This window comes from Ascaphus truei, chromosome 3, assembly GCF_040206685.1.
Source record: "Ascaphus truei isolate aAscTru1 chromosome 3, aAscTru1.hap1, whole genome shotgun sequence".
In the NCBI taxonomy this organism is placed as follows: Eukaryota; Metazoa; Chordata; class Amphibia; order Anura; family Ascaphidae; genus Ascaphus; species Ascaphus truei.
The window spans coordinates 374,131,376-374,203,464 of NC_134485.1; the positions used below are offsets into that span (position 1 = coordinate 374,131,376).

Genomic DNA, 72,089 nt, shown 5'->3' on the forward strand with positions numbered 1-72,089 from the left:
CAATTATTTTTCCTCCGCATCCCAAATGGAATCCATGCAAAAACACTGAGCTCTGTATAATTAGAAAACAGGGAGAGATACACTCTCTGAAACAAAATCGCCAGGAAGTATGTAGACCCAAAAAAAAACAGAAACAAAGAAACTTTGTATAAGTCAATAAATGACAATGTATGGCTATCCGTTTAAAAATAATCACACAGAATGTTAAAGGCTTAAACTCTCCTATGAAAAGGAGGCTTATGTTTAGAGATTGTAAAGCTAAACAAGGAGATATCTACATGATAAAAGAGACGCACTTGGTTAGAGAAGATATAAATAGACTGAGAGATAAAAATTTCCACCAAATTTACCATTCCCCAGCGATAAATAAAAAAGGCAGGAGTAGCAATACTGATTAAAACTGGTGTCCCCTTTGCTATAAATAAGATAAAAAGAGACAAAGAAGGACGCATGCTAATTATATCTGGCAAACTAGGACCCGCAGACCTGACCATAGTCTGATTGTATGCTCCTAATAAAGACCAGGAAATGTTTATTTGCGAGGCATTTGATATAATCAATCAATATAGGAGAGGCCATTTAATAATTGGAGGCGATCTAAACACGATCATAGACAGCAACAAAGACAAAGCGAGAATACCAGGTAGAGAACAACACAAATTTGAAAAACTCAACTGTCCTCAAACAAAATATAAGAACGAGCGGACTGGTAGATGCATGGCGGCTGATGAACCCTATAACAAGGGGGTACTCATTCTACTCAGCCTCGCACAAACAATATACGCGTACAGATTATATTTTTATATCTAGACAATTGGCTAACCGTATAGTAAAAGCAGAAATAGATAATATTACATGGTCAGACCACGCCCCAGTGCTACTAATACTGAAGGATCTGCACCAGAGACCATCCGGAGCAAGATGGCGTATGAACGACCTCCTGCTTAGAATACCCGAGACCAAAAACGCAATAAGGGCTGCTATACTAGACTACTTTGCGATAAACGACAACGGACAAGTAGAAGACAGTACTCTATGGGCTGCCCACAAAGTGACCATCAGAGGTAAAATAATCAATATTGCCTCACACAGAAAAAGAGAAAAAAATAAGAATATAAACAGTTTAAACGCAAGCATTGGGGAGAACGAGGAGAACTTTCAAGAACTTTGTTGTATACATTTGCCACGCCCAGTAGCACTCTTTTTTGACATATATATTCATGATGCGGTGGGTGTAGGAGTTTGAGCTAGCTGGGAATGTGTGTTAATCAATTTCTGACTGGTAACAGTTGTAATGGAGGTAGGTGGCACCTCCCCCAAGAGCTCACTCCTCCTCACCTTTTTAACTTGGGAGGTCTTTTCACTTTGCTGCAAGAACAGGACCTACTTTGGTTCTTTCCCCTCATACATAGGTAAAGGGAAGGGTTCACAGTGTAGTGTAGGACCTGCATTTTTGGTTATATCTTGACGTTTGGTATGCAGGCTTATGACGCTTTGGCCAAAGGGTTTAACTAAATAACCAAGTAATTATTATTATTGAAGTATTTCAACTTTATACTTATTACCATATATTTTGTCAATTGGATGTAGCATTGGACAAAAATCCAAAAATCATTCAGAAAGAAGAGCTCAGAATAATGGTGACTGTTTTAACTGTGTTCATTTTGGTCATTGGCAGAGAGAGTGCCCCTATCAGTCTCAGAATCAAGAACAGGGAATTGCTGTTCGGCCGGGGATGCTCAGAGTGCAAGTCCCAGTGAAAACACGCCATCTCATCTAAAAAGTTTGTTTGAATCCCTGATGAATTTTTCCTGAATGATTCCGTGTGAAAGATGAATCATGCTATTATCACATATATCATGAACTTGCAAGTGCTTACAAAAATACGATTATTATTAATTGCTCACAATGAAGTCTAAATTTCTAAAAGGTGTACACCCATTATAACACAAAGTGAACAACTCTGAAAAGGAGAGTTTGAGTGTCTGTGGAATTGGAGGACGGAAAAAGAATGGGCATATGATATTCAGCCCGGTCACTGGTAAAATTTAAAAGGTTTATTCGTTCTGGCCAGACAAATTATTTTTTAAACCAGGAGATATTCTTTTTTCCTTCTGTTCAAATGCCCCCCCTACTCCAGCTTGGAAAAATGTTTTTTTAATTTTGTTTGTTTGTTATTTTTGTGAAGTAGGTTGGCTGTGTATGAGAGATTTTCTGTCTCTGTGTTCTGTATTGTGTTTTCTGTTTGTGTACAACCAGTAAAAACACATTTCAAGTTTATTTCTATAGGATTAAAATGTTTGGGAATATTTATATTAAAAAAAAAAAAAAAAAAAGAGGAAATTCTGGGAAGTGAGTCTGCAGGGGGCCAAGCTTTATGTATCATGTGTCTAGTATTTGGTGTGGGTTAGACTTGTGTGTGTTGATTAATGAAGAAAAGTAGGTTTGTTTAGCTTGAAAGAGGGCAGAGTTGAAACAGGATAGCATAAATGTGTAGTGAAGGAAGTCTGCGAGAGTATGAGAGTTCTTCCAGGAGGCGTTCCAGAGGAACTAGTGGAGGAACGTAGCATGCTCTTGTGGGAATTTGTTTAAGTTATCTTACTTGTCTATTAACTGAATATGTGATGTATTTTATAACTTTTAACCATTTTCTTTCCAAAGGTGTCCTTTTTACTATAAGCAGGTTGTCAAAATCAGTGGGTAATATATTTTTGAGTCTCTCTAGGCACAGTTCAAAATTGAAAGTGCACCTACCCGAGTCAAGCATTTCCTACGCAAGAACGTTCTTCATTCCAGATGAAAAGGCCCATTTAAAGTACTACTCACCACCAATACAGCAATTAAAGTGGCAGAGGTGTCTTCCTGGATCCATGTGGCGCACGTAAAGCTCCACCCACAGCACAGCCACTTCAAGTTAACGTTAACCTACGGGGGGGAATAAGACTCCAGACTGAGGCCCGGTCTTATCCGAACATTTATTTTTCTTTCTTTTATGAAGGACTCAATATTTTTATTCTTTTAGAGTGTGTTTAAGTTAGAATTTTAAGATATATGCATCATTGGGCCTGCGAAAGTATAAGCCACAGAGAGATGACAAGATTGTAGTGGGAATGCTCTGCGGAGCCTTGTCAGCAATACTCATTTTTCTGTGGTCCTTATACATCGCAGATAACAATCACCATGTTCAAGGTAACACTACAGTATAGCACCATCTCACCCATCAACATCACAAAGTCCATTGTCACACTCCGAGATCGAGACTTCTATTTAACCCCTTGGGAGACAAAAGGTCGGGTATGAATGAATCTTGCTGGGTATGTGGACATGTTCCCCACAATCAACAGGCACCATGGATAGGAATTCCCATTTCAGGCAGGGAATTAACACGAGCCCAATAGTACTCCTGTTTTACCAGAGCTTCTTACTGGGAAGTTTTCCACAGAGATTAATCTCCCTGCAGAATGATATCCCGATGGGAGGATGTTTTATCAGTCAAACACACGGTTATGTTAATTGCCCACAGGTAGGCACAGAAACAGGAGAGATACACCCAAAACACAAGAGTTAAAAAGTAGTCTATGCAAAGAACAAGTTTCGGCGAGTTTATTCCCAAATGAAGGAGTTGTGTTACTGTATGACACTAGATGTCCTCAATCATACAACCACAGCCATTAACTCACTTAACCAAGAACAGGTTCAGATCAGACTAATGGCCCTACAGAATGGAATGGCTCTAGACTATATTTTAGCCTCAATGGGAGGTGTATGTATGCGCCCTAGTTAAAGAGCAATGTTGTGTATTTATCCAAGATGCAGGATCCGTTGGGACTTGGTGGTTGGATTGGTTCATTGGTTCACTGGGATCGAAGCCAGCGAATGCTTTTATATGCGTGTCAGTTCTACTCATTACTCTCTATTTATGTGTTATGTGCAGCAAACTTTGATCCAGAAGTGCGTTGCACCCCCCACCAACGCTATGCCTCTTTTCGGTGATGAAAATGTCGGCAGTCCCCCAGAAGAAGAGACTGAAGAAATCAACTGGGCCGATATAATAGCCGGAAAAGAATCAAGTTATGCACAATCGATCACTCCTTGGTCCAGCAGGACTATGAAATGGTTAACCGTTCCTTAAATAGACTGTCTCTTAAGAATAAGAGGGGACTGAGAAGATTGGATATGAGGAAGGTGGGATGTCACCCGGGGCGTGAGTCAACCACAAGGAAAGGATCACAAGTCAGCCATTTTGTCTATGTTGCCATTCTGAGTAAATGCAATATGAAAGATGCGTGCAAGGAGGATGGTTGAGCAGTTGCTCCCAGTAGAAATTAGCCCCCAGCAATTCTCAGAAATAGCTAACCCTCAGATTATGACTTAGGTCATTCCCCTTATCTGCAGCTGCGCACTCAAGGCTGCAGAAATGTTTAATGTTACATATTATTGTTCTTTTAGAGAACAAAAGGAGGGCCTGAAAGGGTTAATATAAAGGCCAGAATCTCCAACCTCCATCTTGTCATGAAACACCAGTCTGCTTGAACTTTCTCCTGAATTGAATGGTATATGTAAGCAGAAAAATGACCTCCAGATATGCTAATTGTTTTCCGTTAAAGTAGAACATAGCCAAGGCTATAGCTAATGTGTAGGAGTGGAAAATCCCCAGCTAGGCTGTCATTTTAGTAATATGCTAATATTGTTATGCCTCTAATTAACCTTATTTTCCTGTATAAATAGTATTGCTTTTCCGCAATAAAGTTTAGATGAAGAATCAGAATTACTCTCTGTCTCTTTCTTCATTTCCTGAGCGCTCGCACTTCATCAGATAGCCCAGGGCGTGGTTTGACGTCTCCCCGGGTAGAGCACCATTGTTTTCAGTCACGGCCGGCTGACCGTTGTTGGTGCGCGGCCCGTATTGAGTTTAGGAACCTTTCAAACCCTGTAATAGTTGAACCTTTGTACAAAAGCATATCAAAGTCTTTTCTATATAAAATAGACCGTAACAATAAGCAAGAATGTCTGGGTGGGGGTGTGTAAATTGGCAGCAGGTAAGACCGCTTAGGTAGGGGGAGCTGTTGAAAGGGGGAATTTGAGGAGTCCGTGTAGTTCTGGTGGTTTTCAGTGGGGCGAGGCACTTTGTCAATATTTGGTCAAGTTGCTGGCACTTTTGCACATGCTACAATGGGTCAGTGGTAGAATTAACTTGCTGCTTCTGTTATGAGCAGACATTCCACACCTCAGATGTGGGGCAGGCAGAACACATTGTGGAGATAGTTGAGAAACATAGTTGATAGTATGGCACCTGTCACTGATGATGGATGACAGATGTTTGATATAGCCCAGATATTTGATTGAACATTGATTCATTGCGACGAACATTACAAACTATTATATATGGGGTTCTCTCTAGCCATGCTGGTAGGTGATCCTGGTGTTCCACAACAGCAGCAGAGAGCCAGACAAGTCTAAAACAACTGTAGATATAGAACACAGTTGTTGATCTTACCAGTTAGGTGTTTCTGGAGTCTTGAGATAGAAGAGACTGTTAATACTGTTAGCACAGTGTATGTAGTACTAGTATATATTTCAGCGGTATATTGGTCAGTTATAATGTAATAGAGGGATAGTCTTTTTGATCATGGTAGCTCTCGACAAAGCTCACGTTAAGCCACCTCCTCAACGCATGAAGTTTACGAGGTATGAATAAACTACAAGCTATAATTATTTACAGGCAAAATAAGGTGCCTAGCAAATTATCAGCTCAGCTGAATCTTTGTCTCGCTGGGCCACACTCTCCTCACGAGAGTATAGTATATATTGGTAGTATTATACTATCTGAATTTGATTTATATTTCTTCAGACCGTTGCAGTAGTTTCTCTAATGTGCGATTGTCTGCTTTGTACACTAAAGATGTGTTAAATGTTGTAATCAAGAATGCAGATTAGGAACACCTTTTTAGTATTGATGCTGTAGAAAGTTCCATGCATCGCCTATAAAGGCTCTACGATTCTAGTAAATTAAGGGACCTTTTTCACTGACTGCCCCACACCTCTGGAATGCCCTTCCCCACAGTACCCGACTAGCACCCTCTCTATCCACCTTTAAGACCCACTTGCTTAAAGAAGCATATGAATAGCACTGTGGATATTCTGAACACGATACATAAAGCTTGGCCCCCTGCAGACGCACTTACCAGAACTGCCTCCTACTGTCTCTGTACGTTCTACCTACCAATTAGACTGTAAGCTCCACGGGGCAGGGACTCCTCTTCCGAAATGTTACTTTTATGTCTGAAGCACTTATTCCCATGATCTGTTATTTATATTATCTGTTATTTATTTGATTACCACATGTATTACTACTGTGAAGCGCCATGTACATTAATGGCGCTATATAAATAAAGACATACAATACAATACTTGAAACAGATTAAAAATATATATATATAATTGATAAATCAGCATACAACTGGTGCCTGCTACTTTCACATCAAAGTTGTACAAGATAATTCTTGCCAACCTGCGGCAATGGTGCAAAGATTTTTAAACAAAAATAATGGACAGCACATATTAAATGATTAGCATAATACTGAAAGTCAAATTTGCCTACTGAAAACACAGCTTCATTTAAACATTTACCATTGTCTCAATCGCTTTTATTGTTTAGACGAACAGTAAATTCTTTTTAAAAAAAAACAAAAAACTATATTTTCACAAATTCACAAGAAATCCAGTGGCTCAAAATTGCAGTTACAACCCAAATAAAAGCAATAGCAAAAACAAGACACCCAAAATGTCAGTCAAATGTAACAACTGTTTGGAAGTCCTGTCATTTTTCAAGTACAAAACATACAGTTTTCTATAGCACAAATAAAGGAGTAAATGCAGGACATTCATGCATAAAGGCAGGAACGAACCACCAGTGTTCAAAACAATGTTTCCCTTTAACCATATCACGAGTGATAAAACATATTCATGGACAAAAGCAAAATACCCTTGTGTTTGAAGTTAAGACAGACTCGTGAATAACCCTTCACACTACAAAACAGACTTTCAGATCACGACGAACCGATGTTAAAGAAAAATACTATGACAATATTGATCCTGAAGATAATCACTTGATACACATAATGTACAAGCTATCTTATTAGATAAAACATTCCAGCACAGAAAATGTATTTTGTGTACACATTTTCGAGACCCAAAATAAAATTAGTGAGAACATTTCTCCCCTTTTATATTGTAAATCATAAAGCATTTAATTCTTCTGTTTATTTGCAGTCACACCCCATTAAGAGAAAAGATTGTTTTGTCCAAAATAAAATAATAATTCAGACTTGACCATTATTTGTGCTGACTGCAACACTTTTTTCTCAAATGCATTGCAAAATCCACCAGCCACTCAGCCACGGATTAAAGAGTGGTTAAATGAGAGAAAATAAAATCAAAAATCAGTGTTTGACATCAAAGTGAATCTTGAGAATGGTGCTTAACTCATTAGATGGCAATGGTTAGCACTCAGTAGAAGATCTGCTCACACCAAACTTGCTGCATTTGGTGGGTTTAGTCTTGAACAGCTATAACCCAGGACACAGCGCACTCCACATATCAGACATCACCCTAGAGGAAGCAACAGAAAGCAGGCCTGTGACAATTTGATGACTTCCAATATCCCCGTCTTTAATCAGTGCTGCTCTACATGTGAGATTTATCAAGGAACCAAGGTTTGCCGAATTTCTTTGATTAGTGGGAAGTGGCAGACCAATTACAGCAATTGTGGGAAAGGTCTAAAATTAATTTAAAGATTTAGTCCAACCTAAAACAATGTGAAATAATGCAAGTGCTAATAATTAAGATGTTAAATCTAGGTGACTAATATTACAAATACGTAGATTTGTACATTTCCTCTGGCTACCTTTTGTTTGACATCAATTTATGCTTAAGAACTTGCACATTTACAGGCCTACTATATTCTCATCTTTACTGGCACTCTAGATAGTGAAGTGATTTATCTCGCTTTACTCCAGTGTAAGGCCTCGGGCATGGTGCCTCGGGCCGCGCTGATCCGCGCTCCTGCTCTGCCTTGCCTGCTCAAACTGGAGCTTTTTTTGTGTCCTGGCAGGCGAGGCAGTGAGCGCGCTTTGGGGGCGGGGCAAAGGCGTGGCGGATCGGAGGCGGGGCTAGTCCCTTGCTCCCATTGGATGTGAGCGGTCACGTGACCGCTCCTCCGCTCCCGAGCGGCAAATTTTAAATTTGCCTGTCTCTTCAAAATACATGAGCCTCTGCACGCATGCGGAAGCGGCTGCTAGAGCCGCGCTGATGACAGATGCAGGGGGTAAGTGCATCTGCACACCGTGGCTCAGCACGACCTACTGTACTTCGTCCCAGGCCTAAGTAACACTGGCCCTCTTCAGAGGTCCAATGAAAAGAAAATCTCCTAATTTTGGAATAAAAATACCACTTTTGACACAGTCACCAGTCTCAGACATGTCGGCAACCATGCTTTTCCCCATTATCTCAGCATACAATGCTTCCACTGCAGCCATGGATTCTGGGTAATGACATGCAAATGAGCACTCAGTGTGTCCCCTTTTGCTATTTGTCCATTTTAACATGAACCCAATGTTTTCAAAGAAACAAAAACAGTACGTTTACTTAATACACGATTCCATTTTTAAGGAGGCCAATTATACATGTATGGCAAGTTTACAAAAAAATATTTTCATATACTAACAGGGGATGTCCCTTCAAAGGTTGCTCTTACAGTAACAAGCCCCTTCATTTACCTACCCATGCAGTATTTAGAAGATAATATACCTTGTTAGAGAAATGTTATTACTTAAAAGAGCGCTTTGGCCTCAAGATGGCTGCTGGGCAGCTTCTTGAATACAAGATAAGTTACTGACAACGGATCACTAACCAGCAGCCATTTTAAGAACCCAAAACATGCTATCACGAGAGCAAATAATACCCATGACCCGCATACTTCCGTTAAACAACAGATTCCTGGTAAGGCCCAAGAACAGTATGTTTCCAATTGCATGTTACAATAGAGGAAAATATGGAAAATATAAATGTATGACACCTTTTTACGTCTGCCACTACATAACAGATAGTGAGAAACACTTCTCCCATCCAAGGAAAAGGGATTACTTTATTTAATCTTCTATGCCTTGGAGAACTATAGACAAAGCTGGACACCTGATCAAGAACACGTCACATCAACTTAATACACTTCTCATTAATTTAGTTTTAGTCTAAAAACAAAACAGTCAGTACAAAACAGAGGCATTATGAAGAGAAGCACAAACTGCAAAAGCATCACAAACACATTTCTGTTTAGTCCAAATACATTTTCTGTAGGCGTCACACAATGCAATCAGCACATGGAAATTATCCTAAGCACTTTAATAAAAAATACTTAATGTATAACAAGTAAATATACAAATGCAATACATCTTTTGTATTTACAGCTTTATGATATCAGTATGGAACAAAGCTGTAGACACCTGGGGACAATGCAATTCAGAATACTTATATAACTTAGTTTAACCATCTTCCTTTTAAGAAACTGTGGCATAGCACCCTATCTTAATTCTCTCATTGTAGACTAGCAGGATAAGCAAACAAACGTAAATGGTTAATGCTAGTTTTTGTAAAACTAGTGTCAGGGAGCTATTGGAAAAATGTAACACACTGGCAATTTTCTCCAATACAAAGTATGAATAACTTGAAGATGTAAATGCAGTTAACACAGCGATGGGGATACAGTTAATGGTGGAGGTCTATGACATATTAGCCCAATAAAGTCAGATGCACACAAACGTAGCGCGTAAGTAGCTTTCCATACTGGTTCTCACATGTACGAAGGTTCTACCTTTTTAGGGAAAAGCGATACAACCACCAAACAAAATACATTATTATGGCTTTAGAAATAGGTTTAGCAACGCTAACAGATTAATATGATCAAGAATAATACAAGGACATATAATTGTGCGCAAGAACTGTATATAGGTATGGTCCCAAATATGTTACAGGTTTCAAAAGGAAGAGTTACATATCCTATACTGCAACCACTTTGTATTTTAAATGTAGAGATATCTATAAACATACAAAATGTGTGCAACGATATCCAATACGCCATTCACAGAACAGAATGATCTGTACGAAGTGTCACCAAGAGTTCTGTAGTCTTAACCCCTTTGTAAAAATAATGTTCTTATAGTATTGGGAGAGGGATAAAAATATATTCCTGGCCTTCTGGTAACATGAAAATATCTGCTAGAGAGGAAAATGCAGTTATATTTCAAAACAAACCTTCCCGAACACAGGGTGGGGAAATAAAAAAAAAATATATCAAAATGTTATAAATCTCCAGGGATGCAATATCACGGATTTAGAAAAATAGATCTTTAAGATGTAATAACTAGATGTATTTTGCAAAAATGTCTATCTTTTCCCCCTCTTGTTTCCAGCTGGAGGCTTCTTAAGCTGAAGCAGCTGCCCTGTTCCAAAACTTGTAGATGCGGGGTTTGATACTCCAAAGGTTAAGCCAGCAGATGCAGTGATGCCGGGATTGCTGAAGTTAAATCCAGATGTAGAGGAGCCGCCAAAGCCTTCAGGGGAATAAAATTAATTTGAGACCATTAAGTGAGAATAGGCTTCGACTTAAATAGCCGACTTCGTCAAACCCATGAACATATTAAACATAGCAGGTTAGCATCTACTACATTAAGAATAAGAGAAAATCCGGGGTTATGAGGTAAAAGGAGAAATATTTTGGGGAAAAATTGTAAATATACTACATGTATTTAAACCCTGAATATAAATAACATACATTTACCTGACAAATTAAAGCTTAATTGCCATAGGCAAATACAGATCCATTAGCGCTTTTAGAAATGGAGTTTATGGCCTGAATAATAAAACCTTTTAATAAAAATGCCCAAGATTTACATTATTTGCTGATCATTTTAGGCTGTGTGTATGAATAATTTAAAAAAAAGATATATCTATAGCTCTCCTTCCCAGGATGCTCAAAAAACCTTAGTAACAGGTGATTACAATTTGGACAAAGTTTTGTTAACGGCAAAAAAAATTTTAAAAAAAAATTGGCCTTTCAGGAAAGAAAATCTTCTTTTTGGGCAATGTTTCCAGACACCAAAAGTTCTACTGGGACCAAGGAATGCAGCGGAAGGGGAGGTTCCAATAATTAAAGTAAAAGCATTGCAATACCATCAAAATATTCGGCCATTCAATAGCCACCGATTCATTTTCTGGCTTTTTGGTTATATTTAATAGCTTTAAAAAAAAAAATCTAAATTCAAACAAAATCAGAGTAAAAAAAAACACATAAACACAAAATGGTTTCTTACGGCTCTAGTTGGCATGATGAATGTTGCCGTGATGGGGTTTACAAATTTCACAATGGATGCCACAATAAATATAAATATATATCTCAATGTGTAATACGGCAGATAGTGTTACACTGTTATTTTGATGGTGTATCTCAATGTGTACACACACACACACACACACACACACACACACACACACACACACACACACACACACACACACACACACACACACACACACACACACACACACACACACACACACACACACACACACACACACAGTGAGATACATCAAAATACAGGAAAGTTAGTTACATGTGCATGGCCTGCAACATGTTTCTGTGTTACAGAAATCAGGGCTATGAGGGTTTATTTATTGGGAAGGTAAGTTTCATCTGACACCTTTTGGGGGACTAACTGTAGAGTTCATGAATTAGACTGTGCAGAGCTTTTGAAACCTCACAGACCTCAGGACTACCCTTCAGGCGTAATCATAGTATGCCGAATACTGTGATGTTTGAAATGCTCTGTACGCTAGGATTTCATGTCCAGTTCTCATGCTGATGCCCTAAAACCAACATCTAAACCTCTCCAGGACCACTATGGACAAGAATGTTGAGCTACATTTCCTGGATACAGTAAATGCGCGGGTTACTTATGTGATCCCTGCCTATTTTCAATACAAACCTGCACTCAGGCTTCCTGATGGTTTACTTGCAGTTCCAAATCCAAATGTGGAGGCGCCAGAGGTGTTGCCTCCAAAAGCAGAACTACTTCCAAATCCTAGTGGGACAGTATTAGATAGAAAGACATGTAACGGACCATGTAAAAATAGTAACACAAAAGCACTACAAGGTCCCCCCTCCCTCCATTAACAAAATACAAGTTAGTAATACAAGTACTTCAGTCCTGTACTTTGGAAACATTTCACATTTTCCAATTAGTTTCATGTAGTTTAACCACAATGTTTATTTAAATTTAAGGTCTGCATTTCAGACATTCAAATCACTGGAGTACATATATAAATTGTTTAAGGATTATATAGCAGTTCTGTACTTCTTATCTAACCTACGTTTAAAACACAAATGGAGACATACACACAACCTGGGGTATGCACCAAAGTAGTTTCCAAATGTTTGTAAGATTTGGTTACCATTAGTATGGCAGGGCAAAACTAGCCTGTATATGACCTTTTATACATTCTGCCAACTGCGCCCTCTAGAAGTGAACCATTCAGGTATTTGGCCTTTTAGTTCAACATCAGCCCATCCATCCAAAATCATTCCAAAGCAGCAAAGAAAAATACATGACTTCACAACAATATTTCAAAATATCCAACATGTCTGCATTTCTCCAGGACTAGCTTGTTGAACCACAAATGTAAGAAGGAAACCTTATGGTACAAAGTCCTATAAAATAACCCACTAAAACGCACAGATTCCTGCTCTGTTGTGGACTAGGGGAATTCTGCTTCTCCTTTGCATCTTGGAAATGTTATAGTAGTTACACTACATTACAAGTGAATATGTTCTGATAAATGCATTTGCCAGAACTATCTGACACAAACATACACAAGCTGCTTTGATGAATCTTAACGGAAAAGTATTGTACCAACAACCAGCTACAAAATCCAACCTCTACATGCAATACAAAATTAGTTTTCAAAAACTAATTTTTATGCTACAGCCCATTTAAATTACTAAACATTCTGGGCCATATTTACAAAGCGGTGCGATGTCACAAGGCACCTTATGGTCCATTCAAGTGAAGTGGTTTTAAAGGTGCCTTATAGCTTCACACTTCAAACAAAATTACTGTAGCAATGATATCTTGTGCATGAACAAAACCTGTGTCTTTTCAGAGCGAGTATTAAAAAAAGATTTCATTGTCAAAAAAGTAATGACTTCTTAAAAATGAATGTTGAAAATCCAAAGATCTGTAGTCACTACACATTTTTACCATCCACTACAAATACGTTTTTACTGTAAATTTATGATTGAGTGGATTTATGCTTGAAACACTGAATGGGTTGGTCTACAATAATCATGTTAAAATACATAGCATCACAGAGGGATATATGTACGGATTCTCATAAATGGGATTTGGGATATTATAATTGGTCATTGCTTAACCACTAATTTCGAATAGGTTTTTCTTTTCCCAATAATTAGTGTAAACTGACAGACCAAGGGTTGCCAAAGCCTTGGGCTCCTAATCCAACTATTGAGTATAACGTAGGAAATAGATCTCACTTGGGCTGCACAGTATATATTTCACAAGACAGACTAAGATGATGGCGCAACTATAACAAAGTGAGGTAATGGTACATACTCTATTCCATTGGGTCTTGTAAGAGGGATGTTTACATAATCTTTGTTTAAGTAACCAAAAGTAGAAGGAACGGTTATGGTATATACAGAATTAAAAGAATGTAGAAGCACTAAAAAACCTTCTCACTCAACACCAAATGGAGAGCCAAACTATTGTCATTAGAATTTCAACACAAAAGTTATAATGACACTAGAAAGTTGGGAATATGGCTACCAACCAAATGCTAGATTACCCCCAGGCCAAGTCTTGCAACAATGTCAAAATATTGTTTACCGCCTTTTAAACATTGTTCTGGTTGCAACTAATCATATGGCACATGAGAAGTCACTATACATAATTGAACTTTACTATTACAATCTGCAGCTGCTATGAGATGAAAAGCTCATGAAAATGAGGATGTTACAACCATTCTTATGCTGGCAAATATTTACTTTTTACAGCGGTCTTTCTTCAAGATGGTCAATCTTTACTATTTACTTCAGCTGCTCACACTGCAATTCCATTGTAGTATTAGACGATTTATGGCAATTTAACCATAGCTTTGCAAGTGTCTCATTAAATACAGTTGCACTGTCCTATTATACTTGGATTTCTGGTCCCAATTACATGTAGAAATGTATAACACTGAAGAGATACAGTGGACTTTCTACCAGAATTAAAAGCCCTAGTAAAAACCCTCACCTGTATTAATGTTATGCTAGTTCTATACTTTTGTGGAGATAAGTTAGACACTCAGACTAGTAATGGCATCTGGTTTGGCAGACAGCATTGCAAAGTTCCTGGAAATAATCAGACAGTTCTGCAGTTAGAAATGCTCTTTACCTGCCTTATCTAGGCTAATTACTGTAGATGAACTAGGGTATATTCACAAATGTGTTGTGGCCATCAATAAAGAACCATCATTCACCAGAATGGCTGTTCACCGATACAAACTATTAGACTTCAGTGAATATAACACATTGCGCTTATGACTATGGTGAAAAGGATACATTGAGTACACAGATGATGCCCTACTTACATAGGGACCACATGGATTGTTTTAATTCATACTCATGTTAATCAAAATGATCTTAAAGGAAGCAGGCAAATGTCTAAGAACCTAATTTGAGATGATAATTAAAATAAGGCTCAAGTCACGTGTGCCCTTTCATTTTGCCCTGTTGCAGCCGAATCATTCCTCAAAAGCGTGTATACCTGATATGATCATTGGTACAACTTCAGAACTTTATACAGATTACTTTTTAAGACCTCACGTGTTTAATACAGAAGTGGAGTCATCATGCTATATGAATGACTGTTCTGAGCTGTAAATCTCATGCAAGTCATCAATTATGTTCACACAGGTCCCCAAAACTAAAACTGTAGCAACCGAGTATATCATAAGATGGGATGTGTAGCAGTTCTTGAGCATCCCCCAACTAAATGTATTGCTCAAACTCTATGTAAGCAATTTTGTGTATTACACCAAATACAAAGACAACATACCAATATCTATTTTAGTTATGACATGGAAGATATTTTTTGCTAGATTCCGCAATGGTTATCAGTTTACAGGTACTGTCCGTCTTATTACATTGTTTGTTCTTTACAACTTGCATTCCCTTTTCTGTGGCCGTGAGCACATAATTCCTCGCATTCTACACAAATGTGTGTTATTTAGCTGTGATTACTGTACCATTTTACAAGTTAGGTGTGCACACCTAATAAAAGCGGTCTGTTATGTGATCTCTGATGTGATGCTGTGTGAAACGACTGTTCTAAATCTGTGAGGCTATTAAATATATCTGAAATTGTGTAACAAATGCAAAAGAGATTTTACTTCATTACTGTAGGCGTGACTACACACATTCATATAAATTGGAGTGGTCCAATTTCCCCCCCAACGCTGTGTTAATAGATACTACAGGCATACCCCGCATTAACGTACGCAATGGGACCGGAGCATGTATGTAAAGCGAAAATGTACTTCAAGTGAAGCACTACCTTTTTCCCCACTTATTGATGCATGTACTGTACTGCAATCGTCATATACGTGCATAACTGATGTAAATAGCGCATTTGTAACAGGCTCTATAGTCTCCCCGCTTGCGCACAGCTTCGGTACAGGTAGGGAGCTGGTATTGGTGTTCAGGACGTGCCGATATGAGCATGCGCGAGCTGCCGCTTGCCTATATGTCCTTACTCACAAGTGTACTTAAAATGAGTGTCCTTAAAACGGGGTATGCCTGTATTGAAGTTTTTATAGAGAGAACTGCCTAATTGGAATAATTACAATTAGCACAAAGAAAACAGAAATAAAAGAAAGGCCATGTGGGGAAAAAAAGCACAGGCTGCCGAGAACGGCTTCTGGACCCAGCTTCACACTTACTGCTGCTTAGTTATCTATGTTATTTAGTAGTTTGTATGTGCAGTATTAAAATGAACATGCATAGTAATGGATTCATCTGCTTAACACTATATTGTGATTTTATTTTTGAGCTTTTGCGTGCATACACTACAATATTTTCCCATAATCTACTTAAAAAAAATTAATGCATATGAAGCAGTAGCAAAAAGGGTGCGAAAAGGGGTAATACAGCTCAACCCCCTTATAACGCTGTGCTTGGGGTCCAAAGAATCACATCGCGTTATAAGCAGATCGCGTTAGAAATAATGTACTGTTGTGTATGCATTGTACAATAAAGTATTTAAGATCCCAATAATTGTATTGTAAAGTATTCATAATTACGGAAATTGGGAGCCACGCGTGCATCGCGTTATAAGCGGATTCGCACAGTAACGGATTGCGTTATAACGGGGTTGAGCTGTATTATTTAGTAAACAGTCAGAAGGGCCAACATTTTGATAGCCCTTAAAAACAAACTACTAAACAGTGTGTGGTAATTATGAATATAGACTGCAGACATTTGCTTCACAGCTCATCTTGACCCAAATGTTATATATACATATATTTCATGATTTAAAAAAAAAATGCATCTTTGGAAAAAAAGAAACCATTTACAGAAAGTTTCTGTTTCCATTCCCAAATTGAAAAAGTTGTGTTTTTCAGTATCCGTAACTCGGTTTTGTCCTTGGTCACTGAAAGTAGCAATCCCTGGGGACATTTTAAATAGGTTTGAAGCAGGGGGTCTCCGGAGCTGAACCGTGTTGATTTCGTCTCCGGGGACCCCTTGCTTCCTGAGATACTTACCCCTGTAGGCCGGTATATCGGCGCAGTTTAAATGACCTGCATTGCGTTGTCCAATAGGAAGCCGCAAGGGATGAGATCACAGCTTCCTATTGGCCCGCAGAACACATTTAAAGCCATTTCGATAGTCCAGACTAGCCCTATCTGCTCTGCTACTGGAACCCCCTTCCAAGGTAAGTATCTTGGGAAACAGGGGATCCCCTGTACTGAAATCTCTCCAAAAGATCACCCTTCTTCAAACCTATTTAAAAAAAAAAAAAAAATAAGTGTCCCCAGAAATGCCTCTAATATAAAAAGCATGCCTCTCTTGTAAAACATTAAATCAACTCTCAAAAGAAATGTACCAATACTTTGGAAAAGTTCAATTTTATATATATATTTTTAATAAAACAAAAATATTAGAAAGTATAAAGTGTACCTCCGAGGCTTGAAGAGCCCAAGCCACTTGGTTGCAAGACCGCACCCATACCGGAGCCGAATGGCACTCCAAAACTAACTCCCAGTAAAGGCTGAGGCCCTAGTATGAAAATAAAAAGTAAAAAAAGAACAGAAACAAAAACAAAAATACTTTCCTTACTCTTCCAAAATTATACTAAAACCTTAATGCAGATGAAAAGAGAATTACATTTCTGAAACATCAACCCTCTGGGGGGCCTGCACCCCCTGTCCTACACAATGTTGAATACTGTTACAGATATTTAAAGTAAAGATAAATTAGCTAGGAAAACTTAATGTGAAAAAAGATTAAAAATGAGTCTTTACATACACGAACTTGAATTAAAGCAAGTAGATAAAACAACAAGACAATAGCTTATTTTTTATTCAATTTATTGTTTTCAGCAAGTCAATCACACGGTAACATGGCAATTCAAACGTGTTCACACAGTGATGGCTGAGGGTCTGGAAAAGCCCAGCGATATTACATGATTTCAAAAGGGAGAAAATTGAGCATCATCTCCGTAACCCTTTCAGTGCTGAAGGTGCCCATAACACCCTTTCTTTCCCTCCAGCACTAAAGTGGCAAAGGAAGAAATTAGAACTTGAACGCAGTTTGCCTTGGATTAAATTTGATAGTCATTCATCTTTCTCCCAAACACTAACATGTTTTAGTTGGTGAAGGTGATCGTAACACAAAAAGTGTAGTTAAAAAAGAAATAAAAAAACTCAAGATATGACCCACTTCTCACACGTTACATCCAAGCCTTTATTAGTGCAATTTCTAATCCATCTGATTTAGGGAACTTGCATGAAATGTGGATGGCTGTAAGTATTTTGTTGCCTTAACATAAAACATTAGACAAGTTACCTGTATTGTTCACACTAAAAAAATAAAACTAAACCAGCACTATACAGTAGTTTTAGAGCTTCCAGGGGGGAAATCAATGTCTGCTCAATGCTGGGCGTTACATCAAAGTCTTGTTAAATGAAAATGGTTTTTAAGTAGCAGCCAGCTTTTTTTTTCTATTCTGTTTCAAAACAGTGATAAGTGCATTAAAAAAAAAAACATTTGTTTGGAAGTTCAACATCAAAACCAATAAAAACAAAGTGTCTTTTTGACAAATAATTTTTCACATAGACCAAGTGGATAATGTATTAAGTGCTTGGGCAGCCCTTCCTGTGAGCATGTTAAAATATACGTTACAGCTGGGGTATAAAATAAATGCAATAAAACGGACATGGCTTACTGCCTTGCTGTTTCATATGCAGATCTTTTTTTTTTTTTTTTTTAAAGGTCTGTTTTCCAAACGCAGGTCAAAGATGCACTCTACATGCACACTCCTATGACTTGCACCATGTACTTCCAACGGCTGTATTACAGTGTTAGGATGGAGGCCGCCATTAAGTGTGCCCAGCCAACATGCTCAGAAGGAAAGTGGGATGTTTCACAATTATGTATACGGTGAAAGAAAAATGTACATTCATATATTATTTATTTTGACAAGTAAATGTTACTGTTGATTTAGCAATAGAACTACTCTGGAGTCCTCTGAATTTTTACCACCAAGATTCTACTATGCTGCACATTGCAAGAGGGTGTTGTGGTAGAGCAATGTTTAAAGACGCACATGAGAGAATCTAGAGCATTGGCAAATGCGCTGCATAGTACTGCCATGTTAAATGGCTCCAACTAGAATTTTAGCACCAATTATTTTTCCAATTATTGAACGTTTCCTTTATGTCCGTGTATTCGGTTTTTTTTTTAATACAACAAGCATAAAATAACAACCTGTGACTAATGTCAAAACAGGTTTTGGGCAATTCCTTTTTTTAAATTTAATTTCCCTTACTTGAAAACCATTTTTTGTTTGTACACTGCAGCTGCCATCACCCAAGACAGATGGAGAAAACCAGCACCAACGTGTACCAGTCACACGACTCCTCGCTGAGTTTGGAGTTGGCATTGCATTAGCAGTCTCCGCACTCACTCTGTGTCTCAATTGACATTTTAAACAATGTTTAACCATAAAAGTAACAAAAGCGTACACTGCTCATATGGACAGTCTACTCTGGCACCCTGATTACTTTGACGTTTTGCTCCTAGAGAATCTGTGTTAAAAATAATGGTGGTAATTCTACTACCACTTTACTACATTTTAATTTTTATAAAAGAAAGTAGCTTTATTAGAAGTAAATCTTCAAGTACCAACACTACCTACTTCACAATGTAAGATACAAGAAAATCAATATCACACCTGCCTTACGTCCACGGTTCATAGGGGATGGGTGGTATGTGCAATAAAAAACCATTAATATTAAAATCTTCTTCGTGCCAATTCATCAGAAATTGGAAAACCAGTAAATGATATAGGATTAAAAAAATAATAATTTCCATTAACTGCTACTAGGACACATAGTGCCACAAATGGAGGCACAGGTGATACTGGTACTGCATGGGATGGGTACTTTACTACAAAACCGGAGTAACAAATCTTTGGTAAATCCAATGGTCACTGAAGATTAAATGAAATGTTTAAAATGGGTACTAATAAATATGACTGAAATAGAAGCTTGCCAGCCAGGGAATGTTAATCAGATAATATATTCAAGCATAACTTCAGTTTTTCATTTACAAAAATGTTACCCCTGGTACGCAGTTCACTGTATGCAATGCAGGCCCCTGAAAACGGACGCCCTTAAGTGTCATTTTAACGGCTACAACATTTGAGATACAAAAGAACAAGCACAATATGTAATACAGAGTGCAAACCGCGTTCATTCTACCAGTAGGCACTGAAGGTGGAAGAGCACACAGAGCGAGCCCTCAAACCGGCAACACTTCAAGGTGCAGTCCTACTGACCGCCCCTTTTATTTCCCCTGTGAGGGAAGCAGGGGGTTCCTGCAGCTAAACCGCATTTAATTCAGCTCCAGGGATCCTCGGTTCCCAAGACACATACCGGGATAGGTAGCGCCGGACAGAGTAGCGGCTTAACACAGGAAAACCGCCTTTTTTTAAAACCATTTTGTTTCCCATGGAGGGGACGATACCGGTGCTACATTTACAGGTAGGTATCTCGGGATCCAGCAGACCTCTGCTTCCCATTCATGTAACAAAAAAAACCCAGAGTAGGGGGCGGGGTGACTGCTCCTTTAAAGCTGCAGTTCAAACAATATCCTGCATGTGTGTTTTTTCTTTTAATAAATCAGTTCTGTAGTAAGAAAAAATACTGTTTTTAAAAAAAATCAACTTTGAAAGACCATTTTTCTTGTATTCTATTTTAACACGCATGTTTGTTCCTATAGCAACCCTTTACATTCCCCAGATCTAAAGATGTCGCCAAACTTCGCCGATCAATAGACTGAGAACGAATTGACCGGCAGCTATGCAGTTCTTTAGGTAAGTAGAGATTGCCCACATGAAACTATTAAAGTAAAAAAAAAACTAAAATTAAAAATAAAAAAAAAACGGGAAGCTTGAACTGCAGCTTTAATGTACCAATAACGCCATAATTATCCTACCTACACATTCAAAATGCCTGAAGCAGAACTAAACACTTAAATACAAGTATAAAATGTAGCACTATGAGTTTTAGTAAGAAGGTCAACTGACCACTTATTGACTGTGGCCACATATACCACAAGAATGCCTTCATGTACCCAGCAGCTTAGTACTGTAGTATTATTTCCCTATAGTTTCTTGCAGCAGCTACATATTCATTTAATTCCCTCTCGCCACTGTCATCTTTGCCAGTAATGTCCCCAATTAAATGCTAATCTAGCATAAATTAACAATTTTTACAGTGTACAATGTCATATTTCACATTTGTTGGGTTATTTAGAGTTCAGGTACTTGTGATCAGGCAAAAGTCTTTGCAGTTTGAGATGATCAAGTATTTTCCAGACTGTCCAAATTAAGGTGTGCATTAAAATCTTGAATTCATCTTATTTTTAAGCGGCCTACTGCACATTAGTATTGATTATATAATTCCTGATTAACAAATATGATGTGGAGCATACCCTCGAGCTAAATAAAATGCAAACAGGGAGTTCATTAAAAACTCTGTGCTGAAAAGCCTTAATCTGAAAAAATAAAACCTGAACAGCACAACAGAACACAAAATGTTGTGCCCATTTTCCAACTCCAAGCAATTTAGCGATTAATACTGACTAGTAAATATGAAACGCAGTCTTAAAAATCAAGATGAAATGTACATATGCTTAAAGATCTCAAAATAGGATCTAGTGTGAGGACAGTCGTGTGTGTAAAACCAGTGTGAAATATTCTAAAATATCATCATTTGAATAAATTCAATGTCAGAATGTAAATTCGGTTAATAGTCACTACTTAAACTAATAGAAAGTACACGTTTTTGTGCTCCCTGTATTTAGTGGTGACAGGATAGGAAATGCATCCTGGTCCAGCACTGGAAGTTTGTTAGTGCACATACTGCACACTAGAAGCCAAAGGTCTTTTGAAGCCTTTACATCTTACAACCACATTAATGATACCTTGGTGAACTGCAAAATTCTAACATTTCAGGACCATTATTCTTATGCAAACAAGAGAATAAAATACTCTTGTAGAACAAAGCAAATGTAGGTTTTTTTTTTTACAAGTAATGCCTCGTTTAAAAAAAACAAAATACAAAAAAAAAGACCAAAGGCCAATTAATCTTACAAACCCATATGTTGAATAAATAATTATATGCAACTTGTTGGTTGCCACATGGGCCAGAGAAGCAATGTATAGCAGGCAGCACCTGTGGTAGAAAATAATTAGATTATATTGATTTGTCTGAACGGAAAGAAATGTCCTGACAACTATGTAAACGAACCCACGGTGCTTGCAACGTCTTATTTTATATTATGTTTTACCTGCCTGGGGGGGGGGGGGGTTCCTTGGAGCTGCTCCATGGACCCCCAACTCAAAGCTTTCTATGGGTGACCCCATGGCCAGGTTTGTAGTTTGTAAGCATTTTTTAATGAAACCTATAAGAAATAATTAACTACATGTGTTAAAATGACTATAGTGTAAAAAAAATGTGTGTTTACAACACACACGCGCGAATGTATAACCCTATTCACGTATGCACTCATTTCTTTCATTTGAATGAAAAATGGTTTTAGGTCAACGGTAGTCATTGAGAGATACTATACTGCGCATAGTCTGACATGCCCACATTAAGCAGGGGTGTCGAGTGGGACAGTAATGTTTAAGAAAACACTTAATAGTCACAATTAAATACTGGAGTAATTATTGCCAAGTCTACCCTGCATATTTCAGAAGCTGTATGTAATAAGAAAAATGTAAGAATATTATGCCAGAAAAAGGAAGACCCAGTGAAAGTTGACAGGAGTTTACCGAGGTCAGAACAGTAAGTATCTATAACTTGAATGCATTCAGACCTGTAGCAGGCTGCTGCTGCTGTGTTAGGGTTGCGGCCATGGCAACGGCAGCGGCATTTTGTATGTTGCTGAATGGGGTGGGTCCTGTGGTAACATGCGGGGCACTCTGCCACTTCTTAACTTCCGCTCTCCTTGTCTCAAACACATCTGTGGCATCGCCCACAGACGTTTTCCGGTAGCCCAGGTACTGTTCTTTGAGCATCTGAAGGAAAGCCATTTTAGTTTGCAGTCACATCTGCTACAAAGCCGACAGCCAATAACTCAGATGGTAAAAATAAAGTACGACGCAAATATCTCTTAGCTGAATATAAAGGACAAGCCAGTCTGCACGAAATCTCCAACACGCACATTAACTTAAGACCACAACGTATCCTTAATGATAAATTGCCATCAGATGACTAAAGGAAAAGTCACAGGAAATAAATCCACATATTTTGTGCAGCTGCCTAAACGTAAAAGTTCAGGCTCACGTAGTAATATATGTGAATTGTAAAAAGGCATATAGGAGATGCATATACAGGGATATACAGGGATATACAGGGATATACAGGGATATACAGGGATATACAGGATAGATAGGATAGATAGGATAGGATGGATAGACAAGATAGGATGGATAGACAAGATAGGATGGATAGATAGGATAGGATGGATAGATAGGATAGGATGGATAGATAGGATAGGATGGATAGGATATATCTAGATATATATTTTTTAAATAACATGTTTGAAGCCTTCTGTACACAGATCTGTATCATTCCATGTTCATGGTAACCTTTTAGGAAAAAGGTAATGGAGTAACATGTCGGTAAACAATGCAATAAAGGAAAAAACGTGTGGCCAGAGCCATGTACTCTTCTGCAGTTGAATGCATTGCAAGCCCCTCTGGCCGCAAAAAAGTTACACAAATTTACAATAGATTTCACAGCGCACACGCATTATCTGGCCAAAATGAGGCTGGATTGTATGAAAACTTCCAGTTTAATAGTTTGGCTGCTGAAAATGCAAACAGATCAATTCACTAAATTGGAATCAAATTATTTCAATTTAAACCCACTTTATAGCAGTTCTTGTACAACTGGAATCTTATAATTATATTACAAATGTTATATATCCTTGGAATTAAAACGTATAACTTTGCTGAAGCCATACTATACAAATGAAGCACATTTTTGAAAGTGACTTGCTGTATGTACAAAAGCTCTATTACCAGCAAATCCTGTCATTTCATGTGTTATAAAATGCAACTACAGAACTAATCAAATCTCCTTTTAAATCAGTCTTACAGAAAAGGAAGTACAGACAACGTATTACATACCTTTACATTTTCATGTATTGACTGAAGCTGAGCAGCTAAGGCTACAAACGTTTGGTAAAGCTTCTGCATTGCCATAGACAAATCTGCAACACACAAGTCCAAAAGTCATTATAGAAATTGGTGTTACCAAAACCTGGGCCTACTAGAGACGTGATGTACAAGCCAAAGTTTAGTGTAAAGGTGCAAGTGGGAGAAGCTACAAGGAATGTGCACTGTGTTCATTTGAATGTCTAGGCTTGGCACCAGATAACTGCTATTTAAATACCGATATTTGAGACGGGATTGCCGTTTGTAAAGTTCAAGTTCCCCCGCTGACTGTGGGGAAGGGGTGAAAAATACCCTATTTGTGATGTTGGTGGGTGGTAAATCTCTACACAACATAACTCTCCTCTCTGCCCCTCTGTAGCATACGCCATCACACGCTAATGACGGGAGCAGCTTTTTAAAGCAGCAGTCCAAGATGCCGTGTTTTTTGTTTGTTTTATCCCTTTAATATGTGCATCAATACAATCCACACAATGATAAGTAATTAGCTAAGTTGCCAATTGATCGACGAAGATTCGGCACGAGGGTTCACTAAATTTCTGTCAGTGAAGCAGAAGAGGACCAAAGATGCACATTTCTGTGGGGAAGATGTGACAAGGCAGTCACTAGATACAATTGGTGAACTACTCGAGAGGGTAGGGCTTAAAAAAGGCTGTGTCAGAGCCTGTTGCAGAAGAGGAAGGGGACGTGACTTTGTAAATGGTTGCTATAGAAACAAAAAATGTTTTTTAGATTATAATACAAAAAAATGTCATTCAGAATTGTTTTAAAAAAACAAAACAAATGCTGAAAATATTTTCTCCCAGTACAGAACTGATTTATTTAAAAAAATACACATGTAGATATTGCTTGGTCTGCAGATTTAAGATACCTTGAGGAGTTAAATGTGAACTGTTGGCTTGTGTCGCAAGATGATTTTCCAGTTCTTCGATTTGCTGTCTGTACTGTTGTAATTGGACCTCAAACTGTTCCACCAATATTCGGAAGTAGCTAGGAGATGCAAAAGAATTGTTAAACTGCAAACCATTCAGTGCTGAAACAGTGAGGAATGAACTGCTTTAGTAACCTAAGTAGAAGCAGATACAATTAATAGGCCGAAGTTTAAAAAATCATGCAGAATTGCAGGTTTCAATGTTGGCCCCTGCATTTGCAGAAGTCAGCACCGCTCCCAGGAAGGCCCACATAAGCCATTACTGTTGCATCCAGTGCAGATTTCTACAAATACAATAGCTCAAATGGGCCATGCCGGAAACAAATATTTAACTAGTCAGATATACTAGCTATTGCTTTCCAAATTGTCAAATAACTTAATATGCTGTGCAAATAGATGAGAGCCTATGAGCAATGCTGTGAGCAAAACAACGAGCAGACCCTTTTCAGCACGCAGCATAACGGTAGGTGATATTTTAGGAAATTAAAGGAATAAAAATCAAGACCCCTTTGGCACCAAAGCTGTTAAGGCAAACCTACCCAGAGGAGCCAGCAAATGCATTGAAGGAGTTTAGGAATTGTGTCCTGTAAGATGTCTATATAAGTGCGAATGGTGCGTCATAATGTGCAGAGCAAGGCCTCGTCTAACACGAGCTAAGCCTTGAAGGCAGGAGTGGAAGGAAGTGATGCGTAGGAAGGAGAGGCACAGACTTTGATCAGCAGCTATGGGAGTTAAGAAGAGTACTTGGAAATCAGTTATGAGAAGTAGACAGGGGCTGTGTTATGCAGTTAAAGAACTAGAGGCAAATAAGAGTATTAGGCACAAACTGGATGGAGATAAGTGAATAGTATAGCGATTAAACCCGTGAAATACAGTATCGAAAAAATCTCACACGACAAACCTTCATGGAGGAACACACTGGGTATGTAGATGTTCTTCTCTCCGCAGCGATCTTCATGGGAAGAAGACAAAAAGAAACATAGTCTAATAATGTTTATTATGTAAATGACATGCAAACACAGAGGGGAAAGGACAAACTCACACTTTCCCAGCTGGAAACATGCATCAAGTGATTTAGCGCACACCGACACTCCGGGTACGTCCTCGGCTGCAAACACAGTGCGCATTGCTTCTGTCTGGCCTCTTACTTCCGCAATGGAATTGCAGAGTCCTGGGACAGCTGCTGATGTTGACAAATCCCAACGCGTTTCGACTTCCTTAGGAGAAGCCACGCGCGCACGATGCTTGCAGCCGAGGACGTGTCCAGAGTGTCCGAGTGTGCCCTAAATCACTCAATGCTTGTTTCCCGCAAGGAAAGTCTGAGTTTGCCCTTTCCCCTCTGTGTTTTATATCATTTACATAGTAAAACGTTATTATACTACGTTGTTGCTTTTTGTCTTCTTCGCAATGAAGATCGCAGCAGAGAGAAAAACATCTACATACCAAGTGTGTTCCTCCGTGGAGCATTTTGTTATGCAAGATTATTTCGATTCTGTATTTGACCTATTTCACAGGTTTAATCACTATAGCACTATTCTCTTATCTCCAACCAGTCTGCGCCTAATACTTTTATTTGGATCTAGTTCTTGAACGCTTTGGAGACAGTGTATTGGCAGCACCTTGGTTTGGAGACTCATCTCATCACAACATTCACCGTTTATTTGTGGCAGTGATATACCACTTGCCATTACTTTCACCTGAAAAACGTCATTTTGTAATATTGTGTTTTGTTTGCGCTTTTATTGTTCCCTTCCTTCTTGCTGTGTTATGCAGATCTGAATAACAAAGAGTGGTGGTTTCGGATTGGAAAGAATGTGAAGGACTTCATAGTTGACATGAATGTACTTGCCATGTGTTGCGGTCAGTTTTCAGTATCATTGTTTATTATTATTGGAAACCAGAACGGGACACTGCTGTTCAAGTGATTTCTTGGCAGCATTCGATCATTGTCCAAAAAAAAAAAAAAAAAAACAACTTACTCTGCTGGAGCTGTATTTTCATGTTGAAGGCCAGGCGGCGTTTTCTGTGACCTTAAGGCTATTTCAGCATTTTTGAGTTCCTAAAATTACAAAATATGAAAAAAGGTGTCTACAATTAAAACGTTTTTGAAAGAAAAGGGGAACATTCCCTTTTCAAGTTTGCTCTGGTAGACGCAGCAGAGGAACAGTACGTCATAGGATACGGTTGTCACATTTTGCTGCTCCCAAAAAGCTATTTTTACCATTAAGGTTTACATGTTTTTATCATACATTTCTGTAGTGTATATGTATATACAGGTCTCGACAAACGAGGGCAAACCCCACTCACCCCCACCCTCTCTAACGACTCTTACCTGTGTGAATGTATGGTAAATATGTGTGTGTATGGTATGTGTGTGTGTGTGGTATGTGTGTGTGTGTGGTATGTGTGTGTGTGTGGTATGTGTGTGTGTGTGTGTGTGTGTGTGTGTGTGTGTGTGTGTGTGTGATGTGTGTGTGATGTGTGTGTGATGTGTGTGTGATGTGTGTGTGTGTGTGTGTGTGTGTGTGTGTGTGTGTGGTATGTGTGTGTGTGTGTGTGGTATGTGTGTGTGTGTGTATGGTATGTGTGTGTGTGTGTATGGTATGTGTGTGTGTGTATGGTATGTGTGTGTGTGTATGGTATGTGTGTGTGTGTGTGTGTGTGTGTGTGTGTGTGTGTGTGTGTGTGTGTGTGTGTGTGTGTGTGTGTGTGTGTGTGTGTGTGTGTATGGTGTGTGTATGGTGTGTGTGTGTGTGTATATGGTGTGTGTGTATGTGTGTGTGTGTGTGTATATGGTGTGTGTGTGTGTGTGTATGTGTATGGTATGGTATATGTGTGTGTGTGTGTGTATGGTAAATGTGTGTGTGTATGGTAAATGTGTGTGTGTGTGTGTATGGTAAATGTGTGTGTGTGTGTGTGTATGGTAAATGTGTGTGTGTGTGTGTGTGTGTGTGTGTATGGTAAATGTGTGTGTGTGTGTGTGTGGTAAATGTGTGTGTGTGTGTGGTAAATGTGTGTGTGTGTGTGTGTGTGGTAAATGTGTGTGTGTGTGTGTATGGTAAATGTGTGTGTGTGTGTATGGTAAATGTGTGTGTGTGTGTATGGTAAATGTGTGTGTGTGTGTATGGTAAATGTGTGTGTGTGTGTATGGTAAATGTGTGTGTGTATGGTAAATGTGTGTGTGTATGGTAAATGTGTGTGTGTATGGTAAATGTGTGTGTGTATGGTAAATGTGTGTGTGTATGGTAAATGTGTGTGTGTATGGTAAGTGTGTGTGTGTATGGTAAATGTGTGTGTGTATGGTAAGTGTGTGTGTGTATGGTAAATGTGTGTGTGTATGGTAAATGTGTGTGTATGGTAAATGTGTGTGTGTGTATGGTAAATGTGTGTGTGTGTATGGTAAATGTGTGTGTGTGTGTATGGTAAATGTGTGTGTGTGTGTATGGTAAATGTGTGTGTGTATGGTAAATGTGTGTGTGTGTATGGTAAATGTGTGTGTGTATGGTAAATGTGTGTGTGTATGGTAAATGTGTGTGTGTATGGTAAATGTGTGTGTGTATGGTAAATGTGTGTGTGTATGGTAAGTGTGTGTGTGTATGGTAAGTGTGTGTGTGTATGGTAAGTGTGTGTGTGTGTATGGTAAATGTGTGTGTGTGTATGGTAAATGTGTGTGTGTGTATGGTAAATGTGTGTGTGTATGGTAAATGTGTGTGTGTATGGTAAATGTGTGTGTGTATGGTAAATGTGTGTGTGTATGGTAAATGTGTGTGTGTATGGTAAATGTGTGTGTGTATGGTAAGTGTGTGTGTGTATGGTAAGTGTGTGTGTGTATGGTAAATGTGTGTATGGTAAATGTGTGTGTGTATGGTAAATGTGTGTGTGTATGGTAAATGTGTGTGTGTATGGTAAATGTGTGTGTGTATGGTAAATGTGTGTGTGTATGGTAAATGTGTGTGTGTATGGTAAATGTGTGTGTGTATGGTATGTATGTGTGTATGTGTGTAAGGTATGTGTGTATGGTATGTATGTGTGTATGGTATGTATGTGTGTGTGTGTGGTGTGGTGGTGTGGTGTGGTGGTGTGGTGTGTGTGGTGTGTGTGGGTGGTGTGTGTGGGTGGTGTGTGTATGGTGTGTGTGTGTGTGTGTGTATGGTGTGTGTGTGTGTGTGTGTGTGTGTGTGTGTGTGTGTGTGTGTGTGTGTGTGTGTGTGTGTGTGTGTGTGTGTGTGTGTATGTGTGTATGTGTGTATGTGTATGTGGTGTGTGTGTGTGTGTGTGTGTGTATGGTGTGTGTGTGTGTGTATGGTGTGTGTGTGTGTGTATATGGCACATATGAAAGTAAAGGAGAAAGCATTCACGTGCACTTGGTCGACGTTTCAGTCCTTACCCCTTAGAAAGGTCCAGGTTAGACTGAAATGTCGACCTATGTTGATTAAATAACAGGTTCTCGTGAGTGCTTTCTTCTTTACGATCACAATACTTTTTTGGAGGCTATTTTGGAGGATTCCAATTGTAGTGTTGGCTGCCTTGTGTTTTACACAGCCGATTCCTGTGCTCAACAGAAATCATCAATGGTTCAAGTTAACCCCCATTGCCCAATATCACTTTTTAAAATTTTACCTCAAGCAAATCAAGTGCGCAAATGTAGATATACCACACTAAGGTTACATTTAATGCTTGCAAACGTCTAGCTGCTAATAATTACATAAAGGAGAGGTCTTGTATACGCTGCCGTGCAAGCGGTCAATGCTAAAATCCACCATACCTGAGCAGTTTCAAATTTTAATTTGTCAATAGCCAATGTATTCCTCTGGAGGCCACTGGATGCAACAGATAAGAGCTGCCTCAAGGCTTTAATGTCCTCTTGTACTTTCAGCATTGCTTTGGAAGACATTCTGCTAATCTCTTCCTGAACCTGTTTCTGCTCCTTCACAAATTTTCTGCAGAAAGGGAACACAAAACATGCATTAAAGAAAAGGAATCAGCAGACAACTGTTTTAGAACTATGCAAAACACAATACATCAATACTTGTTTTTCTGAGATCTTGCTGATTCCAAACTAAAGTTTGCTTACCATTGTCCCACTACAACAACTAAATTGGATCTGAGGCTAATTATTAAGCAACTCCAACAGTGCAATGATTAATAAAAAGTTAAATGCTGCCAGATTATAATGGTGTTTTCACATGTGCAAAATATATTTTAGCCTTTATTTGTAAGTTCCTATTAACTTTGCATCATGTCACATAAAAAAAAAATGTTTAAGCCGTTGGCTTTGTACAAGTCTCTGATACCTTACAAATGTGTATGTTACAAAGAAAACAGAGGAGGCTCTGTACACACCAATTTAAATTATGAGGAACTCTTGTTGGTCCACTAAAAATGTATTATTACCTTACAATGAATCTACACCGGGGCCATTAGGGCTACTAGAACTTTGAATTAAAATAAGTCAAATCCCAAGGCCTTCCAGGCTCAATTACACAAACACCCCTTTTCCGTTACGACCTGCCTTAATACTGTATTAATTGACCACAATCCATGTTTGAGAAAAGGAATTAAGTTAAAGCAGCATTCGGGGTGTGTCACCCTGATCTGAACCACGCTATTTGCAGCTCTGTGTTGTATAGATACTTGCCAGTGACTTTAAGAGATTAAATCTCCATCCAGCTTCCTATTAGATGCCCATTTAAATAACCAGGAAGAAATAACATTGTAAATTCACCGGTATGTATCTCAGGGACTGGGGGATCAACAAAGTTGTAAATTGTGATATTTAGCTCAAGAGCAGAGATGGCCAACTCCAATCCTCAAGGGGCACCAACTAGTCAGGTTTTCAGGATATCCCTGCTTCAGCACAGGTGGCTCAATCAGTGGCTCAGTCTCACTGCACTACCTGTGCTGAAGCAGGGGTATAATGAAAACCTGACGGTGGCTCTTGAGGACTGGCGTTGGCCACCCCTGTTCTAGAAGATTCCCCAGTCCATTCTCGGAAAACCATTTTTTACATTTATTTTTTGAAGGTGTTAGCTGTAAACGATTGCGGCTTTAAGCAGTCGCGATGTTGACACCGGTATACTGCAATTGTTTTACCACAAGGCTGAGTAAAAGGATTTTTACAAAAAAGAAGAAAACAACGTTCTGAGCTTTCCACACCTCTATTCATTTTGCAATGTCTGCCACTTCTCTCCAAGTGAAGTTATCACCACAGACAAGAGTTCATGTACAGTTTTGTTAACAAAGCTAGTTATTTAAATCACAAACCCTGTTGACAGATAGACCATGGAAAATAAGTGTCAGATGTCTCCCAATGGTACGTTTAGATTTTAAAAAATAGTAGTACGGGCCAAGAAGAAAAAGAAAAAATAACTTTAAGATAACTCCATACTTACTGGAAATTGTCTACATCCTGACATATTGCTGGAGGCAGATTTTCATCCTTAAGTGCTTTGCTATCTCTGTGAAGAAAAGTTTAATTTCAGCTGAGACAGTGATGTTACACACCACCCACAACCAAGCATCCCTTGTACCATTAGCCCAAACTCTCACACCGAGATGCCCAATCATAAGGGAGAGGATCAAGCAACCACCCGCAGTAAATTCCTTAAAATGCAGTACCTACGAAGGCGAGTATCTCGGTAACAAAGTGATCCCGGGACCAAAAATGTACGCGGTTCAGCTCCAGGGACCCCTTGCTCCATTACCATAAACAAAAATGGCCCTTGGGTGCAATGCTGGTACAAGATATATTTAATTGAGGCCCGGAAGTCAGAGGAACACAAGAAATGACATACGACACTGCATTGGTGCGGAACTAGTCCAATAATTCTAGCTAAATGACACAGAAACCCGGCTGAGATTATAACCTTACAGTTCATTAGATGAACCCAAGTTTCATTAGTAGTTCTACATTTTGCAAACTGAAAGGATTTGAAGATGCGATGATTACGGAGGAAGTATCACTACAATAATACAAATAAATTGATACAACAAACGTTTAATACAGCAGGAACTAAAAGCTCATTGTAAAAGGAAAAGATTAAAAAATAAAAACAAACAACTTACTCTGGTCTGGTTCCAGTTTTGTCACCTGGAGAAAAAAAAAATTAAATACACATCGACAATCTTTGACCTGCATGTGAAAAAAAATCAGCACGGTGTCTCTAACTTTCTTTTCTAAAAAAGGATATAAAACCTCCAACCTACTCCCACTTCTAGTTCTGTACAACTATCATCACATGGATTTTTAACAAGAATTACAATCTAGAGTGTATGCAATTTACATCTTTTGTTGACATGCATTGTAATGTTTGGCCCATCTAATTGCCTAAGTGAGCAGGTTAAGGCAAATATACTTTTAGAGACCTAGTCCATACTACTCCAGTACTTCCCAAAAAAGAAAGCAACTGGAGAAATTCTCAAATAGGAGTCTTTTTATGCCCAAATAGCTGGGGTTGCAAAGTCAAAGCACTCAATGAGCTCGTTTCCAATAGGATCATAAGAAAAAGAACGGCTACAAATCACATAGATGTTCTGTTATAAAAAGCATCCAATAAGATTAGGTTAGAAGGCAGTCGGCTAAATTAAACATGTTAAACTCTATGAACATGGTTGCATTGTAAAAGGTTAAAAAAAAAACACAACCATAAATCAATAATTCATTTGCTCGAATCAATAGCTTGCACAGAACTTTCACAACTATTTCCATCCCTACAATGCATAACGGAAAGGGACGTTTCATTGCATCTATACTGTGTCATTGTGTGGTTTGTGTCCCTTTTCCTAAATGGCATTGGTGATGACAATAACCTAAAAATAACAGTGAAAGCTGTTAAAAAAAAAAAAAAAAAAAAAATACATCTAAATGTGCATAATCCTTTTTCAGCTTACAAATGAAGAAAATCAGAAAATACAAAAGTTATTGGTTAAAGGTAATAATTTAGAACAAAATAAATAACAAAGTAAGATGTTGAACACATAAGTTAAGTCAACTTATTTTAACCAGACCGCCCAGTAAAATATCAAACTTTTGCTTTTACATGCTTTCCACCCATTTTCAGAATTGCTTGGCATTCTTAAACTCATTTCCTACAACCATATTCCCTCCTAAAGGACCCTTTAAAAGAGCCCCATTTACTTAAAAAAATAAATAACAAACAACACTTACTCTTTTTGTCTGATGAGCTGCTAAAATCTACTCCTCCAAGTCCTTCATTTGTGACAGCTGGTGCGACAGAAGAAACTGCTCCTAACTGTAAACCTAAGCCCAACGGGTTTTGGCCAAGCCCTAAAATTAGAGAACAGATTCTTAAGGTTCGTTGGCTTCATTACATCACAGAAGATTCCAGATCACTCAGATCAGAGAGACAGAAGGGCCCTACTAGGTAGACGTCTGCTGGGACTCTGCATTAACCCTGGTGAGCAATGCACGGCTAAGCAGTTGAAGGTTATTTTATTAAGAACATGGAGTATAAAAACAACCACTGAGAAATACCACTCTCCCGTCAGACAATTGCATCAGAAAACAGTCATCAATATTTTAGGCACAGCAACAGATTGGGACAACTTTACATTGTATATTTCCAACCGTCCTTTGTGCAGCTTAGAGGTACCCATCCCATTGCAGTATGTTCAAAAATAAAGTTTAAAAAAAAAGCCTCAACATTTATTACCATTTTCCATCTGGATTATCGGTCACGCTAACTAATAGAAACACAAATGTTTTCTACGTTAGCCCACTTTTATATTGTGTGCCCTCTCTCCCGACCTTATAAGATTGGGTTACTGTTTCTTTCACGCTCGGCACTGCTGCAGAAATTCAGTTTGGTTTTCAAGCTTACTTTTTTCTGGTTGCAACTTTCCTTTAATTAATAAACGCTTTATAATTAAACTGAAATAGAGACCGTGAAATAAACATTTCTGCAGCAGTGTTGTAAGATGAGATTTTAAGAAAGCGTGCGCAATATTATTACTATACGGGATATAATTTAGGATTTAAAACCAGAGACATAACATAAAACACAGACAAAGCTCAGTGCACATCCAGTAAAACTCATACACGGTACAGTGCCTAAATATACATGTATAAATAACTAATAAATAAAATGGTCTTTTAGTTTAACATTTTGGCCAAATTGTTGTAAGCCCTTGAGCCAACTGCACGGCAGACCACGTTTCAAGGGTCCCTACACTCATATAGATTCTTAATAACCTGTGCATTGCCAGGAAGAATGATTTATAATATATGTGTATTTAGGCACTGTACCGTATATGAGTTTTACTGGATGTGCACTGAGCTTTGTCTGTGTTTTATGTTATGTCTCTGGTTTTAAATATATATATATTGCCATGCCCAGTAGCACTCCTCTGTGAAACGTATATGCTTATATATATGTTGTGGTTATTTTGGGGGTTCAACATGAGCTTGTAGGTATTCTGTATGTGATATAATTTAGGACTCAGGATGTTCTGGGTAATATGGGCAATGTTATTCACCACCCCTTCCAATCACTCCCTGACGGAAAGATACAATGCAATTAGATGCACTGTAGTATTAATGGATCATTGTTGGGGACATGCATGCCTCCATTTACACTGTTCAAGAAACAGCATTAATCTTAAAATCCCACTTCTTCCAACCAGATTCACAACATGTGAAATCATATTTTAATGTTAAAACTGGACTACATTTTCTTCTGTAGCAATTACAGACCTGGCATTTCATGAGAGCTGCCCTTGACTTGGTTGAAATAAATTTGATCTGAAGCTTGATCACCAGTGAGCAATTATCTGATGTGACAAAGGACTTTATTATTAAACCGAGACACGCAAAACTCAGTGATGGGCTCTCCAGGTTTCAATACACTATCATAATACTATAAAACTTAGCATCCAAAGCACCTTGATCGAGTTGCTTGTCAGCGAGATGTGGATGTTGGTTCTTTATACTAGCCGGAGAGCATTCGAGTTGCTTGTCAGCGAGATGGGGATGTTGGTTCTCTATACTAGCCGGAGAGCATTCGAGTTGCTTGTCAGCGAGATGGGGATGTTGGTTCTCTATACTAGCCGGAGAGCATTCGAGTTGCTTGTCAGCGAGATGGGGATGGTTTTTTATACCAGCCGGAGAGCGTTCATTTGAGCGCACAGTAGAATAGATTAATTTACCTGTTGCTGCTGTATTTGTGTTTTGAAAGAGTGCGCCTAATCCCGTCAACGCTCCAAGTGATAAACCAGTGGATGTTGTTGGTGCCGTGGTCGCTGCATTGGCGAGGTTTAACATAAACCCAGAAGATCCTTATAAAAAAAATAAATGAAAAAGTTATAGCCGTGTCAGCTATAAGCAATCGATATGAAGCCAGGGATTCCTATAGTGACTCGCATAAGGGAAAAAAAAAAACTTTCACAATGCACTGAACAAGTTCTGAGTACCAGGAGAAAGAAATATTAAGGGCCACTGTCTGTTTAGATACAAACTGCAGTTCACTTACTCTCAATTGTAAGGCACGATTTTATAACAAAACAATATAGAGAGCTAATGTCAAATGTTCCAAAAGCACTTAATACATTGCACTATGCAGAATAGTCAACGAACAAAATATTGCAACATAAGTGCTAAAATGTAATGGTTAAAAAAGCCACTTATAGGGATCCTTAAACATATTTACCAAGTCAATATAAGACATGCAAATGTTGCAAAATAGTGAAACATTACTGTTAAATCTCCTCTTACTAGAAGATGGATAAAAAAAAAAATGCAATAGCACTCCAAAGTATAGAAAATAACTAAATGAATGCATTACTCCCATAATAAATGGGTTTTGTTATTTACTATATTTGGTGTGCTGATTCACATTTTTACCTATCCTGGTTCTATGCTCACTTGGGGACCTGGACATAATTGCACGCCCTGACAAACTGCACTTTCAGTTCTCGTCTTAAGAATTATTATTTTTTAACCCCTTGAGCGCAACACCCTCCTTACTTGAAGTTTGAATGATCCCTACATAAACATTTATGCCAAAACGGAGGGTCTTTGGCAAAATGCATACAAAAATAAACCTGGCATAAAGCTAGTTGATATATTTCTTTTTAATGAAGTTAACTGCCTCGAGCCATAGAATACAGCGTTCCTGAACGGTAATCTAGCTCCCGTGAACCATAACTGATAAAATGACAGCAGACAGTAACCCATGTACCTGATGCTGGAGTAGAGGTCAGAGCCGAGGACAATAATAGGCCACTGGCGGAGGTCGTAGCCACAGGCAAAGAGAACGGTGTGGCAGATCCCGCCGGCTTATTGAAACCCAAGCTGAAACCTGCGGTAGGTGCAGATGCTGCAGCGGCTGCGCCTGTAGAAAAGAAAATGGATTAAGAAAGAATTTCAGCAATAACTGCATTATTAGACTTCTCCATCTCTTTTACCTTTATTACATTTTACAAAGTAGAGATCCACAAGAAAATTCCCCCCTTTTCCATATGTACAGCATGTGACAATGTATAATTCAACATTCTTACCAACGCTGGCAACCATTTGGTGCTCCTGTTATAAATCTGTAAAAAGTCTGATTGTGTGACTAACATAATATCTGCTTTAATCAGTCTAATTCAACAGCTACAATGTATCCTTGTATTACCACGGTAACAGTATCTATTGTTATAGTTTGAAGGTCAAACTGCTGGGAAATTTGGCAACAAATTATCAAACAGGAAAATGTTGCAAAGATCTTGCACTGCTTGTACGGTGGGTTAAAGCTGCACTTCAAGCTGCCCTGTTAAAAATTATGTTTTCCCCCATTTAATATGTGCATCAATACAATCTGCACACTGACAAGTGATTAGCTCAGCTGCAGATCGATCCGTTCTCCTGTATTCCATCGCTTTGCTCTGGGGTATGTAATTTAGTTATGGCTGCAAAATAGTAACCACGATGCAAAGTTCTGTGGGGAAGATCATGTGACCAGGCAGTTACAATTGGTGCACTGCTTGAGGGGGCAGGGATCAAGAGCCAGAGGATGTCTCGGAAGGGGAAGGAGGTGTGCCTTTGTAAATGGTTTCTATAGAAACAAAAATGCTTGCTACATTAGAATATATTAAAAATGTCTTTAAAAGGTGTTTAAATAAAATGCTACAAGTATTTTCTCATAGTACAGAACTGATTAAAAAAATAAATTAATTAAAAAAATAAAAAATAAACGCATGTAGGATATTGCTTGAACGGCAGCTTTAATACCTGCTATTGAAATCAAACGATGCTTTGCTGCTTTAAAACACTCCTAACAGGCAGTAAGGTTCTCTTCGACAGACACTAATTTGGAACTCCCCCAGTTTTAGGCTAAGGCCATACAGCCTTCACCCGCGTGGAGGCGTGCGAAGGCTGTGACATCACCCTCATTCACCCTCATTGGGCGAACCGCTCACGTGACCTGGCTGTCGCACCGAAAAGCAAATTTCAACTGATTTCTCGCGCAACGCGTGCCCCCTCCTGCTGCCGTCCGCGCGGTTTATGGGCGCGGTCAATACCTTTAGGCAATGTGATCGCGCCATGCGCGATCTGCGGCATATGGACCTGCGCCTAAGATGAAAGGAATGGACCTATAGCGCATGGGAGAGATAAAAACAAAGAAGACAGACCATAGTGCCGACTAAAGTGTGTGGTGAAGAAACACTGGCCCGAGTGCTCACTCCCTTCACTGGAGAGGGTGGAAGGTGTTGAACGTCTCTGGGCCGCTACACTAGTTGGCCTGTGTGCTGGATGTGACAGTGGGATGCCACAGCAAGGTGTGAATACCATAATCTCTCCAAATAAAAATGATCTAGAAACACAGAATTTGATGGCAGATAAGGACCACTTGGATCACTTAGTCTGCCCATATTCTACATACGCCAACTAGTTTCAAGCTCCTTTTGGTTTCATATGCATTTTCTTTTTAACTATTTGTAAATTAAGGTAACAGAAAACAATGGCAGATAAATGCCTCTTGGTGTACTTCGTTCCATTCCCCTCCCCCTCCCCACCACTAATCAGTTATACGGGAACAGAAAGGGACCCCAAAATCTCCCTGAAACAAATATTCAAATAAACGTTACCAGCACTCAGGCGGTAGAGAGATAGATGGATATATAGATAGATATAAGGAGAGAAAAAAAGGGGGGTGGAGGTGGAGACTGGGAAAGGAGGTTGTTAATATACTGTACTAGAAAAATCTCTAATACAAAAAAATATTTGTGCGTGCGTGCCAGTCTGTGCGTGTATGTGTGTGTGTATGTATGTGCGTATGTGCGCGTGTGCGTGTGCATGTGCGTGTGTGTGTGTATGTGCGTGTGCGTGTGCGTGTGCGTGTGTATGTGCGTGTGCGTGTGTATGTGCATATGTGCGTGTGTGCGTGTGTATGTGCGTGTGTGCGTATGTGCGTGTGTATGTATGTGCGTGTGTTAGTCAGTGTGTGTGTGTGTGTGTGTATGTGTGTCAGTAAGTTTGTGTGTATGTGTCAGTGAGAGTGTGTGTATGTGTCAGTGAGAGTGTGTGTATGTGCGGCAGTCAGTATGTGTGTCAGTCAGTGTGTGTAAGTCTGTTAGTGTTTGTGTGGTGTGTATGTCCCTCTGCCTGTGTCCTTCCCCCTCTCTCCTGACTTTCTCTCCCACCCCACCCCCCCCGGGAGGTACACGACCGCGGAGCAGCCCCCATTCTCTACCCCCGGTAGAGCTGCGTGTCCTGCTGCAGCCAGCTCCCCGGCGGAGGTACGGGGCCACGAGGGGGTTACAGAAGGGCATGGTAACGCACGTGGGGCGCTCAGCGCTCTTCCTCCCCCCCCCTCTGATGTTGCTGTGGTGGACGCAGCGCGCTCAAACCCCCCCACTCCCCGTTCCCATGTCTGTGCTTGCACGAGCCAACACCAACGGCCTCTTCTGACGCCATCACAGGGCTACTAACGACCTGGGAGCGCAGCTGGGACAGAGAGCGGGCATGGTCCCAGGAGCCGGTCAGCGGCTTGTAGCAGGAGACCCGGTTGGAGAGCCAGACCCGGTCCCCGCTGCCCCGGATGCCGCCCGCTATGAAGAGGTAGTTGCGCAGCATGAAGACCCCGCAGCCATTGGTATTGGCTTCCTCCGGCAGCCGGGTCAGCGGCCTCCAGCCCCCCAGGAAGCCGCTGTAGCAATGCACCTGGGGGGAATGGCGGCACGCATGTGCTGGAGCGGGGCTGAGGGGAGGGGTTAGCCATCATAACTGCGCATGCGCGGCATGGCAGCGGGTTAGCAGCGGGCGGGGAACGGCGGCCGTTAGGAGTGGAGCCGGGGGAACGGCGCCCGTTAGGAGCGGCGCCGGCTGCGATAGTCACACAGGCGTGTGGTTGGGAAGCCGTGACGTCACTTCCGTTTCACATTCTGTCTCCATCTCTCCAGTTTTGATCAGAATAGGTGCCACTAAAGAAGTTTCACGTCAAAAAAAAATCCTTAGTCCAGCAATCTGCTCAATCTGCTTAGTTAAGGACGTTCTCCACTGAGCACAGAGCTGGACTAAGAACTTTTTTTCATTGAGCACAGCGCATCGGTTTTCGTGATCTAATACATTTTTGCCAACTTTTTGATTAGATTAATTCTGTCGCCTTTGATTACCTTCTCTATAACCAAGGGAAGTACTGCATTCGTTGGAGCTGTGGGATCGGGCTTGAAGGGGTTTTCCTCAAACAAGTGGGCAACGTTTCGAGTGCATGTTTGTTACTCTTAGTTATAACTACTTTTTAGTGTTTACTCTGTATTAGCAGATCTGTATGCAACGTCAGATGGACACATTACCTGCTGATGGACGAGTATTTCTTCGTATTTACGTTTTATGTGGAATTATTAACATACAGTATCTATTGCATATACTGTAATCCATTTTCATTATCTGTGTGTAATATTATCATTTTAGATATTAAAGAACAATTTTTCTAGTATACACTTACCTCTTTTTTTGGATCCGGTATGAGAGCTGGGAACCTATTACATTATTCTTCAGCACAGTGATGAATATTCACAGGATATTGAATAAAGGCTTTGGTTTCCATGCCTGCCCTGTGCATTTTTGCATTCAGTTACCGTATTTGCTTAAGTCACCCTTGCAATCAGACTGATGCATTTTATCCACTGCTCGTTCATTGAAAAAAAGAAAAATACAGAACTGCTTTTTCTCTTTAGTCATCTTACGTTTCACAGAATAACCGCTTGCTTTATGGCTGTTATAAACATTTCCCCCTCTACCATGCCAATTCCTGTAAGCACTCAATCATGTGTTAGTCTTACCTTGCGTTAACATTTTTCTTTTTAACTCGCTTTTCAAACTTTCAAAAACATGAACAATATATTCATTACCAGACCATATAAGCTCTTAAATACTATATACTAGGACAACATTAACTATTTCAGTGCCCTAGAACATATCTACATCATCATGGGTTCGGACACCCTTTATATCCCATGATTAAGTAGCGATGGTAAAAGAAAAAAATTCAAAATGCTTGTTTCATAGGGGAGATCGCGTCCTGCACTCCTATGTGATGGCAGACAGGACGACTCCACCCCCAACGTCCCATCAGTGACAGAATGATCACGGGACGTCGCGTGATCACTCGCGCTGGATGGGCCGCGGCACACTGGCCACGTGGCCAATCTGGCACTCAAACGTCATTGAGCCTGACAAGGCGAAACGCATTGCTATGAATTTGAATTGCAGACGGCCACCGTAGGGGACTTGCTGAAACTGACGTCACGACCCCAGGATCCGGACGCGGAAGTGGGGACTAATCTTGAGTCATACGCTACAAAACAGACCCTGCGGGTGCTGATGCAGGCATGCCAATATGCAAGTATGGAACAGAACATGTGATTTAAAGTGCGCAGCTAATACAACTTCACAGTGATAAGACACAAATAGTGACTTAAATCAACCAGGAGTGTATACCCATATGCCCAATAAAGGGAAACAATTAGTATATAATAATACAAAACCGTTACAGGTGAATAGATAAGCGTCTGCAGCCGTATCAAATAGAGTGGCTCACACCCTTTGCACTATAGAAACGAAAACACCAGAAAACAGCGCAAAAACGCACATGAAGTACATAGAAATAAGTTTTATCAATTTAAAAAACGTAAGTAATCTGCGTACATCAGATAAGAAGGGTAAAAGCATTGACTGTGATAAGCACAGAGGTTACCAGTCAGCAGGTAGGTACACGAAAGGGAAACATCTCGTAGCGATGGTATCAGGGGGTCATCACGGCTGAGAGGCCACGACGAGCCGTGACGACCCCCTGATACCATCGCTACAAGATGTTTCCCTTTCGTGTACCTACCTGCTGACTGGTAACCTCTGTGTTTATCACAGTCAATGCTTTTACCCTTCTTATCTGATGTACGCAGATTACTTACGGTTTTTAAATTGATAAAACTTATTTCTACTTCACCATGTGCGTTTTTGCGCTGTTTTCTGGTGTTTTCGTTTATGTAAGTGTGGAGTTACCTTTTTTTATGTATTAAATTCCTTTATTTGCACGGAGTTCGATTTTTCTCTGCACATACCTACACCGAGGTGAAGACGACCATTCCTAGACGTGGCCACTGAGTGGGAATCAGGACCAGAATATAGGCATTCTAATTAGAAACCCATAGACAAGAGACCCTTTATAGGATTGCTACTCACACACGGCCGTGTGAGTAATATACTTATTTTCACTTATATCCTCTTATTCATTACTGTCTGTACCATTGAAAGTGCTTTGACTAGGGAATTCCCTTTGAGCTCTACTCTGGGTACTCACACAGTTGGGAGATATTCAGTCTCCTTTTAATGTGTGCAAACACTGTTTTGTTTATTTTCCTTGCTGATTGAGTACAAGAACAAACAATAGGGGAGCACACAAACGGTTAAAGCAGCAATCCCAACGATGCAACCTTTATCTTCTTTAGAATCAGAACAGCTCTGAGGTCATATAGTACCAGTACCCAAGATATTTAGCTTTTGCAATCATTTTCTGGGTCCCTTTTGAAAATCCAAATGGCTACCTTGCAGAACTCACTCCCACGGACCAATAGGAAACTGCAATGTCAGGATGACACTGCATTTCCTATTGAACTATCCCGGCAGCCATCTTTGATCTTACCTATATTTGATCATACAAAAAGTATATGTCTTGGGAACCGGATATCTAGGGGAACCGAGAGGTCCCTTGAACTAAAAATGGTGCTCCAGAAACCACAAGCTCAGAATGAAAAAAAAAAAAGGGGGGGGGGGGAGAGGGGGGTAGGGTGGATTTGCTGATTGCCCATGAATGTTTTTGCCCAAAAAGTCAGAATCAATACACATTTCAAAGGGTGTCACAGCTCCTCTCAAAAGAAGGTCACATCGAGTATGTTATGACTTCCCTTTGTCATTTGATTTGTTGGTGTATTGTAAAGAATGTAAAGAGTCTACAAAAATACATACAGCCATACACACCCACACACCAAAAGACAGCCAGCCAGGAATCAGAACTCAACCAGCCACACAGCTGAACTTCAGTGCATAAAGTATAAATGTGAAGCAGTGGAAGAGTACATTTTAAAACGCGCCATACAAGCATTAAAAATAACCATGAAAAGGAAAAAACGAAACCATTTAAAAACGGCATTATGTCTGCTCACTGAACAAATTATATACCCTGTACACCCATGGCTGTGTTTCACAAGCCTCCCATTAGGTTACCGCTGGTAATGGGACTTTATAATACTAAAATACTAAACAAAGCAATAAAAGAATATGAACTTTAATTAATACACATACGTAAAACACATGCGCATATCTGTCAACCCATCCAATTAAAAATAAGCCATATATATGACACTGATAACTTGGTGCAATGAAAACAACTTTTGGTTAATTCTAGATCAATAACAGATAATTCATTAAAATAACTACTTGCCACTACAACGTTAACAAAAATGTATATATTGAAGCTTAACGTCCATATTTTTGGAACCCGTTATCTATTTTAAAGCAGCAATCGCCACCAGAAGCCTAAATGAGCAACTCCTACAATGTTCATCTTAGCCGCTGAACATATCCTGCTCTTTGTTTTAAATGTTTTTAAGTGTTAAAAATCATGATTTTCGTACTATCTACATCTGGGGGCTGTGTAAATATTTAGAAAAATGCCCTTATGAATACCTATGTATTCCTAAATTATTCTGTACTCTTATAATTTGGTATTTTCTGAAAAAAAAAATATATATATAAATATATAAATATATGCAAATATAACTGTATGCTCATCTGCATGTCTTAGGCAGGTCTGCAACCCCGCCTTTCCCCATTATCACCCAGCATACAGCACTTCCACTGCAGCAAGGGATTCTGGGAAATGACATGCAAATGAGCACACAGTGTCACTTTTTGCCTCAATAACCATTTTTAACATGGTTCCCTATAGACCTATAGGGAGCCATGTTAAAAATGGTTATTGAGGCAAAAAGTGACACTGTGTGCTCATTTGCATGTCATTTCCCAGAATCCCTTGCTGCAGTGGAAGTGCTGTATGCTGGGTGATAATGGGGAAAGGCGGGGTTGCAGACCTGCCTAAGACATGCAGATGAGCATACAGTTATATTTGCATATTTGCTTTCCTGTGGAGGGTTTTTGTCACTTTTTTACTCACCATAACTTAACTCAGTATTATGGTTTAGCCTATCCCATAGCCTCCCTTGCATTCCCAGTAAAATCAACCCCACACTGATGAGACCCATCAAGGTCGAAACAGCTGTCTGTGGGTGGTTTTCTGGGTATGCACCTTAACCCTGGCTGTGCTCAAAGCTGTGACCATGCAGCAAGCTTAAGCCTATAGGGAATGGTTATTGAGGCAAAAAGTGACACTGTGTGCTCATTTGCATGTCATTTCCCAGAGTCCCTTGCTGCAGTGGAAGTGCTGTATGCTGGGTGATAATGGGGAAAGGCGGGGTTGCAGACCTGCCTAAGACATGCAGATGAGCATACAGTTATATTTGCATATTTGCTTTCCTGTGGAGGGTTTTTGTCACTTTTTTTACTCACCATAACTTAACTCAGTATTATGGTTTTATATAAATATATATACACATGTTTTATTTTTTGTTTTTTTAGGTATTGTGTTGCACTATTGCATCCTAAATGATTACTGGGACTGCTAACAGATGCCAGTAATTAACTGCTGACATTTTCTTACAAGATTCATAAAAAAGGAAAATTCCCAGAATTTATTTTCAATGTCTCGAGTGAGTGAGTGAGACTTGCATTTTTCTGGCCAATTACCCTTAAAGGGAGATCTTTCACTGTAGAGAAATGGCTGTATTACAAATCAGACATGGAAAATATTCCATCCGAATCTGGCCAAGTATGCCTTTTGTTCCATTTTCATGACCTAATATGCCCATGTCTGTGAGGTCATACAGCTTTCACATTCTCCCTCTGACACCGTATGTAAGTACCTACTGGCTCAGAGTTTCAACTTTGCACTCTAAATGGTTAATCTATTTATTTGTTACATTGACTGTGCTTAGCAGGTTTTACCATCCTGCATACATTTGTAAATAAAATAAATACACATTTGTAGAATATGATATCTATATAACCTGAAATACCAAATTATCCAAGGAAAGAATAATATAGCAATTTATATATAGGCTGTTCCTTTGCTGCAAGTGCGTTTTTGGACAGCTGACCCTCCCCCCCTCCCCACCCCCCCCCCAAAAGGATCTTGGATTTGAATACTACACTAAAGAAAATGCCTATTTAAAAAAAATAAAGGGTTGCATCTAATTGATGGACATGCAACAAATGTTTTCTCTTTAGTTTTTATATGGAATGACCTTGTTTCAAACACTTAACTCTAGAACGAAGCGTTGGATATTAAAAAATAAAATTAAAAAAAACACTCTGTTTTGCAAAGGGCAAGAGGAGAAGTCTAAGAAAAACAAAATGGTGGCAATTACTGACTGCTGCTTTAAAGGTTTTTGTCACCCCCTCCTAAATAGCAGCCATCTACAGTATTTGGCAACAATGCGATGAGTGCGGACTGCTGCTTTAACTAGGAAAACAATTCTACCAAGTTAAGCATAGCTGTACCTGTATTTGCTCCTCCTAATGTAAATCCAGTGGAAGGTTTCGCTCCAAAAAGTCCACCGCCAAAGCTTGTCGCTGCCGCAGCTGTTGCAGGGGCTGCAGCTGAACCAAAAGAACCAAAACCGACTCCTCCAGTGGTGCCAGTGTTACTGTGGAAAAAATATACACAAATAAAACACAATACCACAATGAATATTCCGTGGACATTTCTCCACATCACACGCAGCATCTCCAAAGCGTAACTTATTTGCTGCCAGAGGTGCCTGCAAATCATTGCCCCCCTGGAAGCCAAAGGGTTAAGAAAATCACAATAGTAGTGTTATAGTTTTAAGATTACCAAAGATCACTGCGTCCTTTCAAAAAATAATTTGTTTATGGCTACACATTTCAAGATATATGTATGTATCGTGAAACGTATGTCAACAGTAACGCTAGAGGTAACAATAATCTATGTGTCAGATAGTGACCAATTATTCAACCACTATGTATATCTTTATTTTATAGTGCCATCATTATACTCGGTAAAGGGTAGAAATCCCAGCAGATACCCATTAAGACTGTCCAAAAAAAAAATCGGAATCTCTGTATAATCAGTAGCTCAATTACATTAGTCATTCAAGCCCAAAAGACCACTCATGCATTCAATTTCACCCCCCTATCAACAATGTTACATCTCAAACACAAATGAATGAAATAGGGGAAATAAAAACACTTGGGATTACAAGAAAAGTTGTACTAGCTGTACTGTTACTAAATCCAGTCAGCTCATTTCCCTTTTACTGAGGATGAGGTCTCCACGACTGCTTCCCTTGACCCTATTCCCTCACTGACACACTGAGCCCCACCTTAAAGCCGCAGTTGTCTTTTTTTTTTTTTTTTAATTAATTTTTTTACTTCAATAGTTTCATGTGTGCAATCTCTAATTACCTAAAGAACTGTATAGCTGCAGGTCAATTCGTTCTCCATGTATTGATCGGCGAAATTTGGTGACATAATTAGTGAAGGGATCTGTTTTTCTTCTGCTTCTGTCACTTAGTGGAAGCTCATGAATATTCATGAGCACTCCTGCACTGACATGTGCTAGAGGGAGGGCAGGGCTGACAAAGGGGTGTACCAGGGCTTGTGACAGGACAGGAAGGGGCAGTGCCTTAGCAAATGGTTGTTAAAATAGAATACAAGAAAATTGGTCTTTCAAAGTTGTTTTTTTAAGAACAGAAAATGCTAAAAGTATTTTTTCTTACTACAGAACTGATTTATTAAAAAAAACACACATGCAGGATATTGACTGAACTGCAGCTTTAACTCATTTTTAATCTCATCTCCAGCACATTCCCACCTTCCTTCAAACATGCACTCAACACGCCCAATCTACAGAAACACTCTGGATCCAGCCTTTGCAACTACACTTTGCCTCCAAGCTACTGGAGCAGCTGGTATACAGCCGCTTGACTCACTTTCTCTCCTCCAACTCTGCAAATCTGGTTTCTGCCCTCTACACTCCACTGAGGCAGCACTATCAAAAGTGGTCTACAACCTACTCACAGCCTAGTCTAAGGGTCACTTCTCCTTACTAACTCTCCTGGATCTCTGCTGCCTTCGACACTGTTGATCAGCTCTCTACTGCACACCCTCCACTCCATTGGCCTCTGTGATGCAGCCCTACCTATCCAATCGCTCTTTTAAGGTTTCCTACAGTGGCGTCTCCTCTTCGTCCCTCCTTGTCGGGGTTCCACAAGGTTTTGACCTTTGCCCGATGCTCTTCTCACTCAGCAGCTCTTCTCTCGGTGAACCAATACAATCCTTTGGCTTTCAGTATCATCTGTATGCTGACGAAACCCAAATGTACCTCTCATCCCCCGACTGCTCACCCTCTTTATAATCTTTGCACCTTCCACTGTCACCCCTACACCCAAACTCTCCCTCACTACCACAAGCTTACCAAAACATAAAACCCGCTGCCTAGGAGTCATCTTTGACTCAGCCCTCTACTTCATTCCTCCCATTCAAGTCCTCACTAGGTCCTGTCTCCTCCTCAGCAATATCGCTAGGATACACCATTTTCTCACTCACGATGCAACTGAAATCCTAATTCCTACCTTAGGCCAAGTCCCCGGTGGAGGCTGTTGCACACACGCCTGGCATCCTGGCAGTGTGTGCACAACTTAAAACCGCGATCTGCGGACTGTAGGGAGAGATTGGAGGCGCGGGGCGTAGCCAAAACAGGGGGGTGGGCACAGCCATGACGGGATAATCTTATTTTAGGTAGCATTTAGTCACTTCTACGGTTCATTATCAGACATGTCATTTAACATAATTTCAACTCGCTCATTCAGACCTGTCAACATATTAACCAAAATCAGATTGAATAATTCTTGTATTCTACAATTCACACATCTCTAACTATTTAAACAAATGTTGATAAACTTTTTCAGAGTTGCTACTCTGCCATTGGCCAACAGTAGCTGCGCTTGCATTGGCCCATACTATCTCCCCTCGTATTGGCTCCCAGCGCACCACGTGACCGTGAACATGGGAACACAATCATGCTGTATCCCCTGCTGGCTGACACGCCACAGCGCCTCGTGAGTCGACACGGAAGGAGACACTGGGGCCTGCCACTACCGAGGCGAGTGATTGGTGTGCAGCGCACCGCCGTCACCACCAGGGACCTGGCCTTGGTCTGTCTCGTCTGCTGCAACCTTCTCTTAATTGGCATTCCCCACATATGTCTGTCCCATCTTCAATCCAAACGCTGCTGCCAGACTCCCCTACTTCACTCACCGCTCCACAAATCCCTACTGGCTTCCCATATTGTCTAGAATTAAATATGAAACCCTAGTTCTCACAAACAAAGCTCTATGCTGTCCCCCCCTTACATCTCAGCCTTCATCCCCAAATACATCTCTAAACACCCTGTCCGTTCTTCCCACGATATCTGCCTTATCGCCTCTTCTCACTCCCGCCGACAAGGCTTCTCCCGTGCTGCCCCTTCCTTACCATGCACAATCACACCCTTCCTCAGCTTTCAGACATGTAATAACTCTATAAAGACTCACCTTTTTAAGGAAGCCTATCTGGCATACTCCTAACATCCACCCACTAACCATTTCATCTTTTGTTTCCACATTGTACCTTATTCCTCTACAGTATAAGCTCAGGAGCAGCACCCTCATTACCTGCTGTATCGTTTGCGCTTCTTTCAACTTACTTGTATGTCATTCAATGTACATGTATGTCATTGATGTCACTGTACCCCATTGTACTGCACTGCGGAATATGTTGGCGCTTTACGAATAAAGGATAAAAATAATAATGAATACTTGGTTTAGAAAGCTTTGAACAATACTGTAGTTTTATCTAAGAAGAACTCTATAATGGCCCAGAAAGTATTACAGCCTTTTCTATACATGTGTAATAACTAAACCCCGCTAAGTTACATGAAAACAATATCTTTCTCATGGTTTAAAGTGTGTGTGGGAAATATTTTCTCAAGGAAAATCATTTCAAATATACTCAATGGGTACAATGAAAATATATAACCGGTGAGCCTACAAAAGAATTATCCAACGTGCTTATTTCTCTCTCTCTTTGAATTTGTTACTTTGTTTATTAATGTAGTTTCCTTTGAATTGTTTTTATACAGCACTGCCAGTGCACACTGATTCATTTTGCATGTAGTGCTATGTGATTAGACCTCTGCCATGAATTCATACAACGGGTGTATTTTTCAACACAGTATATCTCATCAAATTCATAACTTTACTACAACGCTGCCCAAGAGAAGGTGAAGGCAGGTGCGGCTCTACACAACAACATTACATAGAAGGGAGGAGATAGGGAAGGAGTACTCACCATAGTTAAACATACCTATATTACCTCTTAACCATTTGAAACCTTTTTTTGTAGAACAGTTCCTGAAAACTAGTTTGACCAAAGCATACAGGTCTATGGCATAGGCGTATTGGCATACTTGATCATAGGAGAGGCTGCAGCTTTAAGAGCTTGCAGCACTATTTTCCATCTCAAGCATAAATATGTATATATAGTTCTACACAACAGTAAATAAAGAAGTCCCGAACACAAGGCAAAGGGCAAATGTACTATACGGCACCAGCCGATATCGAGTCCCAACAGGATAGCCACCGGCACCTGTATATCACTGGTAGTTGCTGGGAAAAAAATAAGCATAAAGATCCAGCGTGACCGTGACGGACAAACAGTGGGAGTGCGGAAGTCCACAGACACCACACCGTGTTGCGTCACGTAACAGAAGGCCCTTTGCGTTGTGTTCTTTTTTTGCTACCCACTTTTTAATTACTTGTTTCACTTCCTATTTAAATTAACACACCACACACCACACACCACACACCACACACCACACACCACACACACGTTATTGTTTATCATCTACCATGTTATTGTAATAGAAGGTGCGCAACTAACACACAACTTCTTTTTCTTTGAATACATGGAAGAGTGTTAAACAGGAAGGTAGACAATGAGAGTTCAGGAGTTCCTGTCCTACGGAGCTTACAATCTAAATGGAATAATGGGAGATGTAGAGTATAGATTAAGAGCAAGTGTAGTATAGAACATTTGAGGTGGAAGTAGGAGTACGAGGAGTAACACGAGGCCTAACTTAACCAAATGCTTTGCGGCGATTAGATTTCAGGCGTAACTTGCAGATGGGGAAGGATGTGAGAGGGATATTAAACAGCTCGGGTGAATATTAAACAGCATTTACAACTAAACCTGGGACAAGAGAACCAATTAACCCACTCAGGTTGCTCAAGACACCCATGACTGTGTGTAAGTATTCCACGTCACTAAACCCTCTAACTTTGGGATGTCTGCAACTAAACGGAATCAAGAAATGAAAATAAAATACATTCTTGAAAAAAAACTTCCTACCTCCCCATTTGTCTTGTAAGTACCAAGACTGGAACCGAGCATACACGATAGAATTAGATCACACAAGAGGTCAATCTTCTGAGTCTCCCCTCTCTCCTGATAACTCCACTGTGGCGTGTCTCTCACAAGCTCCCTTTCTCCCTCTCCCTCACTAGCAGTCTCTCCCTCACTAGCAGTCTCTCCCTCAATAGCAGTCTCTCCCTCACTAGCAGTCTCTCCCTCACTAGCAGTCTCTCCCTCACTAGCAGTCAGTAATAGTTTCTCTCAGAATTAACTGGACAAGGAGGAGAAGGTAGAAGATTGGGAAACCGGGTTTACCATAATCATACATAGGCAATGCTTAAAGTGAATTTTCGAGTTAATAGGAAGGTAAAACAATATACTGTACTGTCATCCCCTTAATTTTAACCTGCACATTTTAAAAAGTAGCAGTATCTAAAAATAAATAAATAATAATAATAGGAAGTGAAGGCACTATAACAAACAAACATTGTGTTTTAACTTTTTTTGTAATATCCCTCATAAAATTATGTAACTACGGCTGCGGCCAGAGTGATGCTGAGCGGGCGCTCGTCGCAATGAGACACTGCGGCAATGTGTGTGGCCAGCGTGAGCGAGCGCCTGCTCGTGAGCGCACGGCGCTCAGCTGCTTGCAGAGGCAAGCAAATTTGTTTATGACACTCTCTGGCGCGTCGCGTGAGCGGTTCACCCAATGAGGTCAAACCAGCTCCTGGCCACGCCCTGACACGCCCCCATACATGCACAACTAGCTGGCAAGGAAAAGCACAGCCAAGCAGAGCGCATGAGGTCACGGCGCTCCAGCACCAGCTCCCAGCATAACAATAACAAGCAACGCAGAGCGTAATTACAGTCACGTGTAAATTGGCTTTGCTGGCTTATTTCAGGCATAGCCTACAGTATTATACACCGTAGCCCTCTACCATCTCTCCACTCCCTTCCGCCATAAGTACATTATATGTTGTTATTATGTATTACTCTGTGTTTAGAACATATTTTACTGTGTGATTAATTAAACGTTAAGTTTTAATTGCCCAGGAGTGCGCTCCTAAATGAGCTTCTAGTTGTCAAGCGTCGGCACTAAAATGCCTTCACTTCTCAGCTGTTAGTAATTACAGTCACTCCAGTGGACTTGATAACACCAATTTATTGGATCCGTTTAAAATAAATTAGATTTATCAAGTCCACAGAAGTGAGTCGTTACGCTCTATGCTTCCAGCAATTTGAGGGTTCCTGTGCACCCGTGGCGGACATTCCAATTCTTGTGAGTGCACCTACTTTTTCCCTTACCAATAAAACCAAATCATTACTGTACTATGAGAACACAAAATGACAAAATACAGACACATTGGTTGCCCCAAGCGATAGATATATCTATATATTATAAAAATATCACTTGTGAGCACATTCACGTCATAGACAGGTCTGCAACCCTGCTTTTCGCCATTATCACCTAGCATACAGTGCTTCCACTGTAGCAAGGGATTCTGGGAAATGACATGCAAATGACCTAATAGTGCCACCTTTTGTCTCAAGCCCACATTACATGGAAAACCATTAAGCCAATGCATGCTGCTTTAAACACAGCTTTTAAACATAGCCTGGAGAAGAGATCAGTGTATCTCGAAACCTCGCACAAATAAAAGCATTTTGTTAGCCACAGAACAGTATCGTCTATTCATTTTTTATTATTAAAGCTCAGCTAACACGGTACCGATACATCCACAGAGCATTTGCTTATATTGGTTCCATGTAAATGGATTTCAGGCAAAAGTGACATTATGTGCTCATTTGCATGTCATGTCCCAGAATCCCTTGCTGCAGTGGAAGCACTGTATGCTAGGTGATAATGGTTGAAAGGCAGGGTTGCAGACCTGCCTAAGACATGTAAATGTGCTCACAAGTGATATTCTTTATTGGATATAGATATAAATATAATCAAAAACAGATAGTCAATACCGTTATGTGGCTAACTAAATGCTTTTATTTGTGCGAGCTTTCGAGATACAATGATCTCTTCTTCGGACGATGTTACAATTGATTCAGCCAACAAATCTTTCTTTAAACAAAGCATCTGTGGGTGAAGGCTATCCCTCCCCCGTGTGCAGTATGCGATTTATGACCCGAGGTGTTAAATGGTCCCTGAATGCTTGTGATGTAACTCACCCATTCCCCAGACAAAGTACATTTCCTACACACCACCATTACTATAAAGACCAACCTACTACAGACTTCTGTATACTGCAAACCTAGACAGAGCCAGCTATTTGAGGGACAACAGTTTCCACCACACACACTAAGCATGCAACCATCTAGTCAAGCCATACGATACAGTCGGATATGCTCCGACACAGCAGACAGAGGCCAGCGGATTACAGCCTTGAGATCGGATTTCATAAACAGTGAATATAACCACAGAATTGTAGAGCAGCAAATCCACCAGAATACCAAGAAGCGATCTCCTTGAATACAGAAAGAGAGACACAAGCAACAGGGTACCTCTGGTGGTCAAATATAACCCACACCTAGAAGCCCAACGCTAGATCGCAAGGGAATTACAACTCATTCTCCAGGAAGATACAAGAATACAACAGGTCTTCCCTGAAACGACCTTATCATACAGACAACCTTATAATCAAGAAAATGATGGTGAGGAGTAAAGTATTCAACAGTACAACTGAATGCGGGACAAGACCATGCCAGGACAAGATGCAAAACCTGCGCAATGCTCCACACAGCGGGCACAATACAAATACCACACAGGAATCTGGAGTACAAAATCAAAGGAAGTTTCACCTGTTCCTCCAGCAATGTCGTGTACCATAGGCTTGTAATATAGTGCGCGCTGGTGCGTGTATGGCGTTGCGCATGCACGTGGTGCGGACGTTTCGTGTGTAGAGGGTAAGCGGTAACGCACGTTGTTAGGGGGCGTGGCTAAGACAACAAAGCGCTAGGCCGCACAGTGATTGGTTCACAGCGTCACGTGCTGCCAGCGCGAAAATACAATTTTCTTGTACTTTCCCTGGTCTGCCGCGCCACCTCGCACGTGTCCCTAGTTCAGAAATGTCTGGCTAACACAGCCAATTGTAATTGACACGCGCACTTATTACACGCCTTATGTGCATGAAATGCCCAGGGGGCTGCTACTACATAGGTGAGACGGGACAGGGGCTAAAAAAAAAGAAAATGAATCTGCATTGCCAAAGCATCACACGCAGAACAAGAGACAGTCCTTTCGGCTAACATTTCTCTGACTCTGGCCATAAGATGAACGATCTGAAGGTGGCCATACTCAAAGGTAATCTTAGAACACCGAAAGAGAGATGGTTGCATGAATACAAATTTATGAAACTGTTTGGGACACTCACCGGTGGCCTAAACCGAGACCGCAGCTTCATGAGCCACTCCATGGAGACAAGAGAACTTTCTTCCGATGAGTGCTTAAGCCCATGTCTATAAATACGTGAGCTGTGGCACGGCAAACTAGGGAAAGTACAAGAGAATTGTATTTTGGCGCTGTAGCCACATGACGCTCTGAACCAATCACAGTGTGGCCTAGCGCTGTGACGCCCCCTAGCCTCGCGTGTTACCGCTCACCCTCTACACGCGTCACGCCGTCCGTTCACACGCACTATATTACAAGCCTAAGGCCTCGGCCATGCTCCCTGCTGGCGTGCTGAGGCGCAGGGAAAGCGGGTGCTTTCCCTGGCCTTGCGGTTGCTTACCGCACGCGCTGTCAGCGGGCCGGCCAGTGACGTCACGGAGCTGGTTCGCCCTCATTGGGCGAACCGCTCACGTGACCGGCCTGTCGCGCCGGCAAGCGGGGAAATTTTAAATTCCCCTAAGAGCCCCTACTAAAGTTACTCTAATTGCGGCTGTAGGGGCTCAGTGCTGAGCGGGAGCGCGCGTTAGCACGCTTCCGCCAGCAAGCGCTAAACATGGCCAAGGCCTAAGGCTGCAAACCCGCTGCGGCCTGCGGGGCGCGGGGCCGCGAACCACCAGACCCTTGCCCGAATGGTCCCTGCCCCCTTCCGGCAGGGCTGACTACGTACTGTGACGCGTCAGCCGGCCGATACTGCAAGAATCTAGTGATTTTCGGCGTTGATGCGTCACGTGGTACGCGAGTCAGCCAATGGGGAGGAAAGGAGCTAGATGGGAGGCGCCTTGGGCGGGGAGCAGGGAAGGAGCTGCGGGTTATTAAAGTGTGTGTGAGTGTGAGTGTGTGAGTGAGTGTGAGTGAGTGTGTGTATGTGTTTATGTGTGTGTATGTATGTGTATGTATGTGTGTGTGGGGGTGGACAGCACCACGATCAGAGCCCGCCCCCCTCCCGGCTAGCTACAGACCGCATATCGCGGTGTGTCTGTCAGCGCCCCGCCTGTCTGCAGTGCGGGCGCGCTGACTGATGGAGCGGGGCCTTAGCCCAACATAGCAGATTATCTGGTAGCAAAGAGTCATGGGCCTTATCATGTGACTTCACCCCCCCATCATCCAGAAACCCTCCCCCCATCATCCAGAAACCCTCCCCCCATCATCCAGAAACCCTCCCCCCCATCATCCAGAAACCCCCCCGGCCGGACCCTCACCTCGCCGCTCCACCGAAGGAAAACGGAGCCGCCGCGCCCGTCGCCGGGTTGAGCGTGGTGGTGGTGGAGAAGCCGGCGGCCATGTTACGTGAATGGCGAGAGCGGCTCCCTGGCTGTAAACGCGCGTCTCAGCGCCGAGCAACCGCAGGAGAGGAGGCGCCGGCCACATACATCACGCGGCGCGCAAAACCGATGTCCAACTTCCGTCGCGGGCAGCTAGCCGTCAGGGGCTGGACGTCATAATACAGCGTGAAGCCTTTGGTGGCCATCTTTGAAGTGGGAACAGGCACATTGTTAGTTAACCTTATTCGATGGTAGAGGCTTCTACGGTCACACTCAGGAGGAGGGGAGGGATGTGTGCGTGTCACGAGAAACTGCCCCAAAATTAAAACAAAAAAAAAATTACCCTCTTTAATCTATGTATAATAATAAAATAATAAAAAACATAGTTTGAAAGGGTATTATTTTGAGTGGCTCCTGCATTAGTGTTTTATAATATGTATATCGTTATGTAGCGCTATTTCTATACATAGCGCTTCACAGCACTAATACACGTGACAATAATATTACAAATAATGGGAATAAGTGCTAAATCCCTGTCCCAAAGAGCTTCCAATCTAATTGGTAAGTAGGAAGAACGTACAGAGACAGTAGGAGGGTGTTCTGGTAAGTGCGTCTGCAGGGGGCCCAGTGTCACGGTAGACCAGGTCTTTTAACACCTTTTATATTTAAGGGATCGGTCACAAGGCAAAACAAGCCAATGAAATAAAATGAGGTTTATTTGGATAAGACATCGGAAACACACATAAATACAAAATACAGAGAATATACACACTTACTTTGGGTCCGGGGGTAAAAACTAGGCTTTCCTAAGTGCAAGGCGCCTGCTTCAGCAAAGGCGTAGGCCGCACTTATAGTGCCGGCGACAGCGATGCGACGGCAACGCTGACATCACGCTGCGGTCGCTGGAAAAATCAAATTGAAATTACTTTGCGCCGTCGCGTCACTCTTACTATAAGCACACGCGATGGCGTCAATGCATTTGTTTTGGCAAGCTGTTGCCGTCACTATAAGCGCGACCTTACCTTGTTCACTCCACGTCACTCGAATAAACCTGGAACAATAACCTTACTCCTCAGAACCAGTTCTCATCTTGGCTAGGAGACCCTGGCATCGCAATGCCCCATGGAAACCTTACCGGCGCTTCACTGGACCAGTCCCAAGTCTATCTATAAGTCTGAAAAGACAGAGAGCGCTGATCTGTGGTAGCCCCTTTTTGAGACTACTTTGTTCCTATGTTTTAACAGGGACAGAGCCTTTCGGCCACTATAGGGGGAAAATAGGGGGTCAAAAAGGAACCAAAATGGTGCCATTTTCATCTTGCGTCTCTTTGCGTCAATGAATCAAGGTCTTTACACCATGGTGTGCGTTGTGTGCGTCAGCTTGTGATTTGGGGAGTGTCAGTAAAAGGCGTTACATGATACACAGATTATACCGTAATGCATTCAATTCTAAGTCTTCTTGCATCAAATTTTTTATCCCTCCCAGATCTCTAAAATGTAAGGTACAGATGCTCCAGGTTGCAGTAATCAAAGATATCTTCAGTGCGTCTTTTACATTCTCCTCTGAGATTCACAATGTAGCTAAACCCTGTCTATTTTTTCTCTAACATTTCAAAGATAAGTCCTTTCTTCTATCGCTCTACTGCTAAAACTCTAAGGGGCTCATTCACTAAACGTCGAGAAGTGATTTATAGCACTATAAATGCCCGTAAAGTGCGATATTGCCTGTATAGATATTCACAAAGTTCCAATAACAGCGCAATATCGCACTAAAACGGCTTTTTATAGTACTATAACACTGGCAAAAAAAAGCCATACGATAAGCCAAAAATGCCCGAAATCGCATTTTTTTTGTGTGCCAGAAACTGCTATTCACAAAGCGGTGATAAGTATATAGTACTATAAAACCTTGCAATATTTGGCGCCAGCTACAGGCTGGCAATAAAGATATTGCAATATGCACAAAAGCCGTTTCTTTTAGATTTACTGCACAGATTTCATACCGGAGACCCCCAGGAGCCTTCGCATCTCAGGGGGTCCCCAACGGCCTCCGGTATCAATCCTGGACAATAAAAATAAAATTGCAGCCAGTTTCATTACCTTAGCGGCTCACCTCTAAGGTAATGAAAGGGTTAAATAGCAGGCACTGCGTTGTTGTTGGTACATGGGGTGGGTGAAGCTTGCAGTGGTCCCAGGGTGGGTGTTTAGGCATTGCGGGAGGGTGGCAGTAGAAGTTAACCCCTTCATTACCTTAGCGGTTACAACCGCTAACGTAATGAAGGGGTTAAACCCTCGCGCTACCCTAACGCAATGCCTAAACACCACCCTGGGGTAATTACCACCTCTACCCACCACAGGAATGGATAAAAGTGCTATTAACAAAGATGGCTAATATCACTTTTCCCCATTCAAAAAAAACATGACAGTGCAATACATAAATACACCCCCCCTCCCCCAACACCAACACATACAGTACATTAATGGGCAAAATTACTATTATCCAGATATGGATAGCAGTGCATTTGCCATTAAAAATAAAACCAGCCAACATAAACTAAATAAAAGTTCTACTTACCCCTGCCAGGATGAAGGCCGCCCTCATCCTCATCACCGTCCTTGTCCTCCGTGGGCAGCAACATTACAATAGAAATCAAACGAATGGCCCCTAACCCCTTAATCACCTTAGCGGTTAGTAAGCACTATAGTAATTAAGGGATTAACCTCCCTCCCCCGCTACCCACCCGGGAAGCCTCACCACCCTTCCCAGGGCAATTACCCCCACCCTCCACTCCTGCTACCCATTGATTGGCACAGTGGTAAACGATAAAATGGCCATGGTTTGCCATTATGGCAATAAATGGGCAAGCTAAAACAAACAGCCATAAAATAAAACACATTACATTTGAAAAAAAATAAAAATGTCAATAAACCAATTTGATTGACACAGTGGTACACCATGCCCATATAATAGGGGCATGGTTTGCCACTATTGCAGTCAATGGGCAACCTATAAAAAACATGCATCAAAAATACAATACATAACAATTAAATAAAAACAAGCATTTGGAAACAAATGTATTGCTTGTCACTGTGTATATCTATACCTTTAAAAGGACATAGATAAACACATTGGCAGTCAAAGGTCAACCTAAAAAAAAACACAACAAAAAATACAATACATTGCAATGAAATAAAAAACAACATTTGCCTAAAAATGCGTTGCTTGTCACTGGTGTTTATCTATACCCTGAAAGGGGCATATATAAACACATTGGCAGCCAATGAGCATCCCCCCAAAAATCCACAATGAAATAAAATCCAATCAACGTTTTTCTTACCATTTGATGTCTTCACCCCCTGTCCTACGCGAGAACCAACTATTTGACCCTTGACGCAATGATCCTCAACAGCCGGTGTGAAGAAGTCCGTGATCATATCTTGATTGAAGAGACGTCTCTTAGGTAAGTTCTTCATTCTTCATTATTTTCTTCATTCTTTTCTTTCCTTCTTTCTTCTTTACTTGTAATCCAATAGGGGCGGATGTTTTCCCGTTGGCTTTTGGCATCAAATGAGACGGGACATGCCTTATATAAGGCCTGTGACGTCACATTTGAGTGTCAAATGGTACACTCTCAATCCGATTAGCTGGTGTACCATGTGACAGACTTTTTTTTTTTTTTAAAGGATGTGACATCATCAAAAGGGAGGGAAGCCAACTAATTGGAAGGCTATGCTTCCCTCTCTGTAAGATGATGTCACCAACAAAGAAAATGGCTGCCATCACATGTTACTCCAACCAATCGGATTGGGAGATATACCATGTGAGGTTGTAGTACCATGTGACAGCTTCCATTTTTTACCCAAAGGATGTGACATCATCTTAAAGGGAGGGACATCACATCCTTTAAAAAAAATGGAAGCTGTCACATGGTACTACAACCAATCAGATTGGTTGGAGTAACATGTGATGGCTGCCATTGTTTGTGATGTCATCTTAAAGGGAGGGAAGCATAGCCTTCCTGATTGGCTGGGTTCCCTCCCTTTAAGATGAGATCACATACTTTGAAAAAAAAATGGAAGCTATTACTCACCCCCGCATAGCAGTGACACGGCGTCTCCCAAGCTCAGCAGCAGCAGCCTACAGCTCACTGCTATCTTCTCTTCCTGCTCCGGTCGGCGCACACTCTCGCAGGGAGGGTGGAAGAAGGGGAGGACACATTCCAAGAGCTTCACTCCTGAACTGATCCGGACAGGAGATCAGAGTGTGTGTTTGCAAGTGGGAGTGTGTGTAAGTGGGAGAGTGTGTGTGTGTATGTGTGTATGTAAGTGGGAGAGTGTGCGTGTAAGTGGGAGTGTGTGTGTGTGTGTGTGTGTGTGTGTGTGTGTGTGTGTGTGTGTGTGTGTGTGTGTGTGTGTGTGTGTGTGTGTGTGTGTGTGTGTGTGTGTGTGTGTGTGTGTGTGGTAGAATGTGGTAGAGTGTGTGGAAGAGTGCCCCACCAATGGTCCACTATGTCACCTTTCATCAAGATGAACCGGTTACGGTCCATAAATTCGGAATACCCCTCAAATAAAGGCGCCCACCATTTCTTACTGTAGTCTTCTACTCCAGATGAAGACACTGACCCTTCTGTGCCTCCCCGAGAAGAAACACCGGACGTACTACTAGAAAGGGAACCCTTACTTTTACCTCTAATTACATTTTTGTATACAGTAGGGTTCATTACTGGGGTGCCAGGATTCACAGAACCCTCCCTCTCAGAAGACGTTGACCCCTTGGGTTTACCCCTAGACACAGGCTTGAACACCGTAGCGTTTGACACTTGTATCCTACTTGACCACGGTATCTCCCCATCAGACCCCTCGTCACTGGTCACCCAGTCCCTCCAGTCCGTGGATAATATGTCTTAGCCCTACTAGAACCCTGGTGGCTTGAACGTGACCTGGAACTGGAGGGAGCAGGGGCATTGGCCGGGGCAGTGGCGCTAAGGGCGGGGATGAGGGAAATACCAGTGTCCGGAACAGTGTCCTTAAGTCGGGCTATGCCTCGACCCGTGGAGGTCTTTCTACTGTCCCATGCTGCAACTCTTCTATTGCCTCGTCCCGCCACAGACTCTGTAACGATCCAGCTCTTCCTGGGTCAAGCTGCAAGCTGGTACTTATCAGGAAGGCAGGTACATGCTTCTGATCCAGGCCTGTGGTCGAATCGGATGTGACGTCATCTGCGGTCGACGCTACGGAGTCTTGGTATAAATCCAGGTCTCGCACCGGAAGTGCGTCATCCGCTGGGCGTGGTACCTGAAGTTCGGCGTGGTCTTGGACACTTGAGTATGCCCCAGGCTGGGCCTTCTCTCCGGTCTCCTCTCTCGAGGCCTGTCGGGAGTAAGGTGGTGGTTTCTCACCGCTCCGCTGGCTCGCGATGATCCTCTTGTCCTCAGGAGCAGTCTCGGGTCCAGTCTCTGCTACACTGGGAGTCGCCACGGCCGTGGGACTTCTACGCGGCTCAGGCTGCACCAGCGCCAGCTGTCGGGGAGTCTCCGGACTCATTCGCTCCTTCTAACTGGTATGTGGGCTCGACTGGACCGCACCTTCTCTGTCGCCAGCTCTGCAATACTGAGGGTGCGGCAGCTCACATCCCGCTCCTCCTTCAGCTTGAGCAGAACTCTGTGATTGGCTCTCATCATGCCCCCTCCCTCTGGTGAAGATTAGAGGAGGGGTACTCGTCAACAGGGGTTGGCTATGACTTTTCTCTGAACCAGTAGCGCGGCAGGTAGCGCGGCTTCAGCTTTTGCGTCACACCCAATACAGGCTGGGCGCTGTCTTTCGTGCCAGACCCGGCCAAATCTTTGCAATTAGCTTTCTCACAGCCTGTTTGCACGCAGCTCGTGCGCCATCCAGACTTGACGGGAACCGCCATTTTAGCTCACATCTCCCTCGCTGGGCAGACGCCATTTTGGGTGCACTAACTACGGGTTTCCACACAGTGCGACCCTCATGATTTGGTAGGGGACTCGCTCTCCTGTGAACACTGCAATCCATAGTAGCCTCTGCTCAGTGATAATTCAGCAAACCCCAGGCTAGGCAAAACTCTTTCATATGTACACTGCACACGATGACAGTCCAGTACAAGTGCTCAACGGTGATAGTCTGGCCACTGGCTAGTAGTGCCTTTGGACTTTTCCCGCGGCACTCAGGCGTCACCACCTCTTGGCTGCCAGTATCGCAGACCCTCTCCAGAAGTTCCTGACCCATGTTAACCAGGCTACCCCCTTTAGGCATCATACGACTACCCGCCTCAGGGGACTAGAACAGCTATAGCCCTATTGCCAGCTCTATTCGCCTCTTTAGGCCAGTCTTAGGTCGTGCTTTGCGAGGTTTATGTGCCTCCTGACTACACCTAGACTCCCTCCTGCCTCAACACTTGCTCTGGAAGCATACATCCTAAACGTCCAGTTCTGCTTTGCTGAAAGCCTGTCCTGATGTATCTCAGCAGCGCCTCCAAATGTAACCCTGTTTTCCCCATCCAATCTCACATAGGGTCTATCTTGGGGAAAACTGCTCTGGTTACTCATGGTAGTGTGGTGCAAACCTGCTGGTAACAGGGGTCCCGAGTCTCCCGCCGGGTGTTATGGGGAAAAGTCAGGACAGGCTTCTGGGGTCTTGCCCGAATCGTACTCATGGTGACAGTGCCTCCATCTCTTGCAGCCCCCAGATGTATGGGGAGAAGTCTCTGCAGGAGAATCTCTTTACCTTCTTCCCAATAGACTTCACTCTCAGGACAGAAGTATAATAAAACACAGGTCTCTTTATTCACTCTGTATTCAGCACAGCAGTCAGTTCTCAGCTTTACAGGACTTCCACCCTCAGGATGTCCCTGGACATTCACTCCCAGTCAAAGGGCACTGAGAGCAGTCCCAGCTCTTCCCTTATCCCCTGGTGGAATAAGAGGAAACGGTTTCCCTCCTCTCCCCTAAGGTAGGGTCTCAAACTGCCAGAGAACTGACAGTTTGGTTAGGGTAAACCTGTCTCTCTCAAGGTAGAGACAACTGACTAAATACAGGAAGTACATTGCCTTAAGTACAGATCCAGTAGGAACCACCCCTGTACCTCTGATTGGACACAAGGCCTGACTGCACTACCTTCTCTGACTCACTGCACTGCAAGGTGTGGTGAAACCCATGATTACTCCTGGCAAACCTACCCTTACTAGGGATTACTACCAGGAGGAGGGCAGACCTATAGCCCAAAAACAATCAGGGCTACACATATATTAGACAATTAGATGAATTATCCAAATTATGGTTAAGAAAAGACATTAGTGATTCAGTTTTCAATGCAGTAAAGACATTTAAAGAAAATCATTAACTATGTAAGGTTATGTTGCATCTCATTAACAGTGTGTAAATTTCAAATATATATGTTATCAATGGGTTTATATGTTTAAACTGTTGTATTTAATAAAAAATTTTACTTTTTGGACACCATGTGTATATGATTTCTCTATTTAACAATCGGTATCCCCCCCAGCCCCTTCAGCATTAAAATAATTTTTGAATGCATCACGGATAAATCTGGCCCTGTTTCCAGGTGCATTATTTCCCCTACATCTTTGAAGCTGGGTAGGAAATACAGACACACAGTCCATTGCTGGCGCATCATTTGTACCTTCCAAAATCAATAACAATAACAATATTATGCAGTACAGCTACACTATGTTCTTTGCATTTTGCACTGATGTTTCAATTGCTTTTAGAAGGATTCTCCATTCTGCAGTCATTATACCAAATGCACACTCCACACAGCGTCTTGCTCTACAAAGTCTGTAATTAAAGATTTCTTCTTCTGTGGTTAAACTTTGTCGACTGTACGACTTCATGAGATATGTCAGCAACGGATAGGCCTCATCCGCTAACAGTACATGTGGTAACAGTAAGCCTGTTGTGCTCAATGGCAAGCCCTTCTCCAATGGAAATTGTAAGGTCTTTTCTTCAATAAGATGATAAAATGATGAGGCTCTAAACACCCCCCAATCGCTTTGCTTTCCATATGCTCCTACGTCAATTGCAATAAATTTACATTTTGCATCCGCAACAGCTTGCAAGACAATTGAATGAAAATGCTGGTAATTGAAGTACATTGTGCCTGCATTTTTGGGGAGTTTTAAGCGAATATGCTTTCCATCAACGCAGCCTACGCAATTTGGAAAATTCCATTAGCTATAGAATTCGTTCGCCACATTACTTAACATTTGCACAGTAGGAAATGACATATGATCAGCCTGTAAGGTATTGTAAATAGCATTGCATGCCCCATGAACAATACTTGCCACTGTACTTTTGCTCATCTTAAAAGAAAATGCCAAGCCACGGAATGGTATTCCTGTTGATAGAAATCTGTAAGAAAAATTAAAAAGGTCTATTAATGATAAAGTTTACACAATGTTTTCTTAATAAAATATTTTTTATATTTTTGTAACATATTATAAGTATTGTTTTTTTTTAATTGAAAGCTAGCTACATTACATAGCATTGTACAGTATATACCCACACGGATAAACCTGAAATCGCATAACCATTCCTTGCTAGACTGGATTCTCTCCTCAAACCCCAGCAGAATCCAATCCTCTGGCATCCTTCTGATATTGTAAGTGACCATGCAATAGTGTACTGTGTAAGGAAAATTAAACCGCTCCATTCAAGCCCTAAAGTTCTCCTCACTAGAACATTTAAAAACTTTAACCCACAACAGTTTCTGGATGACCTTACCAACTGCCCATGGCACAGAATCGATTTAATTCCCGACCCTGATTCTGCGCTCGACTATTTCCAATCTGAGTCCTTAAAACTCTGCTATACCCATGCTCCACTACGCAAAATAAGGGTACGGGGGGCCCACCTTCCATGGGTTACACCTGACCATATAGCACTCTACCAGTTCAGGGATGCCTTGTGGAAAAGCTACAAAGTAACTGGCACTACCAAGGATCTCAATCACTACAGATGCATGAGGAACATGTGCACAAGGCAAACAAGGCATGCAAAAGTACAATATTACTCTGACAATCTCCACCAAAATACATCAAACCCAGCTAACTTCTGGAAGGTTATCAACAATATATTCCAGCCTCCTAACCATCAACAGCCAAGTAATATCACTAAGGGGGATATTACTCTGACAAACCCCACTGACATTGCAAATGCATTCAATGATTACTTTGTGGGGTGTGCCACTAACTTATTAGCGAAACGCAGCCCAAACCACAAACCTGAATCTCATCCTGGGAGTACACCTATAATCCCACCCCCTCCCAACACTGCCCACAATTTTCAATTTGGCCCAGTATCTGAAGAGGAGATTATACAAGCGCTCCTCAAACTAAAACTAAGCAGCCAATGTGGACCTGACTTACTACAATCTAGGTTCCTACGACTTGGTGCCCCAGCCATTGCCAAACCAATTGCTTCCATAGTCAACTCTATCCTGTCTGCAGGCCATATCCCTAAGACCTGGAAAACGGCCAGAGTTGTCCCAATCTTCAAAAGTGGGGACAAAAACACTGTCTCAAACTACAGGCCAATCTCACTTCTCCCAATTCTATCCAAAGTCATGGAAAAATGTGTCCACTCCCAACTAAGCGATTTCTATACCAAAACAAATTTCCCTAGCCAATTCCAATCTGGCTTTCGTCCCAAACACTCCACCGTAACTACCCTGCTAAAAGTTTGCAATGAAATCCAGTGTGGAATGGAACGGGGACAACTCACTGGTGCAGTATTCCTAGATTTTGCAAAGGCTTTTGATACTGTTGATCATGCTATCCTGCTTAACAAACTCCAGAGCTCTGGAATAGGGAAGCATGCTTTAAACTGGTTTCAGTCCTACCTATCAGGAAGATCCCAACATGTGTCCATCTCAGGCTCTAACTCCAACCCCCTGGATATCACCTGTGGTGTCCCGCAAGGCTCTGTTCTGGGGCCCCTACTCTTCTCAGTGTTCATTAATGATCTTCCCACAGCTTGTAAGGAAGCCTCAATACACATGTATGCAGATGACACAATCCTATATGCATACAGCCATAGCCTCTCTGACCTTCAACACATACTTCAGTCTGACTTTTTGAGACTCGAAAACTGGATTTCTCAAAACAAACTGTTTTTAAACACTGACAAGATGGTAACAATGGTATTTGGGACCAAGACTAAATTTGTAAAGCTTCCAGTGACTGAGCTCCTGATTAGAACCAACGCTAACACCACCCTAACACCTGTCACTAGTTTTAAATACCTGGGCTCATGGTTTGACTCCCACTTAACATTCGGGATGCACATTGATATCCTGACAACCAAGACCTATGCCAAACTAGGGGTACTTTACAGGAACAAATCCTCCCTAAGTCTCCTGGTCAGAAAGCGTATCGCACAGCAGATGCTAATGCCAATTATTGACTATGAAGACATAGTATATGGCTCGGCACCTCAAACCCACCTTAGCAAACTTGACACCCTCTACAATTCAATTTGTCGTTTTGTTCTCCAATGCATCTACAACACACATCACTGCGAAATGCTCAAAGAACTAGATTGGTCAACACTAGAGACTAGGCGCAAAGTTCACCTTTCCTGTCTTGCCTTTAAATTCTTCATGGGCAAGCTCCTCACCCCTACCACCTGCAGCACTTATCACCTGAGATCAGACTCCAAAAGACTGTTCATGGTCCCAAGGCTCAACAAAGTATCCGGACGTTCCTCCTTCTCCTACCGTGCACTCCAAAACTGGAACAACCTACCAGAGACTCTCACATCCACCACCAGTTTAAGTTCTTTCAAATCTAAGGCTGTCTCACACTTTAACCTGGTCTGTAACTGTTTCATACGCTCATAATATATATTTTCTTTAACTGCGCACGCAATGTCTTGTATATAATGTATACCCTGTTCATTTATGTAACTGTACTTGTAACCCTGTATTATTCGTTTTACTCTGTGCCCAGGACATACTTGAAAATGAGAGGTAACTCTCAATGTATTACTTCCTGGTAAAATATTTTATAAATAAATAAATAAATATAAATCTATTACTTTTTCAATAACTGTTTGTATAACCTACATCAGGGGTGCGCCACCCCCCAGGGGGGTCTGAGATTATTTTGTGAAGGGCGCGGGTGGTTGCAGAGGTGCCGCGCTCTTCCCCAAAGCATTTAAATTAAATGTCGGGGGAACGTGTGAGGCCTCTGCAACCTCTACCGAGATTCAGCCGGCTCAGGACGCGTCCCCAGGGCAATGTGGCATAAAATGACGCTGCGGGATCATGTGACGTCACATGATCCCGCAGCGTCAGTTGATGCCACGTTGCCATGGGAATATGACGTCACACGACCCCGCTACATCATTTGACGCCGCACTGAGGTAAGTATTCATACCCCCCCTAACTAGGGTTGCCAGGTGGCTTCTCCAAAATTAGTGGACTCAATGGTGAAAGGTGCGTCAAGTCACTATGTCCAGGGAGGAAAATACTGGACACATACATGTCCAGTATTACAGTACCTCTCATTTTTTACTGGACAGAGTATCCAAATACAGGACAGTCCAGTTGAATACCGGACACCTGGCAACCCTACCCCTAACACGCAATACTGAATCTAATACCCAGAAAAGGTAATGAATAATAAAATTAGTACAACAAACCTGAGAGTGACCATGAGCCTTTCTTCTGCACAAATTGTGTGGCCAAAATTCGTTTGAACGGGGGTTATCTTGTCTTGTATCCGTGACAAAATGTAATCAAATGTATGTGTTCTCATTCTCATGTACTCAAAAAATATCCTATCATGCTTACGCAGTTGCTGGTATAAAGTAGCAATTTCCCCTTGTGTTTTACGATCGCGATTTAAGTCATGAACATTACTTTCTTTTCCATCTATTATCCATTCTTTCAAATAAGAGTTATCCATTAGCAGCAACATAGTTTGCATGTGTGAGAGCTCCATGTTTTTTTATTTTGGTCCTGCTCTGCGAGATGCTGTTCCTGCAATAGATGCCAGTGCAGATATATTTAATATATTTGATATATATATATATTTAATATATTTGATGTCCCGACCGTCGCGTCACATTGACACGCCCCCCGCGTCTCATTGACACGCCCCCTCACGTCCCATTGACACGCCCAGTGATACGCTCGTAAATTCTAGCAGGACAAGATTTGTCTCCTGCTAACATGCGCGTGACGTCACTGTGCATGAGCACCAGCGCGTCCGCTCCCTGCCTGGCTGCAGCCTAAGTGTTGCAGAGATGAGTAAGGCTTAGTCCCAGCTGCTGCTGAGCACGCTCATGCTTGAGAGCGGTGATGTCACCAACTCTCCACACATGAGCGCTCGGCTGTCCTGCAATAATTTGAGAGCAGGAGTAGGGGGGCGTGGCTATTAAGGGAGGGGACGTGTAATTGGTTAGATCGGTTGTGTTTGTATTGTATGTCTTTATTTATATAGCGCCATTAATGTACATAGCGCTTCACAGTAGTAGTGTGTATCTGACTTTCTCTCCAATCCCAACGCCCCCTCCATACCTCTCTGGTGAATCTCCACGCTGATTGGTTACAGAACGGTCATGTGACCATTCTCAGCGCTTAGAAATCAAATTTCCAAGTCTCTCCAAGCGCTGAGTTTTGGAGAGCGTACGGGCACAGGCACGAGCGCACACGCCGTGTGAGCGTGGCCTTATTGATTGGATGTAATTTAACTGAGCGCGCTTGAGCGTGGACGCAGCCTAAGTCATCTCTTACCATGCAAGTTATACTGGCCTCTATCTTACCGTGTGAGATCTGGACTGTTCTTTTGGAGCACGCATGTGCTATGCGATTAGTGCTGAGCTACTACTAGGCATATTCAACCCAAAGTATTTGATTCTATTAAAAAACAAGCTTGCCTCAACTTGAGGAGAAATTGGGCCACCACTTCCCTCAGCGACGCTACTCAGACTAGATCAAGGCACAAATACAATATTGAGACGTATATACAACGCAATGTAAAAGAAATCCCCCGTAGCCACACTTTATAATACAGTGGTATCCGGTCCCTCTATAACCTCTTCACTGAGGAACACTTTGCAAGAAGAAACCGGAACAAATCAATGCATGACTCACTGTTGGTGTGTGGGATCCTGGCGCTGTCGGCGTGCTCCTACCGAGGTGCTGGCAAAGAACAAATGGAGAAAAGAAGTCAGTGCAGCTGCCTACGTCAGTAAAACAGACCGGGAATCCTCTGGATCAGCAAACTATACATTTATTGGCACATTAAACAGCAAAAAACATTCACTCTGACATGTTTCGTGCGAGGGATCGCACTTTATCAAAGATGCTGCGATCCCTCGCACGAAACATGTCAGAGTGAACGTTTTTTGCTGTTTAATGTGCCAATACATTTATAGTTTGCTGATCCAGAGGATTCCCGGTCTGTTTTACTGACGTACTGTACGCAGCTGCACCGCCTTCTTCTCTCCATTTGTTCTTTGCCTCAACTTGAGATGGCGGTTGGAGCTTCAGCAGTGACCGCTTGTTCTATAGCGATGATGTGCAGTACTGTGGGACATGTCCTTTGCTGAACACTTAAGATATCCGTATCAGATGTATTACATTACAATTCTGTATGTGCTGAATAATATGTAGAAATGTCATTTGTGTTATACCATGTAGCTGCCTTCAGTTTTGACCTTATTATTGCACTACACCTGCGTTTATAGGTACACTGAAGTTGGTGGTAACACGTGATGCGTGTGCACCGCTCACAAGCTGCGTGTCAATTATCTTCGTCATGCCCACCTGTCTCCTGTGTCTCTCCTCCTATCCTTGCCGCCGCTGAAGCCGTGCCTCCACTCCGCCCCCCTCTCTCATTGGTCATGCTCACCTATATATGCTCAGCTGTGCCACTTGCACTTTGGCTGAGCATAGTTCCAGTTAGCGCTGTTCTCCCGCTTCCTGGTTCCTTGCCTTGTCTCCTAGCTCCTTGTTTCAGATTGATCTCCTGTGTACCGACCCGGCTAATACTTTGGACTCCGCACTTCTGGCTCACCGACCCCGGTTTACCTCTGACCTTCCTCATCTCACCAATCCTGACCACGGCTTACGGACCTCTACGCTCCAACTGGCTCCAACCCCTGACCACGGCTAAACCGACACTGGCCATTCTACCGACTCCTTCCTCAGACCTTGGCACGCACCTGAACATTCTCTCCAATCCTGACCCGGCTGCCTGACCATCCGCACTTCAGACGTGCCCCCATGGCTGTGGGTGGCGTTTATACCCATTCCCACCTCAGTACCAGGGTCCCGCCTAGTTTGTGGTGAGCACAGCGTTACAATGGTGTCGTGTTGGCATTACAACGGGACACCATGGTAGCACCACGTTGCCGTGACAATGTAATGCCGCATGGCGTCGTGACATCACATTGTCATGGCAACATGACACCATTTGACGTTGTGGCGCCATGGTGATGGGACGCTGGGGAGGAGATGCCGTACATAGCGCTTCACAGTAGTAATACATGTGGTAATCAAATAAATAACAGATAAAATAAATAACAGATCATGGGAATAAGTACTTTAGACATATAAGTAACATTAAGGAAGAGGAGTCCCTGCCCCGAGGGGCTAACAGTCTAATTGGTAGGTAGGTAGAATGTACAGAGACAGTAGGAGGGAGTTCTGGTAAGTGCGTCTGCAGGGGGTCTGCCGTGAAGTTGGCTCAGGGGCTTACAACAATTTTGGCCAAAAATGTCAAACTAAAAGACCATTTTACTGAATAGATATTTATACATATATATTTAGGCACTGTACCATGTATGAGTTTCACTGGATGTGCTAAAACTGAGCTTTGTCTGTGTTTTATGTTCTGTCTCTGGTTTTAAGTGCGTCTGCAGGGGGCCAAGCTTTATGTATCATGTGTTCAGAATATCCACAGTGCTATTCATATGCTTCTTTAAGCAAGTGTGTCTTAAGGTGGGTCTTAAAGGTGGATACAGAGTGTGCTAGTCGGGTACTGAGGGGAAGGGCATTCCAGAGGTGTGGGGCAGTCAGTGAAAAAGGTTTTAAGGCGGGAGAGGGCTTTAGATACAAAGGGGGTGGAAAGAAGACATCCTTGAGAAGAACGCAAGAGGCGGGATGGTGCATAACGAGAAATTAGGGTTGAGATGTAAGGAGGGGCAGAAGAGTGTTAAGCTTTAAAAGTGAGGAGAAGAATGGAGTGTGAGATGCGGGATTTGATCGGAAGCCAGGAGAGGGATTTCATGAGGGGAGATGCTGAGACAGATCTAGGAAAGAGTAGAGTGATTCTGGCAGCAGCGTTTAGGATAGATTGTAGGGGAGACAGGTGAGAGGCAGGAAGGCCGGACAGCAGGAGGTTACAGTAATCAAGACGGGAGAGAATGAGGGCCTGAGTCAGAGTTTTAGCAGTCGAGCAACAGAGGAAAGGGCGTATCTTTGTTATATTGCGGAGGAAAAAGCGACAAGTTTTAGAAATGTTTTGAATGTGAGGGGCGAATGTGAGAGAGGAGTCGAATGTGACCCCTAGGCAGCGTGCTTGGGCTACTGGGTGAATGATTGTAGTTCCAACAGTAATGTGGAAGGAGGTAGTAGGGCCAGGTTTGGGAGGAAGTATGAGGAGCTCTGTTTTAGCCATGTTGAGTTTAAGGCGTCGGAGGGCCATCCAGGATGATATAGCAGAGAGACATTCAGAAACTTTGGTTTGTACAGCAGGTGTAAGGTCGGGTGTTGAAAAGTATATTTGTGTGTCGTCGGCATAGAGGTGATAATTAAACCCAAAAGATATTATTAGGTCACCTAGAGAGAGTGTGTACAGAGAAAAGAGAAGAGGTCCCAGGACAGAGCCCTGGGGTACCCCCACATAGAGATGAATAGAGGAGGAGGAGGTGTTAGCAGAAGAGTCACTGAAAGTACGATGGGAGAGGTAAGAAGAGATCCAGGATAGAGCTTTATTCCGAATACCAAGAGTATGGAGAATGTGGAGGAGAAGAGGGTGGTCCACTGTGTCAAATGCTGCAGAGAGGTCGAGTAATATGAGCAGAGTGTAATGACCTCTGTCTTTGGCAGCATGGAGGTCGTCAGTTATTTTAGTGAGGGCTGGTTCTGTGGAGTGAGCAGTGCGGAAGCCAGATTGTAGAGGGTCTAGGAGAGAATAGGTGTTGAGAAAATGGAGCAAGCGAGAGAATACAAGACGTTCAAGGAGTTTTGAGGCAAAAGGCAGGAGGGAGACAGGTCGATAGTTGGAAAGACAGGTAGGGTCAAGCTTGCTGTTTTTGAGTAATGGTATGACTGTTGCATGTTTGAAGGAGATGGAAAGGTTCCAGAGCAGAGGGAGGAGTTAAAAATGTGTGTGAGCGTAGGGATTATAGTAGGAGCAAGAGGTTTTAGGAGATGGGAGGGAATGGGGTCAAGAGAGCAAGTGGTAGAGGGAGAAGAGGTGATCAACAGCGACACATCCTCCTCTGAGACAGTGGAAAAAGAGTCAAGGAAGGCAGGAGGAGAGTTAGGAAGAGGTGTAGTATGGGAGGAAGAAACAGAGGGGATGTTCTGATGTATGGATTCCACCTTTTCCTTAAAATAGTCAGCAAAGTCCTGAGAGGAGATGGAGGAACGAGAGGCAGCTGAGGGTGGTTTGAGTAGAGCATCAAAGACAGAGAACAGTCGGCGTGAGTTAGACTTGTGCATGTTGATTAGTGAAGAAAAGTAGGCTTGTTTAGCTTGCGAGAGGGCAGAGTTGAAACAGTATCGCATAAATTTGTAGAGAAGGAAGTCTGCGAGAGTGTGAGACTTCCTCCAGAGGCGTTCAGAGGAACGAGTGGAGGAACACAGCATGCGCGTGTGGGAATTTAGCCAGGGTCTAGGGTTAGAAGGGCGAGTGCGGCAGAGAGAAAGCGGGGCATGTAGATCAAGAGACGAGGACAAGACAGAGTTGCAGTTCCTGACCAGGTTGTCAGGGTCTGTCGCAGAGCTGGGAGAGGAGAGGGAGGAGCGTAAAGTGGACTCAAAGTCAGGTAAGTGAATAGAGCGCAGGTTTCGGCAGAACCGGGGGGTAGATGGAGGTGGAGAAGGGGAGAAGCGAGATAGAGAGAATGAGATGAGATGATGGTCAGAGAGAGGAAAAGGGGAAATGGAGAAATCGGAGAGAGAGAAGTTTTTAGTGAAAACCAGGTCTAAGTAGTGGCCATCCTTGTGGGTGCTGGCTGCAGTCCACTTTTGAAGGCCAAAAGAAGAGGTTAGAGAAAGAAAGCGGGAAGCCCAGGGGAGAGAGGGGTCATCAATGTGGCAATTGAAGTCCCCAAGGAGAAGAACAGGGGAGTCTGAGGAGAGAAAGAAAGAGAGCCAGGATTCAAAGTGAGAGAGAAAGG

General features: G+C 41.8%; 1 protein-coding gene across 2 annotated transcripts; it reads right to left on the bottom strand.

Annotated features, from left to right (window-relative positions):
- Positions 1-6,625: 6,625 nt before the first annotated feature.
- NUP58 (nucleoporin 58) lies at positions 6,626-54,840 on the bottom strand. Of its 2 annotated transcripts, XM_075592226.1 has the most exons (15): positions 54,632-54,840; positions 45,122-45,267; positions 36,204-36,356; positions 35,173-35,301; positions 33,176-33,295; positions 32,074-32,098; positions 31,401-31,466; positions 29,774-29,948; positions 26,988-27,067; positions 24,949-25,067; positions 24,033-24,115; positions 22,715-22,916; positions 17,288-17,386; positions 12,039-12,134; positions 6,626-10,607 (listed from the first exon to the last, which is right to left on the bottom strand). In XM_075592226.1, the coding sequence occupies exons 1-15, from the start codon at positions 54,712-54,714 to the stop codon at positions 10,441-10,443; spliced, it is 1,743 nt and encodes a 580-aa protein (XP_075448341.1). In that variant the 5' UTR covers positions 54,715-54,840; the 3' UTR covers positions 6,626-10,440. The 2 variants fall into 2 exon arrangements, with proteins under 2 accessions (XP_075448341.1, XP_075448342.1); XM_075592227.1 differs by lacking the exon at positions 17,288-17,386 and having other exon boundaries at positions 54,632-54,839.
- Between the last annotated feature and the right edge of the window lie 17,249 nt (positions 54,841-72,089).

Coding starts and splice junctions, on each gene's coding strand:
- NUP58 (XM_075592226.1), bottom strand. CDS start 54,714: ATGGCCGCCGGCTTCTCCACCACCACCACGCTCAACCCGGCGACGGGC. Junction 24,116..24,948: donor TTCACATTTAACTCCTCAAG/GTATCTTAAATC, acceptor TGTGTGTTGCAG/ATTTGTCTATGGCAATGCAG. Junction 10,608..12,038: donor ATCAGGAAGCCTGAGTGCAG/GTTTGTATTGAA, acceptor ATTCCCCTGAAG/GCTTTGGCGGCTCCTCTACA.